The sequence below is a fragment of the Ptychodera flava genome, chromosome 21 (assembly GCF_041260155.1).
Source record: "Ptychodera flava strain L36383 chromosome 21, AS_Pfla_20210202, whole genome shotgun sequence".
Taxonomy (NCBI): domain Eukaryota; kingdom Metazoa; phylum Hemichordata; class Enteropneusta; family Ptychoderidae; genus Ptychodera; species Ptychodera flava.
Genome location: NC_091948.1, coordinates 27102030 through 27174118, shown reverse-complemented (window position 1 = coordinate 27174118; position 72089 = coordinate 27102030). Strand labels below are relative to the sequence as shown.

Genomic DNA, 72089 nt, shown 5'->3' with positions numbered 1-72089 from the left:
AGGGTTACTTTGCATATAAGGGAACTTTCAGTTATTACGGCCGGGTGTGAGGCGGCAAATCCACGGGGGGGGGGGGTTCACCTTAAAAAACTGCAGGGGGGTCTTGTATTTTTCAAGCAGCTCAGGGGGGGGGGGGTCATTTAATTTTCATAAGTATCCGTCCAGTCAAAAAGTAGTGTCAGTGTTAAGAAATATTCTGAGAGACAAAAATGATTTGCTGCATGATTTCATTCTCTGAAGTCATTCAACTGTAAATCTGAACAAAAGTATAATTATCTGTCACATGAACATCTTGACTTGAACAATTCCCATTACTTACATATTAGAGATATTAGAGATATAGCAAGTTTTGTCAGGGAAATTATTTAACTGTTACCTGTAGACTACTAGTACCATGAAAAGTGAAACTATACTTTTAGGTGAAATTCCAATATCATAACTGTTGTCAACATATAAACTTTCAAATACCCTATTTGAATCAAGTACATTTGTATCAATTATCAAACACCTATAAAAGCACAAATTTAGTTTAGCATTATAAAAAATTATTCATAATGTTCTCATGGACTCCAATGTATAGTGGATCAACATTTCGGTGAAATTCCAAAATCCGATTGCTGGCGAAAACATCCATTTGGTAACACCCTAGTCTAATCAAGTACATTGATATTAAGGTAAACACGCACCTCGGGGACAGACATTCGGACTCTCAAACTTTTACAATTCTCTTCTGATATACCACATGTGGGGGTTCATTTTAAAGCTCTTGGTGAAAGAAAACTTTTCACCGGCTTAGTTTTTCGAAATTCGAAATTTTTATTTTTCTCCATAGAGTTAACACAGGGATGGCGGCCATTTTGAATTTCTAATATCGGTAAATCTTGGGTAATTTGTTTCTCTAGTACCAAAATTTGCATGGTGACCCCCTATTTTCATTCTTGATTTTGAAAGAGAATGATTGAAAGATTCCTTGAGGAAAGTTAGAGCAAAAGTTTAAGTCTTTCACTTTCGAGGTGCATACTACCTTGATATTAATAACCGAGAGTACATAAATGCACAGGTTTACCTATTTTTGTTTTGGAAAAAATTGTTCATAGTTTCCCCATAGACTCCCATGTATAGTGGATGGACATTTTCAGTGAAATTCCAAAATCAGATTTCTTGTACACATAATATGCACTTTAATCATCATATTCTAATCAAGTATACAATTATATGTTAATTATTAAACGTCTGTATATGCTAAAGTATACCAAGTTTTTCATTGAAAACAAATTATTCACAATTTGATCATAGACTCCCATGTATAGTGGATTAACATTTTGGTGAAATTCTACAGTCAGATTTTTTGTCCACATACAAGTTGTAACAACCCTATCCCAATTATATAAGTACATTTGTGTCAATTATCAAATATCTATAAATGCATAGATATAGTTTTGTATTGAAAAAGTATTACATAGTTTTCTCATTGACAACCATGTAAAGTGAATCAACATTATCAACAGCTGATTATCAATTAAATCAAAATATCAAAATTTTGTACATACACGCTTGCGCAAAAATATTGCGATCCACCTGTAATTTCTGTCCAATCCCTTTGAGGGATAATTTCAAAATTATAGCAAGACAGAAGGGGAAATTTGAACATTAACATCTTGTGAGTTTGTAAGGAGGGTCATTTGAAAAAATCTGAGAATCTTTTTAGCTCATATTTGGTATGTATATAAATACCAAAAGAGCTTATTTTTGGATTCTATCGCCCCCCCCCCTCCAGAGGTGTTTGTGTGTGCAACTTCACTCAAGCAATGGGGGGGGGGGGGGCATGGATTTTTTGTCTTCTGCAAAGGGGGGGGGTCATCAACTTTTTGGTGCAATTGGTAGGGGGGGTCACTTATTTTGACTGATGCGCAGGAAAAATTTGCCGGCCCACCCCGGCCATAATAACTGAACGCTCCCTAACGATGTGATATCGCACGTAGGGTAAAGCTCATTCCGAAGTTAGTTTAAACATTTACCGTTTCAATCACGCTTTCCTGCCATTCTTGGCCTGAGAATGCATTGTTACGCTTTTTTTGCATAGTTTGTATAGTGTACAAGATCAACTGTCCTAAATTCTTTAGCTAACTTGGAACCTGCGCTGACGGATGCTTTGGCAACCGGATGACAGTTACATGCTGAAACGATCGACGTTTGGATCATTCGAAAAAAGAGCAATTAACGACCTACTTATGAGTTTCCTGTATGCATTGCGGCCTACAAGCGATAGAACGATGTCAACTGCGTTCTGATCCCTGTTTCCATTGAACAACCCACTGCCCTGTCATTGAGAGATGGTAGGCGGCAGTGTTCTCTCTCTCTCTCTCTCTCTCTCTCTCTCTCTCTCTCTCTCTCTCTCTCTCTCTCTCTCTCTCCCCCCGACCCCGACTTGCAAAAACTGCAAAAGGTCACGATGCTGCATTGTTTTCCAAGGGCCCTGAGAGTATTCCTTATTGTACCCGAAAACTCAGGCCAAATAAAAACTTTAAGGTATCTGCGTTTCCGGTAACCCGACCGGCCATACAAGAACCAACACACCCCAGACATTTTTTCACATTTCGAAATCCATACGACCAATGTAAACATTGTATCCAAGGTACGATGGTGATTGATGAAAGTTAAAACTCTTCTGTCATAATCTACATCGTATAATTTAGATGTTGCAACTATGATGATGAAGTGTATATCTAAATATCGTGCACGAAATACATTGTTTGTAAATAAGTACCTCGCACAGGCGCAGTTCCGACGACTGTTTCCCTTTAAGGTATTGTTTTGTTTATGTATTCATCAACATCACCGCCACTACTACTACTACTACTACTACTACTACTACTACTACTACTACTACTACTACTACTACTACTACTACTACTACTACTACTACTACTACTACCGCCACCATCATTATCATTTAGCCTACGTTTTTCTTTCTACATGAGAGCGGTCTATCATTGAAAAAGAGAACCTACATGTAATGACTCTTTCGTTTCTTTGTAACATAACATGTCTTTATATATGAAGACATTGTACTGTTATGATTCAGCGTCAGTGCAAATTAAAAATTGAAGCAGTTTAAATTATTATTTATCCGGACAAAGACATCTCATTTTCCGTACGTAAAAGTGCCTCGGATGAAAGTAAGCTGAGGAAAAAAATCGTTTCATCATTTTCTGAATAGGATTATAATCTTTCGTTTTTGTTGTTGTCGGTTATCCAGTGATCATGCGTTTTTGGCAGTAGTTAAAATTTAATAAGGCGGCATTCATTTGAAAGCCCAGATTTAAACTATTATGTCGACTTCGATAGCATTTACATCAGGGATACTGCCACAGACCTTCACGTCTGAGATGCGTGTTTTCTCGCCTTCACCGCCAATTACACGGTTTTAATTCCCGTCAGTGAGAGAAAATCACCTCTTTCCTGTGGTAGCCACACCGCACGCAACGTTATCAACGGAAATAACGAGAATCGTATCTCAAATCATTAGGTGTTCATTCAAGTTTCAGTCATAATTTTGCCTTTGTCTCCCAGGTGTGTTAATTCTCGTAAATCTATACTTAATTACTGGACTTTGACGTCGTTAATCACGCGCACTCAGGCACCCCTCGTGCTGTCTTTACACCTCTGATAATAAATTCATCATCAACAATATCGACTTTTGATGCCCTGATTAAATATTAAAAGCGCTGCCCATTCTGAGTAGCATGTTTGTAATTACTTTTAGATGTCCACGTTAATTACATCGTGATTGGAATTTGTTTGTAGTATGTCCTGTATTCATATAGGTAGCACAGAGATTGATAATGACACCCTGGCCCAATCCCACGAGACTTCCTTGTAAAGGCTCTGTCTGACACATGACCCATTCCAGTGTCTGAATTTGATTTGTCGCGGTCTAGCAAACTCGTCCATCAAAATGCTTGTCGGCTGAAGGTAATTGGCTTTTCTGTCTTCTCTCCAGTCAATCGAAAGACTTGGAGGAATCGTACTTGTTTAAATAAAAGTTGCACCCTAGATATCGCGCCGCAGTTAATAACTACATCTCACGGTGTGCTGCGTGAGTGCATTGTTGACGGATGTTCTACTGGGTGTCGGTTCAAGTACACATAAACACAATCGATTTTGGATCTGGCATTTCTGAATCTTCCTCATATGTTTGAAACAAGGAGTAAAATATCAATTCGCATCTCTTGTATGTAATCGTCTCTTTTGATTATTACAACTGATTACTGCCATATTGTCGTTCGCAGGGCCTATCCATATCAGTTAATCAAGATTTGCCTCGCTTCATATTTATATATATCAAATGTTTTATTTATACGCGTCGAATCATGTATCTTCGAACTGATAAACAATATACTGATTCATTTCAACGCACCATCCGTACCCCCGTCTGGTAATCCGCGAGCCGGCAATCGATATCCAATCGACCGGCTGCGTAACCGAGCAGCTGGCCAACTTGCTGGTTAGCAGACCGGTCAGAGCCCAGCCAACCGACCAACCAACTAACTAACCAATGGAACAACCAACCAACGGAACAACCAACCAGGCAGCATGCAAAGGAGGCAACCAACCAGCAAATTGAAGACTCAAATAACGGGTTGTCCACAGATGAGACTTACTGCCACCTTGCTATGCGGCTATTATCATGCCTGATATGAAAGCAGTCACAAGTGTGACATACGTTGTGTCTAATAACGTGAAAATCTTGATTAGTTTTGGATTCATTGCATAACGTCATCCTTCAACATCATTAGCAGATACAGCATCAGCATTACATTTATTTCTTTTTCATAATATCAGCCCTGCAATATGCAAAGAAACTATTTTTCTGCGAGGCAAAACGCATCGAAAAATATTATTTAATACCTAAATACACAGTTCTAACTGCACATTTATCATGCATCCACTCTCCTCCGTCGGCTGTCGTCGTTATTCGGGATCGGTTTAATGATTAATTCTAACTTCACCCCTGAAGAACCGTTTAAATTATTCCATTTTGTTGGTCGTTCAAGCGCGAAAGAGTATCCCGAAGCGTCTTGCCAAACAATTATAAAGGCTTTATTGCTTGCCTACTAAGGCTAATGGTCTTCGTTTAAAGTCATCTTTAATGTAGCATCTTCAAGTTATAGCCAGAATGAGCGCTGAACCGTGACACATAAACAGAAATGTCTCGGTTTTTTTTCCTTGCAAATTATGTCCCGAGCTCTGCCCATGCAAAGGGGGAAATAGCGCGACCATTGTCTTGTGGATAACCGAGTTGTGCTCGGAAACGTGAGAGGCGGAAATACATTCAAAGGAAGCCCTTGCCTGCCCTTTCCTGTGCGCCTCAAAGGCATGTTTTCAGGCACTATAATCAGAACACAACTACTTGGAAAGCAGGTTGTGTATCGCTACTTGCCGTGATTTACTGATAAATTCTATAGATCTCATATGAATACCCTTCTCTATTGTCCAGAAGTCATTAATTGTACATTCTCTATCAAATTGAATTTTAATAATTAAACGATAGGATTGTCGTCGACTCTGGGCTTCTCATACGATTGATGTTTCTTTCCACGGGAATGGTCTACCCCATTCAACTTCTCCCATGCACGGGTTATGATTTCGGGTGTAGAATTCGGAATCATGAGTAATTTGTTCCCGGCATTAGGCTGCTGGCGAACGTCGAATTCTTTCTGACTTGGTGATGGAGATACTATTGCAGAGGCAGGTCGCCTCCTTGACTACACAGTTCTTTGTGAAAAAATACGCTGTAAATATGAATGTTTTTTGAAATAACACCTCAAAAATGGCTTTGCATGCAGACCAAAAATTCTTTGTCGGTCTGTGATTTGTCATACACCCAGTACATCGAAACAATTTTTTAATTCACACTTAATATTTCCCAACCTTTGTACATTAAATGGTGAAATTTTTGAAACTTTGAGGCTGTAGATATTGTACCTAATGCGTCTACTCTGTCGTCCAGCAATGACCTAAATCAAACCATGACGCCACACAGACACATGAATGAGGTCTAATATTCACCATTCTTTGATCGACCTATATCAGTTAACAAATTCTCGAAATACCCAGTCTTATTCCCAGTTTCATCCGTAAAAACTTTAAACGTTGTTGATACTCTGAGAAAATTATCTCAAACAAAAACACGAAACACTCATGCGGTTCCGACAGATGCTACAACATTGGTTTTCTTGAGGTTACAACGTGCCACACAGCGCCCCCAAGAGGTGTAAGGCGAGCATCTCTGAGCAATTCCCTCCCTTCGTCACCCAGGCAATGTCTTTGTTTGAATTTCCTGTTTAATTTCTCGGTCTACATTATTTTGATTTCTAAGTCTACTTGTACACATCGCAACACCCTCCGACTTTTGTATCTCAAAATAATAAATAAACAGTCATGCAAAATTCGCTCTACAATCGACTCTGATAAAGTCACTCATGAGAACGTGTGCATAATGTAGTCTGAAAACAAGTTAGTGTTCTAATTTGAAGCGGTAGATAATTATGAGAGACAGAGAGACAGAGAGACAGAGACAGAGAGACAGACAGACAGACAGACAGACAGACAGACAGACAGACAGACAGACAGATGGTGAAGCAAGTCATCGCAGATATCTAAAGAGCCTGGACAACAACTTAAACATATGATTGGTATGGAGCATTGAAAGCCGTCACATTACAGACATTAGCTCCTTCTCGTACATTATTTTCATTTAGGTCCTATTGATTTGCCTCATTTATGTTATCATCGCTTCTCATATTTAGACATGTCTTTGTTTTTATACTTTTCGTTTCTATAAGAACATGAAAGTTTTCAAAATTAGTAAAGTCCTGTTTCGTAAATGCCATAAATTTAAAACAGGTACTCTCCACATTATTAGAAATATTACTTCTCACCCTCCACAATTTTTGAGATGTGACTCAATGTTTCTGATTTTGATGGTATTACATTATTCCATTCGATTTTTTTATTTTTTACGATATTTTTTTTTTGGGGGGGGCTTTAATCTAAATTACGATACATTTTCGTAATTCGGACTATCTTCCATGATACATAGTGGCTTGCCGGTTTTTTTTTCAAAATCAAGTGTGTAGGCAAAGACCTAAAGGGCCGGTAACTGTAACGTTTCATGATCTGTTTTCACTATGTTTGTTTTCTGTGTCAATTGCATATTCTTGTTTTGCTCCTAGCAGAATGTTCAAACACCAATTATTAAGCTTGTCAACACAGCATCTATATTTATATAATGCATTGTTATTGTTTACATTTGAATTCTAGTCCGGATCAGAATTCACTTGTCAACAATAACAATGCAATTTACGTATGTACGTTGACAAGCTGCATACTGAGCATGTCAACTAGCTTCGGGGAACGTAGCGGAACAAGAAACTGAACTTGACATCACCACCAAAATTAGCGAAAAAATCATCAAAGGTACAGCTACTGGTCCTTCAAATTAATCGTCTTGACGGTGGATAGTTTCTCTGTGAGAGTGAGCGTTGTCACTTTGAAGACTGTACTTCTATGTTTTGTCGCTCTGCAGCCTGACTCTTACTTGAACACCGATGAATTGTCGTGTTGGCAAGAGAATTGGAAACGTGAGGAACCCAAGGCCAATTCTTCGTTTCAGATCAAAATAAAATACCACCATCAATTCAAAATACTATAATTGTCATTTCGAGCCATCTTTTTTGTAAGAGATCGTTTAACAGACTATTGTAACCCACCTAATTAACAGTCAACTCACGGGTCGGCATTATTTTTGACATTGCAGTTGTTCGTATACACTTGAGAGAAGATTGCCTAACGCGAAGCTTTGTTAATGGTTTTGATTTCCTGTTATTCCTAGAGGTGACTTTCACCCTTACTACTCCAGATGAAAACAAACAAGCACAAAATGTAAAACATTAATAAATCGCATGTAGGCCATCCAGGATAAAATATATTGTTTTATATGGGGAGGGGGGGGGGGGTAGAGGTGCAATATAGCAGAAAAGGTGAACTAATAAGTTTTACATACTGTGATGTGCTTTGCCTTTAATTGTATGAAATCTGGTGCCCTACTACTGCAAGTTATATGACACGGGATGGGCGTATTCTGTATCGTTATTTCAATTGAAAAGGCAAGCAATTTGAATCGGGAAAACTAGGATCATCGATTGCGGAAAAACCATGTGTGGAAAATAATGTGTTCAAGTTCGGCTGCAGACGTTTACAGGACTGCTAGGAATCAGATGCCAAGACGTTTTCAGACGTACCACTTTTACATGGTTTTCGAATTGTTTCCGAAATGTTGACCCTATTCTGTAGCAGCACCTAGCTCGCTGATAAAAATACGAAATTGGGAAACAATATGAAGTAATTAATTTTTGAATTTGTATTATAGCGTCGTCAACTCTGTAATGTAATTTGTGCCATGATAAATATTCAGGAATAAGACATTGACTTAAGATGTAAATCCATTGAGTCTATGAAACCATCAGCATAAGAATTCCCCTACACAATAGCTTATCAAAAAAATTGACCTTACAAATATCTCATTTGTAGGAAAATCGACAACATTGTAATTTTCATGAACAGATAAGAAGATTGATTTACACCGTGTATGTCAATTTTGCCGCCATGTAACGCTCTAAAATCATGCACAAACTCTGGTTTTTATTTTGATTGTATGGCATAATTTTTATGACATTTCTAACGCAAATTATATGCAAACTATGAGGCTTTCGAGTTTTACAGTGTGTTCCTTAAAACAATAACATCTAATGAGCTTTTAAAAGTTTTTTATTCTGAATAACGTAAACTGTCAGCCTTTGTTTTGTCGTAACTCTGGAATTCGTGACTGTTACAAACCCACTAAGAATCATTTACATATATTTTACAAGCACAGTTTTATAGAAATCATTAAATTTACATTCTCAAAACTAAGTTTCGAGCAATAAAGTCGGTTAAATTTAGTTTGCCAAAGTATTATACCGCGTAGATAATATATAGATCTTGTGGCGCGGAATCCTTGACTGTTGCATTCCCTGACATTATTTCTAATGCACGTGAAATACTTGTCATATTAACCAAATGATCACCACACAATTTTAAAAAAAACCCATCTTATTGTGCTCGACACTCCAATACAACAAAATTCTGGTAGAAACATATATCCAACTCCCTAAGCCCGGGAAAAAATAAACAAACGAAAATAACTCAAGTCAATTTGATCTCGAAAGAAAATATTTATCGGAGAACATGTCGGGCAATTATTGCCATGTTTAAATTAATTTACAAATGTTGACACAGAAGTCGATGAATACCTTCCCCTTTTCCCAATTACTGAGCAGTTCGATGAAGTGAAACCCCTGTATTGTTTTGTGTCGTTTTTGTAAAAGTAGGCTTCTCAAATGTTAATTTGTCTCGCCCTTATCCAAGAGGAAGCTTGGTAGATCTCAGAATGACAATGCGGGTGTCGTGCGATGGAAAAACATTTATTTATACGTAAAATGACACGACCCATTCTTTAAGATTTCATCCATCGAGCTTAAGAGGTCTCAGAATGGCATATTTTTTCATCAAGACACAAAGCAGATGAGTGGAGGAGACACAATCGATGTCTCAAAACATTTTAACGTCAATTTTATATCATTCGAAAGGTCAGTTATCTCGATCTTCCTCTTATAACACGCAGCAGTAGAAATAGTGATTGACTTAACAGATCTTCAGTACAGTCCCACTTTAAAGTTCCGTAAGCTTGGGAAGCTGTAACTTTTGATTTATATTCAAGTATTTGTATTCGCCTTGTAAAACACGAATTTTACTCCCCAAATATAATCATACTGAAAATACCCCATGAGTGTTCAGCCTGTCGATACAACATGTAAGCATGTAATGTCCTGTGTTTTCGTGATAGTTGAATGTTAGTCCCCGGAATAGAATGAACTTGTCATCAATGACACTGCGTATTGTAAGACAATGCACTGCGTTAGAAAGGATAGTAATTTGGTAGTGTGTTAAAGGCTTACTCGTAGACGACCAGACTTGCCCTTTGATCAAACTTAAGTTACCAGTCCATGTCTCCAAATTGGCATATCCTTGTTGTAACTGGACCTGACTGCAGTGCAGACTGCAAACTCAACGTAAAAGAAAATAGAGTGTTGCAGCTATCGTCCTTTCCAATGGCAACGGAGAAAGCGAGCAGTGCTATCACGTGACCCAATATCTGGTACCTGAGAGATATTAAATAATATGCGAAGAAGATAGAGGCTGTTCTAGAGAAATGTAAACCATGGCAAAGAGTCATAGGTGTTTATACGAGATAATAGTAATAGTGTACATCTTTATTGATTGAGGTGATAGGTGGTCTCATGAAAGTGCTTTATTTTTTATCAGCATAAAGAAACACCAAAGCAAAAAAAGAGGAAAAAGACAGCGACTTTTACCCTATTATTGTCACAATCGCAAATAGAGAGTAGATTATATAATTCTCCTTCTCCCTTCTTTTCGACCAGAGGCTGATGAAGTGTAAAATGCAAATTAAAGTACTATCCGCATTTCATCGTTAAAACCATTCCGGAAAAACAACTTATCCATTGTCTCTTCCAATAGCTTCAGTCATAACTTGTGATGTAGGGAGTGTGTTTTGCGGAGAGAGCTTCCGTTCTGGGTCACTCTATCTGGCATTTGCCGACTCGCCCCGACATTAGCATGAACCTGGCCGTTTTGTGTTCATAACTGCGTCCTCTTGTCGCGTTTATTCATAAATTATGAGAGTTTCGGTGATGTCTGTCGCAGACTTTATGACAATAGAGTCATCCTGTCGTTTCTCCTGGGAAGCACCTTAATGAACTTTACAGGTAAAATGTGTTAAAAAATTTAGCGTAAGCATAAAAAGGACAAAAGTACTTCAGACGAGAAGCGACGTAAATGGCCATCGCGTACGCAAGTTATAACCAACTAAATTACATCTAAAATACAACACTAAAACGTTGTTTGAGAATTTCTTAAAAATTTAAACAAAATATTATATGGTTCTTTCTTCAGACCCTTTCATCCGTGTCCATACAGGCAGCTTATGAAATGGCAATTTAATGTAACGACTATGAGCGATTGGATATATTGAAACATGAGAACTGCCGTCAAATATTAATATTTTCATCATGGGCCTGTGTACTCCATACACGTCTTGGAGATGGGGGTACCAAGCCCACATACGCATTGGCTGTAACTGCTGGACTAAAGTAACCATGGCAACGTACTTCCCAATCAATTCTCAGAGTGAATGGTCAGCCATGCTGACTGAATTTAAGTATTAAAACAATGGTAAAAGTAAGTTTTATAATATTGGCGCCAATGTGCATACTGTTTACTGTAATTGTATCGCGTGTCTGGCGAGCGCCTTCTGGTCACGAGTAAGTATGGCACTTCCGAGAGAAATCTCACAATAGATTGAGAGCGAATTTATCGCCCCGGTCTCCGCATCACTTCTCCTGCCTTGAGTACCCTCCAAAAAAGTGAATCATCGTTATTCATTAAACGTCTCCATATTACACTTTTTTCAACGAGCTTAGGTGACAATAAAATCGACCCGTAATTATTTGTCTATGATATTGTAATTTGTGATGTTGAGTTACCATGTTGGTTTTAATCATTTATAAGCATTGTGAACTTTTCCAAAGTGCAAAGAGCTCACTTGTGCCAAAGTGAACTTTATTTTGTCTAATTGTTGTGTTTCATTATCTCTTGCAGTAACGAAAACAGACTGGTGGATAAAATATAAACAAAATGTGTTCTGAAAAATCAACAAAGGACAAATTAAAGACGTGACTTAGCTACGCCAGTTAATTAAATTTTTGACACGTTTAAAAGAGAAAAGCGACTGTTTGGCTTCTCGGAGACTGCCTTGTAACACCCCCAACCAATGGGAATGATCGCGAAGGTCGGAATTTTAAGGGAGTTGGTATAAAAATGTCATATTACGGAATTACCTCATAATATTTGTAAAAGTAATACAAATACCATTTGAATTGTAATTTTCTCGCCTATGTTAGCTGTAGGTAGTAAAACGTCAACTTGTTAATTAGTGTATTTCCGATAAAAAACCCCATGAACAGACATGTCGCGAGGACAAAGAAAATTGATATTTGTACTTCAAGAGCCTAAACAGGAGCGCTCAGAGACGCAAGCGACCCATCTGGTAATCTGCTACACCGAAGATTCAACCACTGAGACACTAAATTATTTGATTTTTTCATCGACGGAACTCCGCACGTAGCCTTGCCAATGGCAATCCACTTTTCCAGCATGTTGATAAATGTGTTCTCTGTCTTTGATAAATGTATGTTTTGTCTCATAAATGTCACACTCACTGTCCAATTACCAACAACGAGGTCGAAGTTCACACATTAGAAAGATTACTGTTGTTTTATAAAACTTGTTGCCTGCGGCTGTACACACGGGGAAAACGGGAGACATAACGCTCGGAAAGGAAATTCAAAGATGAAGACAGATTGGAGTAATTTGTTGGCTTTCGGTCGTCACGAGAGAAATCTGTTCACTATAAACGACATTGATCACCGCAGATGCTGGCAACTACCACATTCTCGAATCCAATTTATACTTTTTAAATATTGAAAGTTCCCCCGGAAATTGGAAAGAAACTCCACTAGGTAGGCTATCAATTCCTCACAGCAGATCTGTAAACCACAGGACCTCATGAAAATAATACATGATCCTGTGAAGTCGATCGACTGCTACTTATATTATTGTATGTTGAGGTCGAGGGTCAACAGTAACATCGCGGATAAATAGAATAGCTAGTAAAATGGAGGGAAAACTTTCATTTTGCGATCGTCTGCGACGTTGACAAAGATGTTGAATTATAAATACAGGGAATGAACATTATTTTATTGAAACTATGTATAGCACAGCAAACACATTAATTAAATATGCATCAGCGAGGCGAAAACAATTTTACGAATTAGCTCGCTGCAAAACAAACATTACTGTGTTCTCATATTCATTCTCATATTACAAACATCACCTCTCTCCACGTCACTGATCAACGGAGCATGCTCAGAAAGAAGTTAATCAGTTGATTAACGTCATAAATTTGCACCAGCGTACGGTGCTGCCACCACTGTTTGTCCACATTTATTTAGCCTACATCGGATTCTTCAGTTGCTTTTCTTTCTTTAATTTTTGCATAGAGTATACGTTGTTACAGAGAGAGAGACCAGAGAAGACACAGTTTTCAATTTCTTAAACCGACACTTTAATCTTTCGTTTTGTCTTCAATTTAAATCTTCGATGTCGAAACGTTCGGGCTAAATTAAAATATTAAAGACACACAGGGTACTACAGAACAAATAACGATTAATTACAGTCTTTAATAACATGATCCTGGAGAAATTATTCTGCGATGCATGGATGAATTAACGTGGCTAATGAGAGACAGAGGAATTGTTTCAATCTCCTAGCTACTGGCACATATTCCACGAGAGAAAGTTAACATATGTTTTTTCTGTTTTTCCGCGCCAGTGATGCTTTGAATACTCATTTGTGAATTATTGGTGAACCATTGAAAAGTGAAAAGAAAACCTGCAGTTTTTTTTCTGAACACTTTCCCACCCTTTGCAGGAAAGGCGAGATTCCTGGTTTTAGTGCACGTGAACTGTGCGTGTCTTATACTTTCGCGAGGCTGCGAAACGTTTGGTTTGTGAAACCTGACGAATAGAAACTACAGAAAGAAGCGTGCGCAGAACTTAAAACAGCCGTGCGTCAGAGTAAGAGATTCCGAGTTTGTCCGTGGTATAAAGTACCAGCATGGTTATGAGGTAGTGAGAGTGTAAACCATGTATTTTGCTGACTGGCGGCGAAAACACGGACAAATATCCTTTAAAAAATGGGCCGCTGAATGTGTCTGTTTTAAACGACTTCTCAAGTTAAAAAAAATGGGCGAATGATGTGGATGAAGACGGTAATCTGAGATTTTCATTTAGACATAGTGCTTTTGAATTACACGAAAGCTTTTAAGACGTGTCAATGAAAAGAATTAAGGAAGACATGGCTGTATTTTGGTGTTAGCCTAAAACAAGTAACACCTTCATAAAAACCATCAAACCATTCTTACCGGAGTGATGCTCCGGGCAAAATTCTTTACGGACTGGGCGAACGCAATTTATCGCATCATTATCTCTATCTTGTAAGGTCTCCGATTGTCACTTTAGGATACCACTTACACTGTATTCTCCATATTCTAAAACATCAGACCAATTAATATATATATATATATATATATATATATATATATATATATATATATATATATATATATATATATATATAGTGTGTGTGTGTATGTCAATAAGGTTTCCATGGCAACGTCATTTTCCATCTTCCCGATGTTCAAGCATACGTGTAAGATTGACGTGTTTCAGCTGAGTGACTGAATGGCCTCGATATGTTTCTCCTTTGTTAAGTATATATATATATATATATATATATATATATATATATATATATATATATATATATATATATATATATATATATATATATATATATATAAACGAACGTGCGTAATGCGGCTATCACACGTGCAGATAAACAATCTGGCAATTTGATTTCGTTCAAGCTACTCACCGTCGACCAAGACACTAGAATGGCTTTGTAAAATACATATTGGACATAGTACAAAATATTGAATGTAGTACGAGAAGTATCTTCACACAATATTCCACCGCTTAACCGATTTTAAGGACCCAACAAAACAAACTGAAAACCACATATGTAGACATACACATTTATTTTTAAAAGACTTAGTATCCACAATACATATCGATCTCATATCAAAACAATAGTAAGTAAACCAGCCGCAGGCAGTCAAGAGCGTGCTCTGTGACTATAATGTGAACAAAGTGATCGACTGGGTGAAGAAATTAAGTCACCTGACAATGTTTATAGATCTGCCTACCTACGAAATGCATATCTTGATCAAGAAATAGTGAAAACGGAACACAAAATGACTAGATTTTGATTGTGATGAACTCACGAGAAATAGTGGTCACGTATCTGTCTGTGAAAAGGTTAGATAACTACCGTCCACCGTCAAAAATAATCAAGAGTCGTTCGTTTTGAAACGGCGACAGTTTTACTTGTTGGATGGATATCTCTAATTATTGATGTAATCTCGTGCACAAGTATGCCATTCAGACACATAAATTACAATGTTGGTTCAAAATACTGCCTATAACCAATGATATACAAGAAGTAAAATCAAGGAAAGTACGTTAGAGCGTTTCATAACGGTGATGGGATGTACCAAAAAACATTCAAAATATATTCCATACAGTGAGCGCAAAGCGGTGATCATGATGTTGTGATTGTAGTCACAATGATGTCGTCTGAATGTGAAATTCGAAACAAAACAGTCATGAACTTTCAGCAAGGAATTCTTACCAAATGAAAGTCAGATACAACATATGTGGAAAGGAAACAGGGCCATACATTCACTTGGATAAAAAGCTATTCAAATTTCAACTGCATAATGTAGATGGATCATACATAAACTTTAAAATTGGCACCAAACCTATATTGTTACAATTAATGATGGTCGCTATTTTGTCTTTGCTTTCTACAAGATGAGCCACGAATTATCTTCAAAGGACTTTACACATTCCCGACGAGTCAGATATTCAGTATGAGAAAATTACGCTTTAAAAAAAACTTCAACAAATTTCGTCGTTGGTCTTTTCCCATTACGTGCCATGACTTTTCTTACTCAATTAACCCATCCAAAGCATGTTTAAAATTGAAATCTAAATGTTATGAATCGCTTGTCTTTGTCAACGCAGCTGAGCTTAATTTGCGACTTTGCACTCTCCACACATCGTTGAAAGTAAGGTTACGCATTATTTATCATACAAATTCAGAAATTGATCACATGGCCGTCGTTATATTTAAATATAATCGACGAGGTCGCATTTGCCTCCAAAGTGCATCGGTTACAGTTAAGTGGTTCATTCACTCAGCTTACAGGCCTTCTGTATAGAAGTCAAGCGATAGTTACAGAAGGAATTAAACTTCTTGTATCGTCAGTAATAGAAATATAATCAAGAAATACAATAAATAGACTCTAAAATATTTCCGGATATATACTCGTGATTTTCCCCCCAAATACAACAAATATTTACAGGTTCATATGGACCATTAACTTTATGATATTAAGCAGCAAGCACTAAAGATAATTATGCAGATTCTTTAACAAGTAGAAAGAAACTGAAAATGAAGAGTAAAATATCAGAAAGGAATGGTTGAGACGCTGGTGATCGACTACAATATCAGAGTACAAATCCTGGATATGTGGGAAAGTGGTTTTTGATTCGATTTTTTATTTCACTTGTGCATGGTTGAAGTTGGATTTACGGGTCCAGAGTTCATTTCTAAATCTTAGTCCCTGTGCAAGTGTGTTCATTCTTAATTGGAAGTAAACCGAAAAAAATAATCTAATCGGAAAATGCATACATAAATCGAATAACTAGAGGTTATTACCCAAAATCGCCTGTTCCTGTTATGTTATGCATGAATGTCATCTGCAATGCGTCAGACACGAGACGAAGTGAAGTGTTTGACGCCGCACAAATGACACGAATGCTGAGTACGACGCAAGGAACTGACGATATTAGATAATAACTGATTTATCTTATACCCATGCCCAGAATCAATCGATAACATTACATGGTTCGACATATTATTTCCCTACTTAGCTACCCGAATATATTGTTCCTCAAAGTCCTTCAAATGTTCATCTCCACAACATCGAATCGCAGGTGGAGAGCAGGAGCCATCTTGTTTGTTTACTTTGTTCACTTTCAACTAAAAAAAACCCGATGACGTTTATCGTGCATATCTCGACGCTCACAAGGAAAGAGCGATATGGGCATGAGTATATGATTAGGTAGATAAATATGTTTCGAAGAATGAACGAATCGGTGAATGAAGAAACAAAGAATAAATAAACAAATAAAATAATAAATAAATAAATAAATAAATAAATAAATATTCCCTGGTTGAAGAAAAGTGAATAGACTTTTTTGGATAAATCGTTTTTCGTGACGGGAGGTAAATGTATATTTTTACAACACACTTAGTTTACATTCCACATGTAGTGACAAGAAAAACTTGTTTGCAGTCCAATGGCTGGGCCACAGACGTCCTTCTTATCAAGTGTACCACGAGCAGAGCGCATTTTGACAGTTACCCCCGTCAATTGTTTCCGAGCTACATTTTAAATTTGGAAAGCGGTGTTATCGTTTGTGAGTACAACAAGTGAAGCAGCCTCAACAGACAGTTGTCCTCATCCAGAAATTGTCAGCAATCGACTATAATCGTTCTGAAAATGTATCGACGAAAAAATATTTACATGCGTAAAATATCGGACTCACTAAAATTCCAGAAAGTTTGACGTTGATTATGAACACAAATAGAAATAGATATATCTGACAACAAATTCATTTCTGTAAGAATCGATACGTACTTCACTAATTGAAAAAATCTCACAGTTTGAAAATAAAATACGAAACATTAAAGTTCAACATAGGTTGTCCTCACGGACAGTGTGAAATAGTTACTAAAGTATTTTTTACTTAATAAAAGCTTTATCGTTTCATCACTAAGTTTCTCATCTCACATCGCCGGATCGACGATGTCAAGCTGCATTTCTTTGTTTTCCTTGAGTCTTATTTTCAAAATGAAACAGATATGCGAGACACCAGCCTGTAGTCAAATCATTATGGTCACTAGTCGCAGAATGTTTTAACAAACACTTGAAGGAAAATTCTTGATTTTGTACATCTTCGTTTGACGCTGTAAAATTACATTTTTGAAGTAAACCTAAAATAAGACAGACAGAATGGCTTTACACTGTGCTATATTCGTCAACCTCTGAGTTGTCGCAGGGTTTGAAATTCATGGAATGTCTCTTTTTTCGATGTTTTTTTCCACTGGTGGTGATCACTTCAAGCGATGGAGTCTTGCCCATTGGTTCTCAGAATGCCGACGTGCGACGGGTATTCCTGTTGTGCGAAGAGATATATGAATTAGATTTGAACTTTTGACCATGGTATTCGCCTATTTCAAAAAATACGTTCACTGTCCTTCAAGTGATGTACGTATATGTACTTCATGCATGTATATTTTCTGCCTAAGCCAATTATGACGCGTAGCCCCAGAAGAGTCCTTCCTCTGACCTCGTCACAGTTGTAGTACACCAGAGCCGCAATGGAGCATGGTTGATGAAATAACCCTTTTTATGTGCGGTCTGGTCAGAAAGGCAACACGTGTGAGAATCTAAGGCTCGCCCCAAACCCCCTTAGAGGAAAAGTATGAACCGAAGCCTCAGAGATACAGATTTGACGAAAGAGTGCAAAATATTAGTGTGAATGTAAAGATCAAACGAAAAGCTCATGGCGGCTGACATTATAAGTGTGGGACATATTTGAAGCGGCGAAATAATATGATCAGTCAATGACGTCACTTGTCGGGCACGTCCGTGTTGAGGTAAACAAGGGAGAAAATTAAATCTTATAAGACGTGAGCTGTAACTATACACCAGGAACCCAAGTATTATACTATATTGGACTTTTCATGCGGATTGTGAAACGTGCAACAGGAGAGCGGTCGGGTTCAGCTCAACTACGGCAGCAGAGAACAGGTGTCAGTTGTAGTTAATAGTTAATAATGTGAATGGAAAGACGAGATCTTAACTTAAGACGAGGAAAAGGGATATCAGTTAGATTTGTGAATTGTTAATGAGTATGTTCAAGAGAGTCATATTACTCGTGTACCCTCTTGCAGCGTTTAGACGAGGCACGCAACAAAGCTCTACTAACCCGTAGATTTCCAGTGATCGAGCCGAGACTCTACCGGCACCGGCAGCAGTGGAGGCGGCGGCCGGGAAGATTGACTCATTGCCCGTCTCGGCCGGCTCCCCATTCATCACGATCGGCATCATCGCCCGCCACTGCTGGCTCGGTAGACACGTCGGGCCGAGCATGGCCAGCCTCCAGTACGCCAGAGTGCGATCCATGTCGACTCGATGGTCGACTGTCTGCTGCGCCCGCCTGTGCTGTGACGTGATGTCGTCGCTCTTTAGTTTCTGTTGGATGGCAAACCGTGCTTTCCTCTCCGCGTCAAGTTCATGACAAAGGGTTTCTGTTTGTCAAAAAAGAAGCAACAATAAAACGTAGGCATTAATACCATAGCCTAGTTATATCGCGAGAATGAAGCATTGCTCCATTCTTCATCGAGAATGACAGCAGGCAAATAGAAATGTAGCCTGCCATTTGCATTAAAATCAATAACTATATATGTTTTTGAGGTATTTTAAGAGTATTTTTCCACGTTAAAAGAAAACTTGTTAAAAGAATTTAAACGCCTGCTGACCGACAATCTATGTGAATAAAACACTAATATCTATAAAAAATACGCATAAAAAGTAAACAAAGAGTGAAAAAGTAAATAAACTCCCATTGTTCCTATAATGTCATTTCTTTTGCTTGGCATTGGTTTATTTGCTTTGCTTTCGTTTGTTTGTTTGTTTGTTTGTTTGTTTGTTTTTTGCATTTGTTATACTGTGTTCTCGCGCGGTTTTTTCCACTTTTTAATTTTGCATCCGGGTACCGTCCTTTGTCATTTACGGAGCTTTGTAACCTTCCTTCCTACATGCACCACGCAGAAATAAGCTGGTCAGATAATAGTAACGCGAAGAAGACAACCACTGGAAGACGTGCAGAAAAGAAGCGCTATTTTGGTTTGTCTTTCACATCCCCCTAGCAACACAACAATAAAGTCATACCAGCGTGTTTCTTGTCACCCCGGATTTGAAAACGTATATTGTCACTATTATGTTGCATATGTCTCACAAAAATCCCGTACAATTCTCAATTTTGTCAAGAGAAACAGTAAACTTTATATAGAAGACGATCACCTTCGAAGATTTGCTCCATTCTAGCTCCTCCACACAAAGTTATCTGTTCATGGACTAGGATCTGCATGGTTCTGTCTGATAACACGCGTAATCAAAAAACCCGTGTGCTAGGTTTTTCTTTTGTTGACAAGAAACAGTTGATATGTAATATGATTAATTTCACGATTCGAGACGTACAGTTATGAGTCGGGATAATAATGTATGTGTGTGCACACAAAACTTGTGTAAGTCATTAGCTCGTTTTTCCTATATTGCTTGATCATGGCTGTTAATCTAGCGAACAAGAAACCTTGGTTGTAGCAGCGCACCACAAAGAGTTGTAAAAAGAGCGCTTATCGGCGTGTATGTGGTGACATCATTCACCTTTCAAGTTTCGCTTTTGACAAAGTACACGGCGACACTTCACTAGGTAGATTAAATTATCTAATGAAATTAGGCTCGTGGATTTTCAAAATAGTCTGCTATTGTCTGGCTGTATGGCTCTATTGGCAAAGGAAATGTAACCCATTTCCAAGCCTTATTCACCGCTCAACAGTCATTCATAGAGAGATGACCTTTCCCGGTCACGTGACCTATTAATGTCGCGTCCACCATCTGTTCACAAAACCAACCTATCATATCGTTAAAAGTTTTTGAAAACACTGGGTTCATTATCCTCAGAAGAAAGTGAGCCAGACAGGAGTGAAACTCCAAAATGCGACAGAATTGTACTCATACAGGAAAAAAATGTCCATAAAAGCATGTTGTCTTGTGGATCCGATCGTTCTTGCGCGTAAAATGATGCGCTTCGAGTCCCGCGCGCATCGAGTCCGTCGAACGTGTGACTCTATTAAAGTGACGCACAAATTGAAAAGATTGGAAAAAAGTTGACTTTTCGTATATCCAGTCGCTTTTTAATCGTATTTTGTAACACCCACAATTTCCTGATAAGCCAGCAAACGAACAAAAAAGCAGAAATAATTGAATTTTGTGCGCAGTTTTCAAAATACGCGAATAAACCTTTCCAGTGAGTAGCATTTCAGCACTCTGGTACGGCTGTATGTATGAATTTGTCCAAAGTATAATAAAAACACGAGAAAAGTTAACTTTCCAAATCTTTCATTGTACTATTGGCCTTAACATTCTCTCCCCCCCCCCTCTCCCTCTCTCTCTTCATCGAACATGACGAGATCACATTGTACAGATACACAGGAAAGTTTCATGTTCAACGATATTATTTTAAATCGACATTGACACATTTTATCAACCAACGGATAGCATACGGCAGTTTGGATACATTAATATTGGATAAATTTACACTTGCAAGTTGCTGGAAGCGTTGTGATTAAGTCTAATTCCAAAACGAACCAACTTTTCGTCTTTTCTGTTCTGAAAAGCCCAGTTTCCAATTGTTTTGTTCCGAGGACGAGGATTCAGAAATGACGTTGCGAAGTGAAGGCACCGGGTTAGACGACAAAGTCGCCAAGGTGTGGAATGGAATTCAATGAGTCGATAACGCAAAAGCAGAATTATTTAGAACGGTACTAAAATTCAGAATAGCTCAATAAGATAACATTGAAATGATCCCAATTGCTAGTGGCCAGCACCCGCAACTGTTTCCATTGGAGTTACAAAACACGTTCGCCTGGGCAGATACACCGGTTCACACAGTCGTTTTGTCAGTCGCTAGCAAATGATCTCGACAATGGCTGGGTGGCTCGTAACCTATAAGATGGCTCCTTAACCTATTAAAAAACAATCCTCCTGCACCAGGTACATTCAAAGTAGACGGGTTTAGTCGAAGACTTTTAAATGAATCTTCAAAGCCAACAAATTTCCGGACATTAGGGAATTTCAAAAGAACTGGCAGCACATTAAAAGCCGCATTATTGAGGAGAGTGGGATTGACACCGAACGTATCGTGGAGTCTGCCAGTGCCTGTACACTATCGAGATTATTCACCGTTTTCAAACGCACTTCTACTTTTTTTAAGTAAAGAAGTGAACGTCCAGTCACCGTAGAGAAGCTGACAAATGGCAGACCTTACCTCGAACTATCTGTAGCTGTTGTGACATTTCTTCTCTGTAAGCCAGCTCCCTTTTTACTTGGTTTTGGAAGGTATCTGCGAGGAAAAACGAACAGATGGGTGGAAAGAGATCTTAGCTAAATCCCCAGAACCGACAGAGGCAGTAGACTTAGTAATTAGGCACCCCTATAGAGGAGGCACCCCGCAGGATATAGGACAAATTACGGAGATCTAGTAGGACACCGGCAATCGTACGGCAGAAAGACAGAGATAACAAAGTCGGGAGGGGATGCGGAACGTCTGCTCAAAACGTTGACCGTCTATTCAATTAGCAAGCAGAGTAATTACGAGAGGGATCACATTGTAAGGAGATTAACGAAAGCTACATCAACGGCATAAATCACAGTTGACATCAAAAATATCTCCTTAATCTTCAATACTGAACTGTAGAGAATATTGGAAAATTTTGGTGAAAAAAAATGCAGCAGTGGATAGGTTAAACTATGAAGAAGATCGGATGTAGAATACAGACAGTCTATTATAAGGCAGATCGTGTTCCATTCACATTTTCATATTCTGTTAATTTGTGATAATATTGGATAACGTAGTACATCGGAATGACTGATACAACTTTAGACTGAAATTCAAATATACATGTTATCAATAACACTCGTTCATCTGAAGTTAAATTTTGTAAGAAATACTTCGAGACAAGCAAGGATGGATTAAACGAAGAGTTCAGGTGCAAGGTAATCTGGGCAGTTCTAAGCTGTAACTGCAGTAGGGAACCTCAACACGAGCCTTGGGGACATGTCTGCCCTCACTTAAAGCGGGCACACAGTTACAACGCACCGAGATCCAAACTGTGAACTCGAAAACGACACTTCACCAAAGTAAATGTTGTTTCGGAGACGATGATGAGAAACGTAAGGTCTCAACGTATATGACGAATGGTCAGATCAACTGTTAATGGCAAGGTGATTATTTAGATTCAGAAATATGTTCATGATAGACACAATAATATGTATGTATGTATGTATGTATGTATGTATGTATGTATGTATGTATGTATGTATGTATGTATGTATGTATGTATGTATGTATGTATGTATGTATGTATGTATGTATGTATGTATGTATGTATGTATGTATGTATGTATGTATGTACGTATAAGGCAGATCGTGTTCCATTCACATGTACGTATGTATGTATGTATGTATGTATGTATGTATGTATGTATGTATGTATGTATGTATGTATGTATGTATGTATGTATGTATGTATGTATGTATGTATGTATGTATGTATGTATGTATGCAGTGTTGCAGCCAGGACTCGCCCTTGCGACAATGTCCCCAAAACGGAACCCGTTGTCCCGCATTCTCGCGCCTCGGGCGCACTCATGAGTCAACTGTGCTGGGTGAAGTCTTAAAGTAATATCTGTTACTGATGATTACCTTTGTTTTGCATGATTATTTTGAGGCTTATATTTACATTCTTTCGGAGATATGATTAAAAGTAATTAGAACGCTGCACTTGATATCATAACTTGCTTGTAGTCTGACTGAGCTCTGATCGGCGGCAGACACGGTATACTTGCCTGAAATTCAAGCATAGCGACACGGTCTCGATAACTTTACTTTTTTTTACAAAATAATATATAAATTTTATTGACAACTGCCGCATGTTGTCCCCAAAATGTGCAGAATATTCCCCAAAATAAACGATAGTGGGACACGGTATCCCCTGATTTAAAAGTCCTGGCTGCAACACTGATGTATGGATAAATAATATAAAACAGGTACTTGCTTACATACATGCATGCATGCTTGTACGTAAGCACGCACAAACATAGATAGATAGACACATAGATAGATAGAAAGATAGATAGATAGATAGATAGATAGATAGATAGATAGATAGATACAGACAGACTGACAGACAGACTGACGGACAGACAGACAAAATAAGGGACGCGCACCAGAGCTATACTGATAAATTTGTTCGACGCGAAAAAAAAAAACGAAATCGAAATAATAACGATTTAATTTATCCTATCTGCACCAATCATGATATTTTCTCGAGCATGTCGCCTTGACGTCACGGCGAGCAAATGATTTGTTCAGTTTCCCAAAGATGGTGTTTTTTGTGAGTGTCAGCAGGATTACACTATCGACTGTATCAAATCCGTAACATAATAATTGAACTGTTCTGACAATAGTTGTATCATTATATTGTGTTACTAAACAATTCAATCAAACCGTTTGAAAGAATACTGCTATTAGTTGTAGCTGGCACTGTCCATATGTCGTTCTAAACCGGGATCCGCTTGACTGAATTAAATCGTGTTAGGCGGATACATCGGTATCAGCCAGGGTGAGTTGGATCGCCACTGTAACCTCGATAGCCACCCATTGTGTGCCGAACAAAGGGCGACTTCCGTGAGGAGAATGTGTCAATTTTGACTTTTTCTGTGTCAGTTAGGTTGGCTCTTTTGTAATCACATGCAATCGCTGAAAAGCAGGGGTTTTTTAGTCGTGACTCCAGTGGTACCCGAGAAAACGCTGTCGGCCACCAGCAGCGACAGCGGAGCCATAAACAATGTCGGACACGTGACGCCGTGAGGATGCAACGAAGACTGGCCGACAGAAGGCAAACGACTAAAGATGGGAAGGGTTCGCGCTAATGGATAAAATTGAGACCACTTAATTGCCACAATCAAAACTTTTTACAGAGGTCTTATTTAAACCATTACCAGAAGTACATGGCTGTCAAACAGATTGCTAATATCGGCTAATTTGATTTCGTTGCCGCTAGAACTATCCACGCGACACGTCGCTTCGTCTGGGTTCTTTCAGTTTAACACGCCTTGCACTGTATCCAAACCCAAAATCACATAGGTCCGCGAAAGAGCGTAAAATTAATAGAAAACTGTGACTATGAGTATGATTAGGATTGGCATTCCCTTGCCTGTCAAACTGACCGATTCGAAATCGTGCGTTCAAGATATTTAAATTATACTCAGATACTGTTTGGTGTGACTGTTTCTCTACATACTTTTTGATGCTACTGGTGTTGGCAAAAACACACAGCAGACTCGTTCTCAAATCTCAGATTGCAGTGAAATAGCTTCTCGTCATGTCGTATTCAGGGAATTGGTGCCAACAACTATAGAATTTATCGAGGTGGTTAGCGCCAAATATCGCCACCAACTTTCTGAGCATTATAAAATTTCACTCATTTACAACCGTTCTAGGAAACATTATTGGTGTGACGGCCGAACATTGCTAATTCGGTAAGCACAATTTATGTTCGAAAATGAGGTCTCCGATAAACCGACATTACCCCTTCTACCAAATGTACTACGGAAATGATGTATGTGACAAAATTTATTCAATTCGAAGGCTGACTGAATTGAGTTACTGAGGGGCAAAACCAGTTGTAGGCCATGTGGTTACTTCAAACACTCGTTCACCCTCGTTTCATTAAGGAAACCCACTTTGGTAATGCATATATAAATTATTACCTTTGAGTAGCTGACACTCTTGTTCCATTTTCTTGCGCATGCGCATCTCCTGCAGCAACGCCTTTTCCAACTCCTCTGCGATAAACAATGATTGAAAACGCAACCGTGAAAAGGGATAGCTTAAACCTGTATCAATTCAATATTTCTGGTGTGCAAAAATGAAATTTGTGGATACAAATTGAAAGTGAGCGAACCACTTATACTCTTTACCGGTATAAGTTTACACTATCATACAAGTTTGCGTTACGAGAAAATCTAAATGTCTGTCATTACTTCTCCTACATTATATGGACGATTATACTGACATTTAAGACGACATTTCAATTTTTCCAGTGAAACTGTCTTTTTAAAGCGTCGTTAGTGTACAACATCATAATTGACAACATCTACATCTCTCATGGCCATTTAACTTTAATAGCTATTTTCTCTCTTACCTTTTTCCATTTCTCCAATATTTTTTTCCATCGTGTTATTTTTCAGTGATGATTCGGTAAAACTCGCCCCTGTAAGATGGTATAAAAAATGAAGTATATGAGAAAAAACGTTGTTACCAATTTCAAATGATCAAAATCATAGCTTGGAAACATCATGAGATATTACGCATAGACTCAAAGGTTAAAAAAGCCAGTAAAATCACCGTTGTTATCTGTCCTGGAACTGTCCAAGGTGGGTCTGCTATTGCAGGCTGATGATAGTTCTAATGACAAAGGGCTGTTGACGCTTCCTGAAAGAGAACAAAAAGGAAAGATAAAACATGTCTCTCGACTGAAATTCTGTACTATCCCCATTCTCTCTGTCTGTCTGTCTGTCTGTCTGTCTGTCTGTCTGTCTGTCTCTGTCTCTGTCTGTCTGTCTGTCTGTCTGTCTGTCTGTCTGTCTGTCTCTCTCTCTCTCTCTCTCTCTCTCTCTCTCTCTCTCTCTCTCTCTCTCTCTCTCTCTCTCTCTCTCTCTCTCTCTCTCTCTCCTCTCTCTCTCCTCTCTCTCTCTCTCTCTCTCTATCTCTCTCTCTCTCTCTCTCTCTGTTTTTTTTTTTCATTTGATGACAGCACGATGCACGATATTACTGGAGCACTACACTCTCCGGAGACGACACACAAATTATAAATTATATATATATATATATATATATATATATATATATATATATATATATATATATATATATATATATATATATATATATATATATATATATATATAATTGTGCAGATGTCCTCGGGGGAAATTACAGTGCTCGATACGAAAAGCAGAGCGTTATAAATAATAAAACAAATTACTTCAAGTACACATACATATACCAACCTAACCCATCTACCTCCCTAAAGGCGTACATGAATACATGAATACATGAATACATACATACATACATACATGCATACATACATACATACATACATACATACATACATACATACATACATACATACATACATACATACATACATACATACATATATACATGCATGTAGATAAATAAATAGCTAGCTAGTTAGCTAGATAAATAGATAGAGAGATAGATAGATCGATCGATAGATAGATAGATAGATAGGTACATACATACATACATACATATATACATACAGACAGACAGACAGACAGACAGACAGATATGCATATTGCCATGTCTTTTATTAATTGCAAAATAATCTTATATATATATATATATATATATATATTTATAGATATATATATATATATATATATAATTATATATTTATAGATATATATATATATATATTTATATATCATGTATAGCTAAACTCATCAATGCAAATTGTAGCGATGTTTCTGGGTAAGATAGTGGACGTGTGATTGGAGATATTTGCTAAAACGCATGATTGGTTTCTGTCAGCTCAGCTTCTGAACTTGACACGTTTACTCACCGTAACGATCGTCGTCTTTATTAGTCCCACACTGGGCGTGAAGTGAGGCGACGCTCTTCGATTTGCTGCTTGCCAGTTCTACGCTGGGTGGTTTCGACGGTGACGTCATCTGGCGCGAGATAGGACGGACAGGCTGAATGTAAGCGTGAAAGTGAGAGAGAAGACAATATTTAGCAGATATTATCGACTTTCTTAAGCAACGGAGACCTTTATTTCCGAAAAAAATTCTGGCAGTGCGATTAACGAGTTGCCGTTGTGTGGAGTGGCGGTTTCGTTTAACAGGGCATGTATGCCCCAGTGATATGGCATGTAAAGGTACGGCGACCAGGTGAAATAACGGATAACGGCCCATTTAATACCAGGCTGTAGATTGGAAGGTTTCCATCCCAAAGGAGGACACGTAGCAGAGTAAAGACAGACGCTTCACAGCACAATAACACCTTAACAGTTGGATGATAAAAAAATAACATGACAGAAAGGTGTGAATGAGCCACGGGTGCCGACGAAAGTGCTCACTAGGAGACCCTTCAAGGCAGCTCCAGTGTGGCTCTGTGTTTGTCATTACAGAGCTTATCCAGCTTATATGCTCATTGAGCAAAATATCAAATTTTCTACTATTATTTGACACGATCTGATCTTGGATTATTCAGTCTTTAAGTAAGACTTTAAGCTATGGAACTTCCCGAGTCTAGAGAACACGCTCCTCGGCGATTCTGTGTGGGTCTCCTGACATAAATCGTGAACCTATGATTATGTTATCATGTTATTTAAGTAAGAAAGAGAGAGAGAGAGAGAGAGAGAGAGAGAGAGAGAGAGAGAGAGAGAGAGAGAGAGAGAGAGAGAGAGAGAGAGAGAGAGAATGTATAGGTGGATTTTAAGTTTAAGGTCACGAGGATAGATTATGTAGCGGTTATGAAAATGATAATTTGAAGAGAGGACAAAGAAGTTAAACTCTAAAATTAACATATTCACTAAAAATATAAAACTTTCATAAGGTTCGCGACCGAAGAAATGCAAGAGTCTGGAAATGTTGAAGGCAAAGGGAGCTGAACGAAAACAGCACGATGTTTTGTGAGAGTGTCGCCTCGGAACTTCAGTCAGTAGAAAAAAAACCTGCTTGGAGTGAAATGCTTTATGGTGATAAGCTTTCAGAGAAGTACTCGGTGTCATGCTATCTCGTCTCGATTAATCAACAAAAGACTGCTTTAATTTGCTTTCCCCTCGTAATTGCCTAGAGGGACGCGGAGTAGCTGGCACAGATATACCATCAAATCAACTCGAGGCTTACACCTATCGGCTGACAATGCCACTAAGAGATGCATGCGTCTAACCCGAGATCGGCTAGTCTGTCGATAATGACTTACAATTTCCCGAGAAGCCCCAAACACATGGATTTATGACTGTTTACCGATGAGTTAAATTCTTGTTGAGTTTTCTTTCCGTCGGGCGATGGTTCAAGAATGTTATTTTCACATTATTAAAATTTCACAATTCTGCGAGCTACGACCAGCCATCGAGATACCGCAATATTCTCGTCCCTCGATTACGTGAAACGTATAAATCCCGGTAGCAAACGTTCAGGTTGTGGAAAAAACCAATACGACATCTCCTGTTATAGAGCCGTAGCCTTAATCAAGGAGAATTTCTTTTTTTGCACGACAACACTACTATTTAAATGCTATTAGCCATGCTTTCTAACTCATTTGATTTGAAACTGGGCTTTGTACGAGCACACACTAATACATTTAGTATAAATTTTAAATGAGCTCACGTACGTTGCTTCTCGCTTTCAATAAACAAGATTGCATGGGCTATTCGTCAGCACCCATCAGCAGGATTAAAAGAACACTTTGTTGTACCCTTCAGATAAAGTCTCCTAATGAATAAATAATAAGCTTTTAATACGGCCATATTTTAATTTGTTTGATGAAACATTGCTTTAGAGTGTGCTGGATTACGTGCTTTTCTATGATGAATAGGATGACGTTCATTCATTGTTATTGCGATATTCACAGCCATGATATTCGGTCCCGATTAAATCCAAGAGAATTACACAGTAATAAATCAGTGGAAAGATTCCGAGTATTTGTACTCCTCGATGTTATTTATAACTGGACATCTTGTCATGCCGATCAGAACAAACCATTAATTACAAGCCCATCACGAAGGGGGTGTGAAAACGTCTCCAGAATTAAATCCTCTGTGTCTTTTGCACTGGGGCATGCATATTAAGTCCCACTCTGATGCTAAAAGATGTTACCTGGCTTAATCATTCTTCGTCGCCATGGTAATTTGATGTCGACAACAAACTTAATCAATACAAATGGCATATATCTTTCTCGTTTGTACTTACCGTAGGGGGAAAACATGCCTGCACCGATCAATTCGCGATTATTTTTGGCCAAAACAAAAGCGGGACAGAGAGATAAAAAATCTAGAATTTTTCTGGAAAAGATGTGGAAATTTTAAGCGCGAGGGAACGCGGCGACGCGTTCGCCGTCTATTCGCTAATATCCCGTGCAATTACATGTACGGGGAAAATTTATTAGAACTCTGAAAATGCCATCCGTTCATCATCGCATCATTTAACTTGAATACCGTGTAATAAGATAATTTTGTACGAAATTTATTCAGCATTGCTCTTGTTGCCTTGAATATGTTAAGAAATCTGTAGGAATGCTGGCTTTATGCCATCGTTATTAGATTTACTTAGGTTACAACGGTAACGGTGATTGCACGCACATAGGTTACAGCATGAGTTGTCTGTCTTTAAAAAAGGAAATTGTTGTATAATTTACTTACAGCTTGCCACACAATGTAGTGGTTTTCCCGAGTTAACACTATTAGCTCCCTAGTTAATTATCTTAATGGAGTTCTAAAAATTAAATTTGACAAGTTAACGGTAATTGAATTTCTCCGGTGTAGCCCCTTTTGAACTTGGAAAAAAGACTGAAAAAAGTCAATTGTACTTTATACAGTGAAGCAGTATGGAAAAAGTCCATTTAGTTTGACTTGGTCTTTTTATTTTAAACTGTTTGGTGAGGAATCGGACAGGCCGAGCCTCAAAGTACTTCTGAATCTCATTTGGTAATTAACAGTATACTTACCGGTGACTGAGCTTGGCTAGTTGGAATGGAATTTGAAACTTCACCGGGGAGTGATGAAGAGGGCGACTTCGGAGTTTGAAAGGGCCCATTTTCTTCCGTCTTTTGAGTTTGGGGGGTTTCTTCTTCGATCAACTTTCTCTCGCGGACACATTCTCTCTCATCGCCAGCCATAGCCGGGCCCATTCCTTCGTCGATGATGTTGATGTCGCTGTCTGCATCATCTTCACTGGCATCCACTTCCGAGTCGCTCGTCATCATCTTACGGTCCGCCTTGTCCTCACAGTTCGTGATTATGTCTCCGTCGACGTTCTCGTGGTGGTGCACGGAGAGGTCGGTCGGTTGAATTGGTATGTTGCTTTGGCAGCCCTGGCGATCTCGTGTCACCGGTTTGAACGCAGAAACGTACTCGTGTGGCTCACGTAAGAATTGTGTCTTCGGATCACCACAATCGTCTATTTTTTCTTCAGTGTTGTGTTTCTTTCTGATTTCAGAGTCCCAAGGGCAGAATTTCTCCTCTTCTCTTCTGCCAGTGTCCAAATTATTATTGGTAAGCGGCGAGGTTATCTTCGTTGGAGATCCTAATTTGTTTCTGTCCGGTGAGAGATGTTGTGGTGGCGGAAAATGTTGTGCTTTGTACATCATATTAGGATTGTTTACAGCTTGTGGGTAGTAACCGTTCATGTTGAGTCCAAACGCCTTACTCCAGGAACTGTACGGGTCCTTATTTCCTCCCCACATGAAGTCAGACAGCCCGCGTTTGAAACTGGTCGGGGACAAATGCTTCTTGGCGACCAAGTCCAACGCGGAGTAGGGTGGGTTCACGGTCCCATTTTCGGTTTTCTTCTGAAGAAGTGACTCTCCTTGGACGGTGTATGTCTTGTTTGGCACTGGCACTAGAGGGTAACCGAACGGTCTGGGCATACTGCTGTGCAGGACCGGCTGCTCGAACTCGGAGCGGCTTCTCTTTTCTGGTGGTCGGGACGTTAGTCCGAAACCGAAAGTCGACATTGAAGACGGGTTAGTTGAGCCCCCGTGATGGCTTCCTCCACCTCCCATCACCCGTTTTCGACTTCCTCCATTGAACATAGCTTTGACGTCTTCCCAGGCATGGCAAAGATCAGTCGCTACTTCATCGGATGCCAGTTTGATGTGTCGACGCCAGGAATTGAAGTTGGCCGCATCTGGATGATTGTATTTAGACTCTGGGGTGCGATGAGAGTGGAATATGAATTTATTCGGTGAGAAGTAGATGTTGCAGTAGGCACACTTAATACATTTCGCTCTGCTACTGTTGTATCGTGACGGTATAAAACTTCCCCGGCAACCCCAGGCACACACGTGGTAAACGTCAAATGCAAAGTTCTCTGGCAACTTTGGGGGAGTTGTTTCTTCCAGGAAAGACTTACACAGCCTTTCAGCTTCTCTTTTTGTGATCATGCCGCAACGCCTGGACGAAATAGGCATAGCCCCTGCTCGGCGGAGTATCTCTAGTTGCACGGGCGTGCACTGGACGCAGGTGACCCCAAGAGCAACCCTTCTGTTGTGAATCTCATTGTAACTGTAGTCTTTCAGCAGAGTGTTTGAGATCTGAGCTAGACACAGTCGCTCTTTCCCGTCGATAACCAATGATGCTATGGGGACTCCGTTCAGCATGACAGTTCGACAGATATTCGGATTAGCGACCTGATCTTTGCTTACGCTCGGGTCGGTATTTACACCGTCTTTTGTCGTGGTGGTCGAGGTTGTGGACTCGCAGGAGCCAAGCGGCGACAACGGTTGTGGGGTAGAAAGCTGGGAGGGTTTTCCGGTGGGTAGCTCCATTGATGGCGAAGAAGACTCACTGAACGATGGCGGTATTGGCGAAATAGGCGAATCCATTTTGCCGACACCTACAAAGGACAAAAAATATGGGAATTATACCAAGTGAAATCTGCCTGAAGTCCTGTTGTTTGAGTGAGTTCAGGGAATGGCTTATTCTGGACTCGCCCAATCACTACAAAGAAGCTAAAGATATTCCAGATGAAGCACTCACAAGAAGCGGAGACAATGGTAGTCGAACCAGCCAAACACTTAATTTAAATGTTCTAGTGAGACATACAAACGGTCGAAGCAAAATGCAGAATTTTTAAGGGAACTGTCACGGGAAAATTGGGAGTACACCATAAGCAGTCGTTAGCCTGCTTTCAGTGGGACCAAACCTGGAGAAATGGAAAATGGCCAGACGGACGAGTCACGTTAGGCGATGTCTCGCTACGTCGGACAAAGTCACTTAAAAATAGAGTATTTTGTGATTACCGTCACGGCGGCACTAATTGTATAGAACTCTAAGTATTGGTCATTTTATGGCGATATGTACAACACGCACATTGCTTAATTAATCAAGTTTTCAATGCAGGTCTACGGAGACCCCGGGCTAGGTATTGAAATATTCATAACTGTAAACTCCATCTCATGGCTATTACACTCCAAAAGATGGACGTTTTTACGCTGACTGATTCCATCGATAATTTGATGTGGAAATCTACCGAGGAATTATTCAAAGAAGAGAAGGCACGTCCCCAGAGCGGTGACTCAGTGCGCGCCCTGAATCAACGATTAGTCAATAAATACACCCGTATCGTTTTCATGAAGTTTAAATTTGATAAAGTAATAAGGGTATCTTCATTTGACTAGTGTAATTGGACTAGTTTCCGACCATTAATAGAATAATAATTGTAAACATGTCCATTCAATAAAGCTTGTTAAGTGGCACTAAACGAGAAAATTCCGCATGTAGTCCACGTAGCGACTCCTATCTACCAGAATCACGGGGAAATGAGCCTTTTCCTCGCTCTAACAATCCATGCATATCAGCCATCGTATCGGGCCGGAGGGACTACCTCGTAAAACTTTTGAACATTGCCCTTTTTGGTTATGTCAAGCCATTGGGGATAGAAAAATTGGACTTCCCATCTGTTTGGTGTTGATGACTTAACGTTTAGCCTTATCGGTACTTCGGCTGTGTGTTCTTATCACCTAGAGGGAAAAAAATCCCAGTAACGGCTCATTTCCGCAAAGATGGTTATTTTTTGAAAACTTTTTTTATCAGAGTTAATGGTCTTTCGGGACCTGTAGTAGATGGCGACAGCCGATGGCCAGGAGGGGCAGATAGGTGGAGGAATTCGGAGGGGTAGCTGACAGGCAAGATGAAAGGGAAATAGCTACTGCAATTAGCTTGACTTGCGCCGCCCAGGCCGGCGATTGAGGTTCTATGACGGCCGCACGAAATGAAAACGTATGACTAGCTGGAAAGTGCCTGTCTACACATCCAGGGCAGATCTCCAGTAAACGATGAAGAATTAACTAACGAGTTTAAATGACTGCTGAAAGCGTTTATTTGAGGGGAATTTTATTGCCATTACAACTCATCGGAAACACCTATCGAGGGCATCTTTTAAATCTTGTCAATATTTTAAAACAGGTCGAGCCAGTCATTTTCGAAAGCCACATCAGCGGAAAACTGATCGTTTCACGCCATAAATCAATTCCAGTTTGAGAGTCAGGCAGCCGTGTACTTATGGTTTTCACTCGACTTAGTGTAGGCCTATTAGGGAGTGGCAATGCCTAACATGCCACGCATTTGACCCAGACCAGCAGGCTATCTTGCCCTGACACTTAAGCATAGAGCGCGAGTCCGAATCATCAGCGTTGTTATCGTGGAAACTGTTGCAATTTTTATCAGAGTTTACCCGACAGCTTCTTGCCTACGAGTTTAAACAATCTTTTAATGACATCGCGGCGATAGCACAACCATCGATAACTATATTATCTGATAGCTTTGTAATATTTAGCAGAATAAAAAAACAAACATCAAAAGCGACTTTGATGAATAAAAATGACTATGGCATCGATGACATCATCATAACAAAGATTGATGGAATGCATATATTTTTTATTGATGTATATCTGTTGTAGGATGGACACAGCTATGACGTTTTATTGAAAATGACTCAAAATTAAAAGGGATTTTTCGCACCATATGGAATTGAACACGGCATCTGCTGTGAACAGTGACAAGTGTCTGCCTGGCTGCATGAAATTTTAATTCACTGATAGACACAGGGCCATGATTTAACATATTCTCTCATCAAAAGGTCGATACTGTCGCGTTGTGCATTTCTGCACATGCTGTCACCTGAGAGTGAAGATAGCAATATTACAATGCATATTTCATGTCCCCCATATGACTTTGCCTGACAGTAACTCATCGATGCATCTCCCAGTCACCCATTATTCAGAAATCCAATAGAACTAACGACAACACCTCCACTAATTTAAACTTGTTTAACTCCTCCGAAAGCCATTTCCACACTTTCAAAGAGACGCCAGTCGACTTTTAACTGTAATTAATTTGGACAAGACTCTTCGTCAGGATCCGTGCCGCGCCGTGAGTGACGTGTAAAGTGTATTCGTGGGACATGAAAAATTTAGCCACCTCATGCGAAAATATGAATTGAGCGCGCTGGGAACTATGGTGATAAATGATTAGTGCGTTCCAATGATGAACCCAGCATATGCAACATTAAAACCCATTTAGGTAAGCCGCATTTAATCCAGAGTTCATTAAAAATAGAGGGCCCAGATAGTAGAGGATGAAAATTTATTCTTAAGAGTGATACACCTCGGCGCAATTTAAAGGGGAAATTTAAAGAGGATATCCTGGAAATAAAGACTGAAAGAAAGGCGTCGGACACATACACTTCTCAATGTTTGCGATCATAAAGTACGGTTGTTTTAAAACTGTGGCGGGTTTTGCCGTCTTTGACCGAGGAACTGTGCACCGGTTTGCAATAGACTATGATCTAGTGCCTAAAACATTTGATTGAAACCAAGAGAGTGCGTCACTTTGCGAAGTCCATAATCCAGAGGAAATTACGAAAGTGGGTCTCTCATTATATTCTTTTCAGGGTTGGCAAACATCCCCCCCCAAAAAAACAAAAAACAAAACAAACAAAAACACCGCAAATCCTCTCCACAAATAAAGTATCTGAAAATAACGAGAAAAAAACCCCACCAAACGATCCGCAAACAGTAATAAAAACATGAAATTATCTTGAAACCCGTAACGAACAATCCTTTATGAACAATACATGATATTATTTTGGGAATAAACGTATTCTATTAATGGTGAAATTTGTTTTTAAAGACTTTGTAAGCCGATTTCCCACGCGCTTAACATTTAAATTATCCATTTGCCGTAACATGATGTGATATTTATAATGTCCTCTAGTTCCAAGTAAATCATCTGCCATAAATTAAATCAAGTTAATGACATGCAGACAGATAACTTTCTTGTTAACCTTCCTGAAAATTTTGTTTTCCGAAATGCGTTCATAAGGAAATGTTTTTAAGACGATGTTAGGAAGGCAAGTCTTAGGGTCTCGTGGAGAAAAAATGGATGGCTAATTGAATAAAATGTTATTTCAGGGGAACTTATGTAAAGTCACTTTCTTTGTCAGGAAAAAATATCAAAACTTTAAATCGAATCATGAGCCTATAACACAGTAACATAGTGATACGTTTGTGTTGTAAGAATTTTTGGGGATTTTTTTTGTGCCCAAGGCAATGGGCATATGATATTGCATTGTTTATTTCATAAAGTTATGATTCTTTGATGATTGAACGACTTTACCTATGCTAGGAATATCGGTACAGGAGATCTCGCAATAAGCAGTCTTGATCGGACGGAGAAGGAAATACGGAAACACAGTGGACTTCAATAAAGATGAGCGTTTGCACAAAATTGTTTAATCCATCGACACGTTTGAAATGCGGTCACCGTGGAAAATGGCAAGTCTTCTGATTAATGAAACTAAACCAAACATTTGCGAATTCATAATTCTTGAAATAGTATCGGGCGAGTATGGTTTCATAATTCATCCGAACAGACGAGTGTGCACCGGGAACTTAGTCGAGAGGGCTTACGGAACAGATTAAGTGACAAAACAGCCTTGGAAAGGAATCCGGGAAAAGCTACGGAAACAAACAATCATCCCAACAAAGAACTCTTTCAGTCTTTTTTTTAAAGACCAGTTTTGCTAGTAAATGTTTTGTCGTTTCTGATTTGGTAATTATCAAACTTGAACTTGCCTGGTTCAGAACAAACCTCCACGTCCTTCGGGAACAACACTTAAAGTACGACAATTCAATTATTACTGAATGTATTTAATTCCGAAAGCATTACAACAGGCTTCAAGCAAAGACATGATAAAGGACCAGAATGGCACAAAATTACAAAAAAGTATAGATAATCGTGAGAAATACGGACGATTAGAATAAAAATAAATCATGATATTTACTCGATGTTGATAGTGAACGATGTTTTTCAGTGTCGCAAGGAATTATATACCTGTCATCATGTTTTTCTATAACACATGCTTATGTCGTCATGATTTGTATACTCCAAAACTAACGAATTACATTGAATTAATTCATTGATTTTTCTAAAGTCTTCATAATTTGCTGTCTCGATCATCAGCCGTGCGAAGCGCTGGTAAAAAAATCAATAGATACATCACGGGTCCGAATCCCCGGCCGCAGTGAGAGACATTCGCGTTCTGATTATCTACACGTGAAAGTCACATATGCCCTGACAGCGACAAGGGACGGCAAGTACCACGGATTCGAATATTTAGCGACGAACTGTCTGGATTACGGGCAAGAATGGTCAGTCTGAGAGACATGCTTATATGGACAGGTTATGAAATAGCAATACTAAATCGATGTTGTTGTCCCAATACTATACGTTTCAAGATCGATGACAACTTCATTTTTTTCCGGATTGTCATCATAACAATACCAAGAAGATACAAATTTGTAAAATGAATAAGACACACGTGATTTTTCGAAGTGTTTTTCGATTTTCGCCAACTTATGCTTGAACTAGAAATGAATAGATCACTTGTATCATATCTAACACCTTGTTATTTGTTAGGTAAGAATAAGAGCAGATAGAAACTCACACGCTTTCGACAGGGATGTATCCAGGCCTACGGCTCTCTGCAGTACGGAAACTAGACTGGCTTCACCCGAGTATGACAACGAACTATGGCAATGGAGTCCAACCGAACGTCAGAGGAGGCGTAAACTGTCGACGGATTGGTCGGTTGCGCGCGCCGAGGGTGGAGAGTTAGCTAGGGCCGTTGAAAGCGACGGCAACGACTCAGAGGATGACTTGTTGCCACTTGTTACTTAGGACGCCGTCAACTGAAGCAAAGTTTGCCCGTAACCGACGGCGTTTGTATGACAGAGCAGATCAGCTGCTTTCCTAAAAATAATTGTCATTGGCAACGATGACGCTCTACTGGATATTTGTGTCGGGATGACATTTCCGTGTTTAGCGCTATCAGTCTAGGTTGGTTCTGTATTGTCGGCACTTCTAGCTCTTCGTTCTGCGTCAAATGCTTCAAATAAGTAACGAGAGTGGGTTTAAATAAATAGGTAGGGCCCTCGACATATGGCGAACGCACGCTATTGTGCACCCTCTTTATCAAAGCTCGTTTGAATATGCGAACGTTGTCGGCGATTTAGTGAGCGCACAAAAACCCGCATATGAAGAAGGCCATTAAACACAGGCACAGTATCATTCACACATGAGATCTGTCATTCCGCGCTGGGTACAATCTGTCACCAACACTTTTCAAAAACTGACAGAAATTTACTTATTTACAGATTCACCATGCCCAATTTACACATGCGTGATTGTCCCCGCACAGAACAACTCTACTGGCGCTTCTTTTTATAAACGGGAATTGTCAAAATTTGCGAAAATTTGAGAGTTGTAGGAACATACTTTGGGCGTACAAGACGGACACTAGTGCAACTAATCACCATTCATAAATAAAAAAAAACTGATGGCCACTGATTCTTAATGAAATGCGGAATCGGAAAAATAATATAATGATAAAGACAAAACGATTTTTCAAAACCACAAAGACAATGAACAGACAGAATCGTACATGAAAATAATGATAAGGCTTACTTCCTGACGTCGCCTGCTAAAGGTTGAAGAGCGCCAATGATGTGTTGATCTCGGCCCAAAGACCCGAAATTAATAGAAATCGATAATTAAAAATTTGGAGATGAGGCTTGATTTGTATTGCGGTGACGTCTTTACACACTCATGTCAACCCCGGGTCCCGGCTAGCTTCTGACAACTTTGCATGTGTTTCGCGCACAAATTTTATCATCCACGGCAAATACTTTATTGCAAGAACTGTCATTCAGGTAAGACACACGCATGCGCATTGCGTGAGTTGCGTCACAGGGGGGATCATTATGGTATTTCTTTCCTGTCAACAGACCTCACTAGCGTTTCTTTTTACATTTCTGTAACAGAGTTACACACAGTGTAATCATCTGCCACCATTGACGGAAATATATCTGCATACGAAACCGAAACGCACCTACTTTGAAACCTATCAACGGGGATTTGTAAAGGTTCCTATGATAATGTGTACATTATCTGTGAATAAGATGAGCCCTAGCTGATAGCATTAATTTTGCCCTTTGGGGAGATGCGACTGCCGACCTCTGGCCATTCTATGCACAAAAACAAAAAACAATTTGTTTCCAGCTTTACCAATGAAAGTGTTAATTTCAGCGCGAAAATGTCAATATACGATGGAATGACGTCATGTTTGTAACGCTATACATAGTTTTTTTCTCCTCGGTTGAAATGCCGCACCGGATGTTTCTGTTGTCGCATAGTATCTAAACCCGGCAAGGACGACAACTATTTAATTTTGCAGGGTATATTTAAAAACATACTCTGTTTGAATACTTTATGGTATCCGATGCATGTAATATCAGAAAAGTGGTATAAATATTTCAAGTTCGCTCAGCAAACCGGTGAAAAATTATACCCGCAATGGATATCAGAATCTAATGTGGAAAAAGTCTTTACAATATTGCAATCTGCGATATTTACAGGAAGTGTAACACATAGACAACTGACGAAACTATGGGCTGTAATAATTAGTGAAATTACACACCCTCTATGTTTTCCTACACTCACTCCCAAGTATTGGCAATCCTCGTTCACGTCGAAAATTGATGTAAAACAGTCGTGCCTCGAGTCGAGTGAGCTTCACAACCCAGAGAAGCAAATGTTTTGTCAATTTTCTGAAGGGAGTTTTCAATCTTGAATACTACATATGAGAATGATTTACTATTTTTTAGATCTTTGAAATAATGATAGGTTTCCATTCGTCTTACTTTAAAGGTTAAAATCAAACAAATACAAAATATTATTTCATGGCGAATAGTAGTACGGAAAAAATTAATGAAAAGTGGGTGTGTTTGAGTGTGTGTGTGTGTGTGTGTGTGTGTGAGAGAGAGAGAGAGAGAGAGAGAGAGAGAGAGAGAGGGGGGGGGGAGAGGGAGAGAGAGAGAGAGAGAGAGGTGACTTCGTTTGTTGTAAGGAGTCCGAAATCGGCCGTTTAAAGGTAAATAGACAAACAATGTCACAAAAGACAACATATTGTATCTTGTCTTCTTCCGTTGTGGACCTCTTCTCTCAGGGGAAAACAGCGTTTTATTTTAGTCATAGTGAAAAACCCTAATAGTTTGGGTTGTTCAGCATAGTGGCCACAGTCTCACGGTCTGTGGCCTGGGGATGATTTTTCCAATAACATTTCTCCTGTATTTATCATCATTAGTCTTTCACAAGTACAGGGAACATCTTCTCGTGGATTCATCCTGGCGGAAATACTTTTTTGGCAGGTTTGTCACGTGATCAATCAAACAGGCCGTTTAAGCCCATACTATATCACAGATTCAACTTAAGTGTCGCCCCAAGGCCTGGAAGTGATTTCCTCGGTCGATAAAACCTATCCTTGCTAACTTTCTCCTGGTATGATTAAGCTCCTTGTCGCCTCATAAGAAATCTTTCGCTTACTGATTTAACAATGCTTGTTCATTAAGGACCGTACAAAGCCTGCGCTCCCAGAGATCTCATTAAGTATGTCTAAATAATGTTAAATTTCCCCGCATTGTCAACAAAGCCATGGTCCGACTTAAGATGACTTATGATAATCCCTCAGACCGGGAAACAATAAATTTTACATAAAAGTATTAAAAGAAAACAGTTTTTTTTGTCCCGAACACAAACGGCTGCATATAATTTCTAAACCCCCCACACACTACACGCAAGATATTTAATATGTGAAAATTGCTATAATTAAGGCAAGTGATTACGCGTTGTTTTGTGCTAGGTTGTTAGCCAGCGGAGACCCTACGTGTAGATGACCGCGTTGGATTACAATTACAGCCTCGCAAGAGTCAGCAGGAAAAGCGAGGGTGGGGGGAGGGAGGGAGGGAGGGGGACAGCAAGTTAAACAAATCGGAGTCAGTTAATAAAATTGACTGCAACGATCTTGGTATCAGCCTAGGGTGGCGACAGTATCACAGACACGGTCCGTTAAGCCTTGTGACTTCAGACCCGGAAGTATCGCTTAACCCGTCTCCGGTTGCCGATGGTGTCTGTCTTTCACTTGTTAAGTTTCTTTACACCGTGGACAATACGAATTCAAGGTTAAGTAAGTAGCGCAAAAAGTCCCTTACCATATGCCAATACCACTATCCATTCAGGTTTTAGAGTAACGAAGTATGGACTCATTAACACCTCTTTATTGATGCCTTTCCGATCTGAATGTGCTAATTACGACTGGGAACGTCACTGTTTACTCTGATCTCTGACAGTGGTTTTATCCGAGTCGCGAGCCATCATTTTTTTTTTGTGTATGCGAGTTTTGAATGAGCACAATACAATACCAAACCCTAATTAGACACAGGAGGTCTGGATATCTATAGAACAGATTCATCAAGCCTTCTTGTTTGTTTCACCCGGATCACGTAAATCGCTCACCAAGTAAAGGTTGTAATTATATGCAGTGTTTCTCCCCTGTGTACAGGTAATTTTACTTATACAGAACTAAAGGTTGTAAACTTCACGGTCGAAAATTCAATGTACACATTTCGTAATGGCTTGCGTTGAATCGTGTCATTTATCAAAGAACTCCACAGCAGAGGAACCACAACCATTCTTTGCATCTTCAAAAATATATCATAGGTTTTTGAAGATTATTAAAGCTAAAATTCAATGATCAGATCCTTTTTCAAATTAATAAAACTGATTTTTTACATGATAGCGATATGGAATATTACTTTGACCAGATTTACGAAAAAAATTGGATTTCACGAGAAATATTTCAGTTTTTTTATTTGACAGAAACCATTCTTCTGCATGTAAAAATACACAATGCGACGCATGTTTTTATGTCAAGATCATGTTAGAGACAGCAGCTGTTGATCGTCAGCGATCTTGTTAACTCGTCGCTATTTACAATTACTAACAGGACAAAGGCTGTAGGGAAAATGTACACACGAGTTGTGGTTTATTAAATGAGAACGCCGGGTCCCATCTGCTATGCAGAGTTAATTTGGCCGTGTCGACGACTTCTCTTTGTGTAAATACCGTACGAAGCTTGTCATTGGTATTTAGCGGCGGGATGGTCTGGTCGTAAAACCCATTGTTCCAATGCAAATAATCCATATCCGTAAACTGTAATTTTACTTGCTTATTACTGCCGACTTACAAGTAACCATTCACAGAATGAGGGGGCCTTTCTTGTTTATGGCCGGTAATCACCTATAGCTCAGCGGAAACTCGGACCAACACATATCATTCTTTCTCTTCAGTTTCTGCCTCAGAGGAAGCCATTATTAGCCCAACTGGGATTATGATACTGGCCGGTACAAATGGCACTGCTGGATGTTGCTTTCCGATATCAAGTCAGCGTGAGTGGAGGGAAGCAATCCCCCACAGAGCAAGCAAACCAACTAAATGCAGTAGAAATTTTATTGTGAGTGTCATAAAAATAGTATATTTGTGATTTAACGCTTTATGACACAGAAGTCACAAAAAGATCCCCAAAAAACAACAAAAAACGCGTTACTTTAATCACATCTTTACAGAGTCCCCGATCTACTTTCACCAAGATTTTCATTTTAACAGGTTCAATATTGTGAATAAACGCACTTCTAAAAACACGTAAGTTATAAACGCAATTCTCGGAAGAAGGCAGTTGTCTTTCGTAAAGTGTCGTACAGAACTTTTTCATTGACTGAAAATCGACAGACTTTCTTCAGACCAACATACATGTACGATCATCTGCAAGCTTCGCCCAACATTCATTGAACCATGTCGAGTTAAAATTTATAGAATTGCCTTCTAATCTCCATGAAAGAAATATTAATTTCAATATTTTATATAAAATATTTGTAATGTTAATGTTGTGTCAGTGTACATACACAAATATATTAACAAGTAGAATGATGCAGTTGATGCAAACCATTGGTAATTCCATACTCTGTCATTCGTCGCTCTGTAGGCGCCTTCTGCTTGCATTTTGAAAAAAAAAACGGAATTTATTTCACGAATTCAGTCAAAAATTACACATTGTCCATCTGAATGACTGAGAATGGTGGAAATACCTTTTCAAAGTAGCAATCGCAGACCGAACTGAAAACAACATTTGAGGTTTTGATAAGGTCCCTCTACCCCGCGATTCTGACATTATACTTTGTCGCAGAACTATTCTCCAGCCGCCAATTCGGTTTGGCAGGCACGATAAGCCCCTTATCGAAGGATCGTTTTGTCTTGTAAACGAAAATTACTAAACAATGCGGGCAATTCTCCCGGGCAAACCCAGCTTATTTGGCCAACGGAGGTTATCTCCATGCAGAAATAAATAGAGAAAAAGAATTACACATTTATTTGATAAGAGAGGGATATCTACAGAAATTCTATCTGCGCTAGCATTTAGGCTCAAATGCGGCAGTGTTCGCTTTTTATCTGTAATGTGAGTGGTATCTTTTCCTCAACTGTCTGGAGAGTACAAATTCTACCTCAAAATTACAGAGATTTTCTCCTAGCGTAATCTTCTCCCCAACCATAAAATTAAAAGCTATGATAAGAGCGTGTTTGCCTTGAGTCAAGAAATGCAGATATGCAATACCCTTAGTTGTGTAAAGAGGGGTGGCATGACTCGAGTTAAGTTTTGATTTTACCTAGTTAAGATATCTGCTCGGGATTTTTTTATCTCTAAGTACACGCCAGTTATGATTAAAGCATCACAGGGGATTATGTCGATTCATGTTGTGACAATAACAGCGATTTCTATCAAAGTTTGGTCACAATAGACACACGTTGCATTGCTCCACACATAGCGCTCATTCTGGCCATGGATAATGTGCGAAGCTGAGAGCAATACGTGTACACATGCGCAAAGCGAAGTTATCTTCACAGACTTCAAATTCGACTTTGCGCGCTCTACATGATATGTGTATCTCTGAAGTCTGGGGTTATTGGTTCGTCAGGAACACAGTGCCCGTGTCAACGCTTATCTATACATTCACGATTGTGAGACCGCGAGTGTGAAAACGGTCCACACTTCAGCTTAATAAAAGCCCCACCACCTTGTAAATAACGACGTGATACGTGGGCTATATTACTGACAGCTAGAAAAGTTTTCCAGCTTGTATTTCAGACATTTGCTTGTAGAGATTGAAATATATGAGAGAGAGAGAGAGAGAGAGAGAGAGAGAGAGAGAGAGAGAGAGAGAGAGAGAGAGAGAGAGAGAGAGAGAGAGAGAGAGAGAGAGAGAGAGAGAGAGAGAGAGAGAGAGAGAGCAGCGAGCGAGAGTTATTGTATTATCATTCATGTCGGGTAGCAGTCAGGGCGTGCAAGATGCGTTAAGATTCATCAATGGCTTTTGCTGATAAAAATCAAAGTTTTCATCAGGTTGCATATTCGCCACCCTTAGTAGGGGATTTGCGGCGGGAAATGGAAGCAGGATCTGCGCGACCATCAATATTTTCCTTATCAGTTGTGCTATCATTAATTACTTCATTCACATAAACATAGACTCTAATAGCCATTCAATCTCTTTTCTAATCAAATGAAGCTATACATCTGACTTTTTACGACAACTTTTTCCACGACGAACACATGAGCACTATAAATGACAGTAATCTCTTCGAACCAGCTGCTCTACATTTGCACTGCCTCAAATTACTCATCAATTGTTCATCCGCTCAAAGGATCATGGGAGAAATCTCGGCTCGGGAAAATTCTATTGATTATTTTCCAGTATATCATATCTTTTTCTTCCTTTGTTGTCGGGGAAGAGGGCGCCCCCTGTTTACACTGAAACTTCGTCTTCGCTTAAAAAGTTAGTGTAGAATCATGACGCATAACGAATCTTCTTTTTCAGAGCTGGGGAAGGACAACTTTGTACTGGAAGTTTAGTGAAAAGGAAAGGGAAGGAAAAATGAAGATTAGCCTAAGGAGGGGACATGCGAGGCCAGATGGTCGCATAGCAACCAGGCGAAGGAACAGGACAACGTAACGACGCATGTGCAAAGAGGTTTTATCGAAACACATGAAATGTGTCAAAACTGCTTATATTGAGATATTGTGACGATTGGTAAGGCTTTTTGAAGCTTTCCTGCCAAACATGAAGTCAATACCACAATAAAAACTAACATTTATTGCACAATGTTTTAAGCCGGTCGATTTCATTGGCTAGCATAACGCTAGCCTCCTCTCGTGACAGAATTCTTGAAGACATTAATTTGAGCCTTATCCCTTTTTTAATCGAAAAATTCCCAGAGATTGCTATGTCCAGATCTACCTTTCAAAACCATCTATTTCGGACTTTATTATCGACAGTAAACTTTAGGTTTAATTTACATCTCTTCAAAAGTGGCACGAAAATTGCATTTGTCAGGCGCAAAATAATTTAAGTTAAGAGCCTATGTCAAATATTGGCTTATTTCCATGTGGGGGACATTGTGGGATGAAGACTCGGTGTAATCGAATCAATTTCGTCGAATTGATTGAGTAAACATTCGCCTTACAATACATTATTGAATACCAAATTAAAGTAACACACGATGGAACAAACGCGAGCTGCAAAAAGAACAAAATGTGCCCAAGAAATGAATAGTCAGGTACAATACAAAATACACGGAGTTGTACTAACTTAATCATACTTATCACTGAAGAATTGTGTACGCATGCTCGAGGATATTATCTCCGCTGAATTAAATGCAAAAGAAATGTACACGTTTACATTTATTCGCTCTGTGTTTTTAAATTGAATACATTTCTGTTACCATGTAATTTTATGATTGAACAGATTTCCATTGGCTATCACCAGATACTGTAGATATAATAATATGAGCAGGTCGGTTTTCATTGGCTTACACAAGGTACGTCACCATGTGTTCCTGCAGCACGTCACTTTTCCTGCGTTATGCTTGTTTATGACCGTTATCAACCTCACCCGTATTCATTTTTCCCGTTCCATAATTTCGAAATGTCAAACGGGGAAACACTAAACGAAACTAGAGTCGACTGCTTTTACAGACGCAAAATGGGTGAGAACACTTATTTTTTTATGTTGAAGTCAATTTTTTTTTATGGAACGGGGAAAAAAGAGGATTCCGTTTTAAGATGAAGGTTCACAACAATTACGGACATTTCAGACTTCCAAAGATCATATCTGAGGAACAATCAGCAAAAGACGAGCAGACAACTCTTGAGCCTGGATTTAATCCCCTCAGACTAAATATCCTACATCAGGAAGCGATTAATGACAATCCTTCTATTTAAGGATAAAATTGGGTAAATAAGGCAAAATACCGCATGTCCGACAACCATTACCATCCCAAATTGAAGGGTTTTACAATCATCCCGTCTACATCTCTCAATCGTGAGGAGAGGTTTTTTTGTGAAATTAACATGCTGACGACTAGACTAAAGATAAATACCCAGTTAACATCTTCTTCGCTTTATTGAGGTTTAAAAGAGAAAAGATTTACTGTTTTTCAGTTTCTATCAACTTTATTATCCTCTTTTTCATCAGGGCTATTGTTGATCCTGACTGATGGTTTCTTCTGTCTCACCTAATCCCCGATAACAACTTGCGATCTGCGCTGCAGACTTGTCATTTAACGAAAGAAAGGATGGTGTTCTGAAGGCGGGATTTTTTTTTTCATGAATTGCCGTGACATAGCTCAAGTATAACAGCACTACTGGCCAAGTAGGCCTGGATAGACATAACTGAAGCGATTATTGTCTGGGTCGTTCCCACTGTTTTTGAAATTTTAAAAATATAATATCACGCATCCGTCGTATGTTTTTACACCCTTGAAGTTAATTTATTTTCAAAGCCATCTGAGTTCATTGGTTTTCAAATCCCTAGAGTTCATCCATGAGAGATATTATTCCCGTCAGCTACTATTTAGATCTAACGTTGAACTTTTGTTATACGGCGTGCCTTTACCGAGCAAACAGTATTGCCACGGCCATGCCAGCGTCACGTCAAAGTTGGCAATTCGTAAATCTGAAGTAACTTATGGTGACAGTTTGAATTCAATTTACATAATATTATCAATGCTCTATAACACTTTATAGCTGAAAGAAAATATGTATTCTAATGCCAGAATTATTTGAAATCGCTATGAAAAATAATTGACGGCGAACGAAGGTATTAAAACAAGTGTCCATAGACAGGACGATAAGTAAGCAGGTATAGGTAGGTAGGTGAGCAAATACTAAATAAGTCAAAGTAAGCACAAGAAAGTAAGTAAAAAGATAAATATTATTCTGTGGCTGTTCTGCATTTATATAAAATTTACCTAATTTGAGGAGTTTTCTTCTCTTGTGAAAGTAATAGAAATTTCCATCCGGGTGAAATTTACAAAGCTGACAACGTCGCTTGTACAATATTTTATTTGCCGAATGAGCTGCATGATACATTCAGATAATTCACTACAGAAAAGACTGAATTGTTCGAAAAGCATTTACTATAAAAATAGTAATTTTTATATATTTTCTCGCTTGGTTGATATACGTAAAATATATTCTTTCTTATTGGAGCAAGGGATCATTCGTACCCTCCCCTTCCCAATTCTGACCTCTCTGTTAATTTCTGTCCTGATATACAAAGCTACTCATATCCTGAGTAAAACCCCTGAAATAGATTCTTGTAGCAAATTAGTGCGACCTCGCCCTCCGGTTCTTTTCGATCGAGACCAATTTCCGTCATTTTATGCGAATTTGTGAATCTATTCCGAGATACCAACGTCATAAAAAATAACGAGTTAAGAATCGCGTCAACGCCGTGACATTTTTCTCGTTTAAGGAAAATTAACACATCAAGAGTCATCATAATTTATAGTAATCGGCGAGTGTAAATTACCGTTGAGGCGTCCTTTCTGCCCTAAACTCAAGACTAGACTTATAGGGGGCGTGAAATAGTAAACCCTTATTCTGCTTTTCGAAATACCAAACCGGAATACTGTTTGACAGAAATCATTAACAAGCATAAATACTCATGCGCTGTCTAGCTTGCATTCAATCAAATCTCAAATCTGGCTAATAATCTCAGTATTTCAACTAATCTTATACTGTGCCAAAGTCTTTCTTCAAAGGGACTCAGAGCGGCAGCGGGCCTGGGGAATTAGATTTTTATGTCAATTACTACGACCTGACACCAAGCGACGTCTATCTGTCGATAAGAAGATTGAAGTCTCAAAGGGCGTGTTGGTGTAATTTCACGCATTCAGTTAAACTGGAGGGACAGGTGGTTTTGAATGGCTCAAAGATATATCGACGATTGTCCTTGTATTTCCTTGTCGACGTTTTCTCAAAGTGACAATAATTGGGAGATGTATGCATCATGCCGGGTAGCCAGATCTACTCGGTTGACATTAACGTATCATTGACACTTTTTACAGTGTATCAACGATTGGAACACCAAGAATGATGAAGAAAAGTTCATTTAAAAAGTTCCAATTTTAAGTTAAAGCTGTATAATAAACAAGGTCGTCAGCGAAATACCATGGGACAAAATTCGACAAGATTCTGTCGTATTTTGTCGATGAACTAGTACATCTATGATACTCTTCGAAGCGTACCAACGTGCAGATCTCCCGGACTGAGCAAATCAGTGCTTGAAAGCAACACACTATAGAGCAATAACAACGTATACATCCTCTATGTCGATAAACATCCGCTAAACAGACCTTGGCCACAAAACACATCGATAAGTGATATTTTCTAAGCGTACCAACGCATGGAATCCCTAGAGTGATCAAGAGCGCTCCGTCGAGAAACAAATTTGTAGGATTTAGATGCACACTGCATGAGGTTGAAAAAGAAACGTTATTGGAGGAAACGACAAACACACATCATCGACGCCATAACATTAACGGAACAATAACCGGACTTTTGTTACTATTATAATTGTTTTTCTTCTGTTAAAATAATACTTTTTCATGTTCTCCTCCTTTAAGCAAGTTGAAATACAGAAGATTAGCAAGGCCAACATAACAAATTTTATACAATATTACAGACAATTTTCCTTGTCTGTGACAATATTCAATGTACTGTTGAATTCTAGTACGGACTTAAAATTAAGTCGTTGACAATATTACATTGGTCATTTCACATACATAGCACACAGGATGCGTTGACAAGTTGAACACTCGACATTGCGACAAGAATGTGAGAGAAGAACTGGAAAATACCTTGAGACAACAAAATTAGTAGGAATTGCAGCAACAGTTTACTGCTATTATGCGGCTGTAAGATATACTAGTAGGTCCAGTGAGATTAGAAAAAACAATGTTGATGACAAAAACCTCGACAAAAAAATGAATTGACCACAAAAAACGACTTTATCATCAAAATCATTAGAAATTGACATTCTATTCGGCTTACCAGCTCGTGAAACCTAAGATTGAACGATATCAAAAAGAAAAAAAACTTGAACAGTAAGATACATCTCTTAATTTTATAAACATCAGAGACAGAAGAAAAGGTGAACCACAAGATATCAACGCTAAAACTGGCTTTATCACTTGACATATCAAAAATTGAAATTTTGTGAGCGTACATACACATTGAAAAACCAAAAACTGATCAACAGCAACTAAAAAATGAGCTCGAACAACGAACAAAAATTACATTAAATTAGCTTGATCTAATATTGATGGAAAACGACAAATACGCATCATAGACGCAGTTACAGCGGTGCGGTAACAACTCCCGATAACATTAAAGCTGTCTATAATGAACAAGAGCCTTGAAGAGATAAGAAGGAAATAGCAGTAACGCGTTGACCGGCCATTAATTCTCACAGCGGCGGTGTGATGAAAAGCGTGACAGTGATTTAACAAGACGAGGACTTTCCGACACTTAGATGTCTCAACGTCAAACTCTCAAACGAGCCCTTGATGAACCGGGCAGTCATCTCTAAGACTTGAATTGGTTCACTCTGGTGGTGAAATATATCAAAATAACAAGTGGAAAATCCAACCATCTGTTTACGGTGCATGCATTTTAATATGACAGGCGTTTCAAGTCGCCACTTATGCAAGACACGATGAGGTACGTGATGGTTTACATATCTTTTCGAAATAGCACTTGAAGAGAATCTTTCATCTTCATTGTGTTTACTCTGAAATTTCGTCTCCTGGTGCACGGAAAGCATCCCCACTGCGTCGGTCAAAACATCTGGCTTCAAGGCTGTAATCATGCACTCAATTAAGCTATACAATGTTTCCCTGGGTGGATGAACGCAATCCTAGTATTCTTCAAAATGTGTCACTTGCAATATGAATTTTCCAGCCCCCTGTGCAGTGGTTATTTTACCTGTGAGCTGACGGTACAACGTTTTAGTCAGTGAGAGAAGAATTCAGTCCAGAGAATTACCTGTATGACTTCTGATGCAGTATTTTGAAAGGAATGACAAAGAAACGCTTCAGTACCCCCCCCCCCCACCCCGAGGTTAAACTTTGTCACAGAAAAAAAACTTTAAAAATGACACAAAAATGTGACGGTAAAATACTTATTAAACAAGAAAAAAAATATCTTGAAAACGTTTGAAAACAATCCAAGCCTGTATACACTATGTAAAGGGAAAATAGCTGTAGCTCTTCATGATAAGTCGTTCTCCTCGTTCTGTTAAACTAGAACATTTTCGATGTATTAGCCGTAACAATATGGTAGGAAACCATAGATGACAACGAATTCCAGGCCAGACTACCACTGAACTGTTGATAAGTTGAACACTAAAGAGATTGTGCGTTTGAGATAAATATTTGGACTTTGAAGATATCAAAATCCAATTCTTGTCTACACTTTGTTTTGACTCATTATGTTACCTGTAGAGAACTCCTATATGGTCATATAGTTCGTGAAAAACATCGAAAATAGATAGGGAGAATGGCTGCAAATTTGAATTTCAAGTATGTGTAAATTTAGGGTAATTCGCCACTCTCCTACCCAAATATCTTCAATGGGGACTTTTGACTTGAACCTTGCATTGTCAACAAAGGTTAGAGTTTTCTTAAAAAGAGCATGCACAATATTGAAAATTCCAAATCAGCATATGCATATATCATGCGCAAAAGTTAGAAAATACATTATTACGCTTTCAAGATATGTGGGACATGAAGATAGAGTCTTGTGAGTGCTTCTATTGGTGTTGAACTTGACCACAAAAAGGAATTCAGACCTTGTAAGAGACAAGGACATTATTAAAGCCCCGTTGTGTGTAACGTTCCATGAACATTCAGATATTTTTGTTTTGCCTGTCAAGTACAGTTTCTTAATCTACTCAAAAACAATCAAGTCGAATTCTTAGTGTCCAACTTGTCAAAATAGTCTGCAAATATATACAGGCAATAACTGTGCATATTGTGTACAATGCATAATGTTGACAAAGCTAATAATTACCCATTATTGCTTTTTCCTGTGTCGTATATGCATGGATGTCATTATTTGTGCAGCGTCAGACACAAGGCGAAGAATTTTACAAATGCTACAAAAAACCCTAAATCTATGGCTTTCACTTGTATTCTGCTTCATAAACTATTCGAGGTTTCCACAGAAATCAACACCACGACGCGCAACAATTCCTCCAGAACGAGATGAGACTATAACGTGACTCAAAAAAGTAGCACGGAAAGAACTTTCCACGGCACAATATCTTATCACAATCGTTATCAACCCAAAATTGTCCTCTGCTTCAAAACTTTCTCAATTTCGATAGCGCCGGTGCGGAGTGGATAACTAGAGCGACCGTCATTTTGTTTGTTCAGCCTGAGGGTAGCCATGTTAACAGATGTGGCGCGCGCAACGTCACTGTCACGCGCTCACTGTAAAAGTAGACAGTGCTGTGCGACCCTTAAATTTTCTATGGATATCGTTTAAAAAATTACGAAAACGTCCATGCAACATTATGAGAGGATATTACTAGAGGATTCAAGACATTTTATTACTGTATTTAGTTAACCAAAGTATACTTGTTCCTGAAAACTCTTCAAATTTTTAGATCGGCAACATCGTATCGTAGGCGGAGAGCGGCATCCATTTTGTTTGTTTATTTCATTTACTTTTAATTGGAAAATGTAGCTCGGGAAATGATGACGTTTATCGAGCATATCTCGACGTTTACCGAAAAATATCACCTTTAATGTTTTACAGTAAACGTCACCAGGATGGAGCGATATAGGCATTGGCATGGGTGTGTGATAATACCCCATATTTCAACATGCTTGAGAAGGGACAATCAGAATGCATTTGTTTTACAGAACAAAAATAACGTCACTACGGTGTCATTATATGTACAGAGGATACCTATCACACTTGCTTTGATAAAGGTTTTCAAATCTTAGGCTAGCATCCAAGGCCTGTCACAAATGAAATGATTTTTTAAGTCCTATCGCTTGTCGTTATGACATCTTGAATGAGACATTTTTTTCAGTTTGGTGAAAACAAAGCAATTAGTTTCTGAGTCGACAATGGTAGCCATGAAACATTAATATTTATTAGATATTAAATATTATTCAATTAATATTAAGGTAATGTGCATTTGTGTATATTTTAATAATAATGTCATAAATTGACATAAATAACTCTGTTTCATTAAGGATACTTTTTCAAATTGTTAGCAGTCGACCTACGCTGCCAAACATTTTATCTTTTAATATGAATTAGTTTTTAGGCGTGACATTTTTTATTTACATATCCACCAACCTGTTTCTAAATTTAGATAGTTTCAAAATTGTCGCTCATTTAATTAAGTTTCGATATTCAAGACCAATTCAAATTTTCCCCAAAACAGTGTTGCTTCCAGCTTCTGAAACTTTCCCGAAGAAAACTTCGCAAGTTTTTCTGGTTTCTTCTTCGATTGTGTTCTGGAAACGATATACCTGCCGCCTTGATTTGCATTTCTGGCGGGAACGCACAGCCTACACCGCGCGCTCGACAGCCGCCATGAACATGTAAAATGTAATTCCAATTTATAAGCCGTCACTGTCAGAAAACTAAGCCGCATTTGCGGGTCGAGTATTAATTTCGAGGGAATTCGCCGGAGATGGGTATTAACAACATTTATACATTTTCAAATTTATCTAATGGCGTGGAGATTTAGTTAAGAACCACGTATAAATTCTTCATACAAATACCTAGGCTGTGCGTATCATGCATTCTTACTTATACAATTTCATTACATCCAAGGGTCTTAAGTCTCGCAGCAGATGGCCTAGAATGTAAGTCAGTGATTGGAAGAAAATCTTTATCTTTGACGAGACACCGTTTTCACACAGCCAGGCTCGCCCGCGTATTCAGTCCTAAGCTGCAAGAATTTATTTGAAGTCTGCAGTAAAATGCAATCTGCTCCAAGTCGATTTAATTACGCTAAACTGGATTTAGGGGGGATACGGAGTGTTTTGCAGTGGGATTTGTTGAAGGTAATCCAACCGGTTTCTATTCAATACTTAATTCCCATTATGTTGTACCATAAGCCCGTACACTTTGACTAACACAAGATAAATTAGAAAAATATCGAAGGCGAATTGGTAGTCGGGTAATTGATTCCCTACCTTGTTAATACGCCGTTTAGTCCAAAGCGCTCCGTATACAACTTCCTCTTGTAATGGGGTTAAGCTGGAAGGCTGGAATAGGTGTCTAAATTTAATAGAAACTTACTAATTTAATGAAACATGCCTTTCTTTTAAATGAGTTGGAAAATGTATGTGCTTAGCAAATACCCCCAGATAAATGTAGCCAGCCGTTACATGATTATAGTCATGTATATTTAAGTGGTTCAGATGCGACCAAACACTCGTATTTAACCTCCAAAGGAAGGAAAATACACAACTCAAACTCATTCCCGAGATTAAATTTTAATATTGATGCGGCAAGCGTGTCTGTGGGCCTGTTACAGTTTTATATTTAACGTACATTCAACAATCTGTGGAGATGTACACCTGAAGCTAAATTGACTCAACAGTAGAGACTCCATACACTGTATCTTTATCAATGCCTATGATTCATAAAGTATTTGTGAACGTTAGGGGGAACCGAACACATCAATCTCCTTTCTATGTCGTACTCCAGCGGTAATGCTTACATAAAAACTGAAAATCTAGCAAACTAATCATTTCCTGTCTTTATCACTCTATAGCTGAGGCTGGGGATAGTCAGTGTTGATCAAGGTTATAATGTGGATCGTTCCTTTCAGCGAAAAGGGGCGCACGCAGTGATTATGATAGTTCAGGTGCGAGCGTTTGCTTAATGACATCGGTACGGGATAGTGACACCCTCAACACGTGGTACCTCGCACAAAATTAGATGTTTCGATTTGGGAGAGTCAAAGCCACGATGGGAAGAACCGAATAAAACATTATTCCTTCAACGAGGGATATCGATTCACATATTTTTAAATCCATCAGTGGTCAGTAGTCGATTTTTGAAATGACAACAGAGCATAATTCAAGAGAGAGAGAGAGAGAGAGAGAGAGAGAGAGAGAGAGAGAGAGAGAGAGAGAGAGAGACAGACAGACAGAGAGAGAGAGAGAGAGAGACAAACAGACAGATAGACAGAGACAGAGATACAGTAATACTGAGCATCGTACACCACACGGGACCTATATAGGCTCAAGGCTCAATAAAGAGTCCGGAAAATATAAGCATAAAACAACAACAATAATATATAAAGAGCATAAGAGTTTGAAAAAATAAATTTATATAAAAAAAATATGTTAACCGATTATTTCACGTTCAATATCGTTCAATGTATTCTACAACAAACTGTCGCTATTGAGACATCACAGATAAGTATTTTTCTTAAATGTAAAATTCGAATGAATATGTATATATATATATATATATATATATATATATATATATATATATATATATATATATATTCCTATATATGTGTGTGTACGTGAGCATACATACATACATACATACATACATACATACATACATACATACATACATACATACATACATACATACATACATACATACATACATACATACATACATACATACATACATGTAAACACAATGTAAACTATCAAGGGAACCGTACATCACATGGAGTGTATTTATGTAAGCAAGTTGTCATTAATAATATATCGCCTAAATAATATTCAAGATGAAGGAGCCGTTACGGGAATATCTTAATCGGCTCTGTGAAACAGTCAAGAAATGTTTCAGATGCTTAAATGAAACAAGACCAAATTGCTTGTTACAAGCGAGACAAAAACGGTATTAAATGCCTTTCTTGACGAAAAATAGCTCGTTGTCGCGCTCTGTATCCGCCCATTATCCCGGAGCCATCAAAATTTAATCTATTTAATGTGAACTGAAGATAAATATGGATTGTATCTGGAGTAATCGTGGCCAAAACAAATGAGATTCAGTACGTGGGTGATTACTTACGCCGAATTAAGTCGATGCTGAACATGCAGGACGAAAATGTAGCATGTCCAAAACACAAGTTCGCTTAGGTTCTTCTGTTAATGTTTTGTTCGCTCCGAATCTGATCAAACCGTTAAAACTTTTTTCCGGTAGATTTGCCCCGATGAAGTTACAGCACCATTAAGTATGCATCATAGGTACGGAATAGCAGTAAGGTCACAATGTCGCTGATATTTTCCGGAAAGTTAACCCGTTTCCATAGGAAATGAATAATTAATAGTTATATTTCAAAGCAAGTCATGTTAAGACACACCATGAACACGAAAAATTGGCAGACTGATACAGATAAGGTACTTTCTAGAAACCATTCCTGCATACATTGGTAATTTTTATCAGCATTAAAACTGTTTAACAATCCGATATTTTTCTTTCAATCCGCGGCACGTCCAGCCAATATAAAATCGCATCATAGATATGCATTGTATACTCGTACAGATTCACTGCCTTGAATTTTGTGTGTCGAAGAAAATAAAATTCAGTTTGAAACCTCTCTCTAATGAATCATGTATGGTTGTCGACCCCGAGGAAAAAAAAACACTCTAAAAGTACAGATTCAAGTTTTTTGAAGAGTATTAATCTTATTTTAGCAAAGACTTATAGAAGAATATATATTTTGAAGAAACACTGCGATTTAATGATGATGATGATGATGATGATGATGATGATGATGATGATGATGATGATGATGATAGAAAACAATTATGATGGCAGTGATGATGACGATTTACCGTCATCGTCGTCATCTTAATATAAATATATAATCTGTATTCTCTCTTTTCCACGTCAATGTTAAAATCTAATCGTACCTCTCCGTCATTGCATATCTGTCACACAATACTTTTTCTCATAATTCTTCTAAAGTGCGCACCATCCTAGCCTTATGCGCAGCAGAAATTGCTTATTCTGTTTTAAAAAATTAAATTTGAGTTGGAATGCGTTATAGGTTTGGAAGTGACAATAAATGTGTTTTTCTGATCGTCCTGGTAAGCGTATCGCAGCTCGTAATGACTGTCTTCTATAGAGATTTAAATCCTTTTGAACTCAAATAACAAACAATCGGAGTTTCCGACACATTTTGCATAATGACTATCTCCCGTCTTCAAAGATTTATTGTGTAGGGAATCCTATCATATCGTTAGTGTTATTTTTATTTCACGTATATGTTTGAACTGCTATTTTAACTTTTTTCATTGTTTTCCGAAGGAATTCTTGATGGCGTACTTGTTATTCCTGTTGTATTGCTGTGCAACACAAGATGCTATTTGAGAAAAAAACGTCGACAATTCTCAACGCTGCTGGAGTTAGTTAATTCACACGTCATTGCATTATATCTCGTGTATCCGCTTTCCTCAGTAAAAAGGTGATAATTAATTGAGGATACAGAGACGCCACAGCATCGGGAAATAATCTCGAGGCGATTTCTATCGATAAAAATAAAATGTTTTTGTCGATGTCTTTCGAGAATTTCGTTGCCTACCGTAAGCTTTGTTAATATACAAGATTTCGACTACATTTCTGTTGTGTTTTTTTATGTTGCTGGTGGAATTAGTGCTACGATATAATAAGAACAACGGTCGTGAATTACATGATTCACATAGATAAGTTGAGGTATTGTCGATATAATAGTGGTCTTCCCATATATACTTAAATCTGAGTTTAACAGGTGCAATTAAACCAAGCTCGCGGCTCACTTTCCTCATGTTATTGAATATAAATGACATATTTAACTGAAAGCCTTGTGGAATTGGACCGTTGAAAACCAGCCGTTATTTGAAAAAAGTCAATGGGAGATACTATTTTTTCCGTGTGGAAAATTAAAACACTATAGCTCAACCAACGAAAACGTGTCAACGTCAAATTTAAGGGATTAAATTGTACCTGCAAACTAGAAAATTATTGTCAGCAGTCTCAAATTTTGTCTCATTGGCTAGATTATCGAAACGTAATATGCAGGCTATGTGCATGTACACTGTCTCTCTTCGTATTTGTCTGTTTGTCTCTACATCTCTGCCTGTCCCCTCTTTCTCTCGCTTAAACTCTTACATAGCTCTTGTTAAGTAACAACTCTGCCTTCTCACAACAATCAGAATAAATGGGTTTTACTTTCAAGGGCAAGTGGCCGTGACCTTGGCCACTTGTTGTCATTTTTGCGATAGGCGGCAGTCGGATATATCAGTTTACACTCACGGAGGCGACGCGCGATGACCCCTTCAGGTCTACATTGAGCGTATGTATGTCTACTATGTATACGGACTGTGCTCATATGTTATTTCAGCGCCTTTGAAGGCAGACAGATTTTTCGCGAATCATTTTTTAAAATCATGCTTGGTCTGATTTTTATGTAGACCTGTTTTAAAGCCTGTAGAGTAAATAAAGTTTTCGCAGTCTTATTGTTGTGAAAATTCGAAAATAAGAATTTTCCGTCTAGAGTGAAGATCAGCCATTGTGAATTTCGAATGTCGATAAATTTAAGGTGACCAGAAACATGTTTACAGAATTACTTTCCCTTTTTCAAAGATAGAAATTTGCTGTTGAACTATATCGGTATCGACACAGTAAAGAAATTTTACGTCTTTAAACGTTCAAATACCGAGAGAAAGACCTGATAGCGACAGAGCGGTATTTCTGTCTTCCTTATTAAGGTAGAATGCGCCTCGGAGACAGATATTCGGACTCTCAAACTTCTCCAATTCTTTTCTGATATACCACTTTTGGGGTTCATTTTAAAGCTCTTGGTGTAAGAAAACTTTTCACCGGCTTAGTTTTTTCGAAAATCGAAAGTTTTATTTTTCTCCATAGAGTTAACACAGGGACAGGGATGGCGGCCATTGTGAATTTCAAATATCGGTAAATCTTGAGTTATTTATTTCTCTAGTACCAAAGTTTGCACGGTGACCCCCGCTTTTTATTCTTAATTTTGAAAGAGAATGATTGAAATATTCCTTGAGGAAATTTTGAGCAAAAGTTGTAGTCTTTCACTTCCGAGGAGCATACTACCTTAATAAAACCTTTTGTTTGTTTGCCCTCATTAAGAATTAAAAGAAAGCGAACACTTGTGGTATCGAAATTATTGTAGCATTAAAATGGCGGCTCCTGGTATGAATCCTACTGCCCCATTAGATGAAACTTGTGACTTATTTTCCGATATTTTTACTGTCTATTCAATACATTTTCCTGCTCAAAAATTCATGTCAGATACCTGAATTCAGCTTGTCACTTGTATATGTCAAGTCCAATGTTATTTTCAACAGTTGAACTCTTGTTCCTGACTAGAATTAATTTGTTGCCGGTAACATTGCACTCTTTACAAATTGCATTTCAACATAATTCAGCAAGAAGTACTCGTTTTCTGGACCAAAAATAATGAAAGTATAAAAAATTACAGAAAATCTTCTTGTAACAATATTCAATGAATAATTATTCATTTCTCCTGGCGTTCAAGATCTTTACCCTGTCATTTCTGAACCCCTACATTAGCTCTATTAGTAGTAACTTATTTTCCAGTATTTCTGTTCCGTCCTCAGAGTAGGCCCTAGGGTTTCTTGTTCTACTCCTAAAATTATGTGGAAATACTTGTCAACCTAGTCGGTATGTGCGTAAATTCAATGTTGAATTTACGAACTAAATTCATTCGTCGACAATTATGCTGCATATTTTGCCCGATGCGTTGCATTGGCAAGGCTAATACTCGAAGAAAAGAAAAATACGTTTGTCTGATAAAACAAACATTATGAAAATGTTATTGTTGCATTGCATTGCAAATTGGAAGTTAGGAAAATTTTTAGACATGCACGTGATAAGTTTAGTTAGCAACGTTGCAACGGTGGCAATGCGAGATAGAGGGTTGACGCGAGGCGCTGTTACAATCCTACATCATCATAGGGGCGTATTTTTATTTCGTTATGATTACGAAATAAGACACCTTCGGACAAACATGTCCCCACAGTAATTAGGACTGGACCATAAATAATGAATTTTGTAGCTAAACTTGGCGAATTAGTCTTTCTTTCGCATGGAATTAATCAGGAACGCGTGGCATAAGCTGGCGCACGCGTGGTCACCTAGAGCAATAAACAAGAAGTATTAGAAAGCAAACAAGCAAACAGCATTGTTGGTCCACAGCGGTCCACCGATATATAGCACCCTCCCCGCTTGCACTGGATATCTGGCAGAAATTTACGGCGAATACCTATCAACTTGGACGATATTGACTGTTAAGTTTATAGAGGGGATGTAAAATACGCGCATTAATGCATTTTAATGGAAGCCGTCACCTCGCTTTGAGCGAAAAAACAAGTCGATGTATAGGTAAGATTCGTCGTGTTTTGATCAGTGAGGCCCTAGACCGCGCTTGCCGTTATTAAGACATCGGGATAATATCATCGGAAAGCTCTGAGGGGAAGTATGAAGAAGAGAGATTTTCAATCTTACGGCATCAAAGCTTATAATATACTATTGATAAATTGTTAACGACAAATCTCCCCTAATGGGGAGACAAAACCTGTTCTCGCTGTGTTTATAACAAGTAATTTTGACATGGAGTGTAATTCAGAACGAGAACGGCTAGAATTCCCTCGGTAATCTCCCCGCCTTGAAATATGGCATTTATATAATACTAGTATAAATTGGTCTTCTACGGTGCCACAGATACTAACACCGTATTATTAACATTTCCGTATGTCGCTAAAATAAACCACGTGAAAGCGAGTTGTGTTTAATTGCTATGACATGTTTTAGGACTGGTATACGTGATGACGATGGAGAGCGCCGTGCGTGCGCTGTAATATTCTGCCGATAAACAAACGAATGCGCGGAACTCCGCTTTTGTGTTTAAAGATACATTTCTTTTCGACTGATTGTTTTTGTGGACAATTTTCGTTATCAAGGGAACCACGAAGCTCCCATGACACCGGAGAGAGAAATGAAGGACATTTCTGTTTCCTGTCATTAGCAGTGCCACAGCACATGAAATTAAAACATAGGCAGTAAGTAGTTTACACATACTTCTTACAATTGTACTAACAAAAAACATATGCAAATTGAAGAGTCACGCCCACTGGATCAGATGTGTTGTCGATTTCTAATTTGACAAACAAATAATCGAAGCGGCCCATGTGGGCTGACATTTAATGGAGCTGGCGTAGCAGAGTCTTGCAGAGCTGGTCTCGCGGAGGTGTTAATTCGAGAATAATACGTTTGCTCCTTTACCTTATGATGTAGAGCTGGTCTGACAAATGTCAAGCGCTTTAATGTACTCGGTGTTGATAAGTACTGACCATGCCTGTATTCGCGTGGCTGACCAGACCGAAACATTTCATTAGACGGATAATAGCTAGCCGTTAACTAGCCGTTAACGTGGCAAAATAAGTTTCATATACACTTCTACTTAGAATCCGAAGAGCAACAGGACACCTGTTCACAACAGTTATTCTTACACTCCCGTCTGAATAATTTCTCCATCTATTTCACCAGTTTTCCTCTCTATGCTCCCTTTAAGGATCCCCGCTGGCCCTTCTCCCATTACAAAAGCTCCTCCACTCTCCTCTTCCGGCTGCTATAGGCCCAGGTGCCTTATCCATCGCCAAACCTCCGCAAAGTCGATGCCAAATAGCTAGAGGCTTTTACTGGCACTTTTGGGGTTTGAAAAATGACCTACTATATGACTATCCGACTCAAAATGCACAATTAAAATCAAGTCACTGGTACCAACGTTATTTGCACAATTATTTGCAATATGTCGGCTTTCATGGCTCCATTGCCTTTTTTCTATCCTCTGAGCCACCTGGCCGTCACGCCCGCTTATTTTAGAAGCACAGATCCACCAGTATGTTTTTGCCTGATTAACTCATCAATAGTTTTTCAACAGCGTTGGAATACAACCCCGTCGGGAACCAGAGCGTTGACACCTTTACAGTCCGTACAAACCAATGAACAAAGTAAATCCAGGCTATTGATACTTACAGCTTTGAAGTAGCAACGATTCACCGTTGACTAGTTGCAGCAATGCAGCGCACCCATTCCTGGCTGTGTTTGTGGACTCTATGGTAGTTCATCCATTTCAGTCGAAACATTTCAATATTGATGTGTTCATCAACAATGTCGCCTAATAATATTTACAATAACATGATTGCCCTTAATGCTAATTGCATCAGCTTTGCCCCTGAGACTATACGCATGCGCACTGCCCATCATAGCCAATCAAACGAGTGTGGGGTCGACTTCAGTTCGAACATTGCCACAATTCTTAATTTTTTTACTGTATTTAATTTTTTGAAATAAAAGTTTATTTTCCTGACAGGTTTTTTCGACTAAAATCATCACGTACTTTGCAGAAGCATGCCTGATCTAGCTTATGGCGCATCGCGCCTTTTTGTATGAAGCTCTATGCAAGGCGTGAGACGGTGTTTTCGAGGCGGAATTTTAAGCTGGCATTCTATTCAAGTGATTAATAAGCGTCGTTTACATCGGATTTAATGGAGAACTAAAATTACGCTTTTACGATCACTGAATACATGTATATTGATTAAATAAAACCTAATATTTTAAAAATGGTCCAATTAATGGGAAATACCTCCCCGTGGGATCGTTCGGTGCCACTATAAATACTATTACTGTTAGCGGGAGCGTCTTCTATGGCTGACAAGCACCATCCCCAAAAGGCCGTAATACATGGCGTTTCTTGCATCCGTGCATCTTCGCCCTGATTGAAGCGCTCTGAAAGGAGCGTTAAAAACATCATAAAACTTTAAAAGCCTCTCATCAGAGACTCTTTCTAGGGCAGATTATAATGGATGCCTGTGTCTATTGGTTTTGGTGAAAGTTATAGGTTTGGTCCTAACACCGTGGTATTATTTACCATCAATCTTTGATGAAGCACTTTACAGAAGCCATCTAATTACGTCGACCATCGGGAGACTTGATGAGTATCAATATTGGAATACAATATGAAAGCTTTGACACATGCGTGCTCGTGAATTCAAAGTTGTGTAGACGTTCGCAAACGCGTTTAAGTAGTTTCCCCACTGCCTGGTTGTAACCGCAGATATCATCTGCCATTTGTGTGACCGAAGTTTCGGCGATTTATTACGAACTGCCTGCAGTCTCGATTCCTTCATGATAGTGAGTGCTACGATCGCGCACAGACAAGCCTGTCCACTTGTCTGTGGATCGAGGAATCGGTGTCTTTGGAACGCGAGAGCACAAGTTATCCCGACAACGGGGATAACAGAGACAAAATTTTTATATAATAGGCTCAGAACGAATCAAACACATATACCCTGTGTTGTAGTGTACATGAGATAAGAAAGAGAGAAACGTGTATAGCATAGGTGACTGGTAGACAAAGTAGTTGACAGATGTCAAGACACGTTAACAGAAGACAGATAGCCGTTCAGTCATATAAAATTGTGGGACAGATAGAAACACATGGACGTAGTAAGATGAAAGCGGAGATATAAAAACATAGGCAGAAAGGTGCTTGGCTTCGGACGTATCGTCGAGTGTAGACAAGTTTTGCAAAATATGGAAAGTGAACATTCGCTGTAAATTATTGAACAAAGTATGCAGCCTATAGATATCAAGAAAATGTTAAGCATTCGCTGTTAGTAAAATTTCACGTTGAGTTTGATCGGGGACCAGGAAGAAAACACGTGTAACTTTCCGAGATATTGGATAAACTTAATCGAATACTCACTCGATCCCTGATTCTCTGTGTCTTGAACGTTATCAAACCTCCTGCAAGGTACACCTCTTTCACTGATATGGTATCGCATGAGCGAAGGCTGCCAAGCCAAGTAATGGAGACGATCCCGACCTTTCGCCCGTGTTAGCTTTTGAAAACGTCATCCCTATATGCTACTAAGTGCCTTCACCAATGGCTAGCTCTCCAAAATTTATTACTAAGTCAACAAGGAAAACATGATGAACAGCTTTGAAGTGACTAAAGAGAGCACGTCGTGAGATTCAATTGATTAACAGCACTGTAACTGCATATCACCTTTATGAAAATTCTACTGTAAGGCCTATCTGAGTTTGGTCTGTAATCGTATATAGTCTTTGTGACTTTTTATCATCAGTCTTAAAGGTTACAAGTGAGTGGACTTTATCGCCATTGTATCATGAAAGTTATAATTTCTGATTTATATTTTAAAGGGCAGTTCACCAAGGTTGATTTTTACATATGTTCTAGCTTTGTAGTCGCTTTTTCGGAAAAAAAACCAAAAACATTTTCGCCGTTTATAACTCGCGCGATATTTTGCAAAAACGGATTAAAATAGTGGAGGAAGTTGCAGTTTAGGTCTTCACAAACTTAATGTATTTTGAATCATGGAAAAAAGCTCCAAGCTTGATGTTTTCATCAAGGGACCATCTTCCGACGGGTATGGCATTGCCATCAACCCAGGATGTGCGTATTTGCTATTGTTTATGTTAACAAACGAAAGTTGTTTAAAAATTAACAATTAAGTATATATTATACATCATTAGGAAATGATATCGACAAGATATCACATTCGTCATTTCGTTGCATGTAAACTGTCTCAATGTGACTTTTAAAAGCTTCATTACTATGACTCTTCCTGTATACTCTCCAGTATTCTGTTCATTTTGCAAAATTTATTTTCTTCTTCTGCTTCCAAAACCATGCCGAAGCACCTTGTGTGTGAAATTTGTTAAGCGTGAAACAGCCTGCATGTGTGTAATTAAATACAATGTTTTTGTTGAAACTGAATTTAAGTCTGGACAATAACTCCTTTGTCAACATTGACGTCACATAATACGCAATGCAGTGTTTTGGCAAGACTTTTTGTTAGTATTTCAACATACGTAAGGGAGAAGAGTAGTAAAAATGCACATATTTCATGGAGCAAAAATTAATGAAAAATATTATTAGAAGTTACAGAGAGATCAGTTTACCGAAAGTGGGATGTGTCAAAACGACGAACTATGTTATGATGTTTATAAAATATGTCAACATAGAACCCTAGAAAAGGGTCTGGGCACAGCCCCTTCACACTCGTGGGACTGTGCTGTGGTCTAGGATATCAATACGCAACGCCTAGTCTTCAGCAAACAGACGATCATGAACAATTACTGATTATTCATAGTATGTTTTTGAAACTCTAATAACACTTCGTACGTTTTGACCTATTATGCTGTGTAATTACCGTGATGCATAACCTTTGACCTCATGACCGTAAATACTTCCGGCTTGCAACCATGCGATGGTCTGCACCGAAATTAAGTCTTATTGGCCGGTCTTTGTTTTCTAAGTTCTTTCGCAAGTTAACCGTGAACCTGGCCCAACAACTGTCACCACGCTAAGGTGCATTTTTTATTCGATTTGATTTAATGTGGACACTGGCTACTTGAAGATGACGTCAACATATATATTTATGCATCTTCAAAGACCCGGTTCCACTAGTATTTAACCCTCTAACACAGCATTGTCATCTGCCTAGCCCTAGTCTTGCATATTTGCCCGTTAGGAGCTGGCAAGCTCTGTTCCGCTTCGGCCACATTGAAGATTCATATCGAGTACTGAACACGATGATCAAGGCAGCGATCTATCACAGTAGAGTTTGCTTTTTAGGATGTAATCGAACCTCTTGTCACGAAATCTTGCTTTATAGGAAGACGTTCTCCTATTTACTGAAAGCAAACCTCTCTGGTTAATCTTTTTTAAGTACAGTTGTATAACTGCCACGGAACGATTGGTGAATTATATGTGGCCAGCCCGCCTAATATGACGATTGCTCTAACGTACAACCCATTTCAATCCACTGGTCAAAATAATGCGTTTCTTTTTTTTCAAGAATAAATCTACCAGTTTTAATCTTTGTTGGCATCATATGTTATCATGTACGTGCGGCTCAAATTCGTGTAAAATCTGACAACGCGTATCTGCTAGCAAACGCATTCCAGTTGGGAAATACATAAATCGTTCGCCGTATAAATGTGAGCCCGACGTATTACACTTTCAAGCTTACATAATATGTTACAATACCACGCACTCCATCAATTATGTTTTGCGTATGCCCGAAAGCTCCGGGCGCTTCATTCTCAGAATATATTGTAGTTTGTTTTCATCTACTTTTAATCGTTGTAAACTGTCTTTGAAATACTAGAGTGTCTTCAAGAAAATGAAAACCTTTTAATTTGATCCAATCTCTGCATCTTCACAGACTTTACCCTTCATCATTTTGTTGGGTAAAGTGGGTTAGAAAATTATGTTGAAAGATTATTGGTACTTTCTACCGCGTCATGAGTCTCTCTTATAATTTTGTCCATGGCTGGTGAAAGGGACAGTGGAGGAGATAATGAAATTTGAAGTTGTGAGACTCAAAAACGCGACACGAGAGAGTAGGTTTTGCCTGCAACCATACAGCGTACACACCAGTTCTAAGTACAGCAACCGAGAAACTCTACACCAAACTATGCATAGAGCGATTAGTTGATTTCCATTCATCTGAGTACAGGACACTCCGGCCGGCGGCGATACCCAACGCATATCATCACTTTGCTAATTAAAGGGATTAATATTTCATCCAGATTGACGTGTTTTAATGGCGAAGAAGCGGGAACAATTTGTTAGAGGTTGATCTCCGAAAACTTCAGATCATAATGGACTGAAAGAGAAAACCGGGTTAAATATCAGGCTCAATTTTCTCCAGTTGACGCCGATGGTTTATATCTCTCTGCTCCAGTGTGGTTTTGCAGGGAACGGACAGCCGCACTTTGCTACTCAAACACCTGCGCGATAGGGAAGGTTTGCCAGATTGCGTCCGATATAAAACGCGCGTAAATACAAAAGGAATCTTAGACAAATACAAGGTCCTCCGAGGAACCTTATCACTACATATCTGGTGAACATTTATCATTCTCTGTAAATTCCATCTATACCTGTGCGAGGTCAGAATTGTCGCGTTTTACTATGTAACGTCGTTTTTCCTAAAATTGCCGTGAAATTTCCTTGACGTATGTCCATACAATTGCGTGTTTATTCAATGCGACAATTTTAATAGGATTTTTAAACACACAACAACGTAAACAAGTATAAGTGAGTATGCACGAGAGACACTCATGTTTGTAAATGGCAGTTTGGATAAACCCAAGGGTCTGCAGATAAAGAAGAAATCTTCTTTTATCTTTGTCTACCATGCACGGTTTTATGCCTCCTCTTTGATGGCAGTAATTTATTTCTTTTCAGTGTACCAAAACAGAATATTTCTCACATTCATGTTTCAAAATTTACCTTTTATCAAGATTCAGTTATGGCGCTGGAGCAATGATCTACCTGATAATATTTGCACCGAGGCCATAACAACAAAAACATTAATCCGTTCCTGTAGTGGAAAATTTAAATTATATAGTTTATATTTGAAGCTCAATAAGCTGTATCTTTCGGCTATTTTTTCAGAATGTTTGTATTGTGGTTTCCCTACACTTTCTGCATTGAATCCTTAAACTGTAATTCAATGCCAAGTATTTAGCATATCAACACAACCTGTATGAGTATAATCTACATTCTTTTTGTTGAAAATTGTATTCAAGTCCGGAGTAGAATAAATTTATAAACAATAAACAATGATCACTACACACATACAAACTGTGTTGACAAAAGGAATACTCGAAATTCGGCATGACAAACGGATTAGGATCAGACACGGTAGCTGATATACAGAACAGAATACTTGCCACAAGCTTCTGTCCCTTTAACCCAAACATGTTTATAATTCTGCATCTGTTTCGCCTGATGCATCTACCAACTCCCATCAGACCCTTCCGCATACATTTGATGAGGCATATTCAAACAAAACCTTTAAAAATTGTCGGTATCTGTTGTCAAAAGTGACAAAGTTGTCGATTTCTGATGCTAGTCTCTATCTTTTATAATTAAAAAGGTGGTTGAAACAAATCGAAAGATTAGTCAACAAAACTTAGCTTAAGAACCTCTCAAAACAGCATGCACGAAGAAAAAAAATCAATTGAAATATAATGTTTATTGAAAGTCAATGTTAAGGTAGAATGCGCCTAGCGGACACACTGACTGTCAAATTTTTACAATACTTTGCTGGTTTACCACTTGTGAGCGCTTATTTTGAACTTCATGGAGTAAACAATGTTTTCATCGCCTTGGTAGACGTAGTTGTTGAAAGTCACAAATTTAATTTTGGCCGTAGCGGCCATTTTGAATTTCAAATTTCGGTAAATATTACAAATTAGGTAATTTGTTTCTCTGTTACCAAATTTTGCACGGCGAACCCTGATTTTTTATTGTTGATCTTGAGGATCTTCTAATCAATACTCTGATTTAAGATGATGATATTGTTGTTGCTACTTTTTACCTTCTAATGTAAAGCGCATTAAGATATTTTATAATGTAATGCGTAAGTTAATATCCAGGAAAGTTTACGCAAAAGTTTAAATCTTTCAATTCGAGGCGCGTAAGCTCACTACGTCAATGTAAAGATACACTCCTCGAAACATTTACTCAAAATTTCCTCCATCAAACGTTAAAGTACTATCTTAAATATTCAACAATAAATATCAGAGGTTTTGGAATATGAAATTTGGATAAGGGACACAAATTACCTAAAATAGACCAATATGTACGATTCGAAATGGACGCTATGTCTTAGCTTCAAGGGGCGAAATTGAATTTTGGATTTTCACAAAATCAAGACAGCGAAAAGTTCATTTACTGAACAAGCTTCATACCAAGGCCTACTCAGCGAAATGCAGACATCGACAAACTGTTTAGCGATGTTATGCGTGAAAGCGAGGAGGGGTCGTCGGTTGCCAGGGGCCCCTACGACCGATGTAAACACTGTATCTATAGGGTACGTTGGCGATTGATTGAAGTTAAAACATGTTTGTTAACAATGAATATCGTAAAATTTAAATGTTGCAGCTATGTTGACGTGATGCATCTGGATATCATGCATGAAATACATTGTTTGTAAACAAGAAAGTCGCACACGCGCAGTTTCGACGACCCTCTCTCCCTTTAAACATACACGCGTCTTACAATTCGTCGACAATATTTTGTACACAGTCCGTAGCGAGGGGATAATTATAATTTTTAACATGTAAAAACATCAATAATCAACTTTGCCTGTGAACTTTCACTGTTCATGCACTTCAAGCAAAGACAACATCGTTGCTATTATGTAATAAGCTTATGTCTAGAGGTCATTCCGTCACCTTTCGCCTACTACACTTAGCACCTTTCGACAAAACGATAAAATGATAATAATATTGACGTATATAATGACGTAATGCTGTAGAAGGTCTGATCATGCATGATATCCATATGTGTTTGGGATGATATAACAATTCAATATCTGTTGTATGCATATTACCACTGTATATATATATATATCAACGAATACAGGGAATAAAATATATCCTTAGGAATTAGCTTTACCAACAAGTCTTTCTGATCGACCATTTTGAGGCATTTTGAACCCTCTGAATAAGAAAAACTTACACCTTGTTAGTTTTTTGAAAGTCGAACATTTTATTTTTCGCCATAGAGTAAACACAGGGATGACGGCCATTTTGAATTTCAAATATCACTAAATTTTGGGTGATTTGTTTCTCTAGTAAAGGAATTTGCACGATGACCCCGATTTTTATTCTTGATGTTGAAAAAGAGTGGTTAAAAGGTTCCTTGAGGAAAGTTTGAGCAAACGTCTAAGTCTTTCACTTTCGAGGCGCATACTACCTTAAAGTAAGCTTTCAACAACAACGCACACTTGTACAAGCTGTGTTAACAAATTGAAAACGAGCCATTTTAACGTGATATTTTCGGAAGTGGAACAGGAAAATGTATTTTACAAATAAATAAAAAATACCTAGAATTAAAATCAAACGTTATATCTAAAAAAGCGTTTACAAATATCTGGTTTTTCCTTCTGGTAGGAAATGTATGACGTATTTAGCATGCATACGCCTTTGGTGTGACGTTAATTCGTTTACATTTATCAAATATTACTGACTAAAAAATCTCAACCTTCGCGCGGTCTGAAATTTTACACCGTAGATATTGATAAAGTTGGTCGAAACTATAAAACTATATTACTTAGTGGTAAAATCGCAACGTTAATGGACATTATCCCCGCTGGCATGCATGCAAAATTAGAAAATCGGCGAAATGGGATCTGTTCTTTCAACAGAGTGTTATGTTAGAACTTTGTCGTTTAAGATCGGTGACAGCTAAAACCATCGTAATCATCATAAACGCATGTTTGCAATCTGGCGTTTCTTTCAAACGTCTCACTCTGTCTTTCCATGATTTTCTGCAACTCTCTCTCTCTCTCTCTCTCTCTCTCTCTCTCTCTCTCTCTCTCTCTCTCTCTCTCTCTCTCTCTCTCTTCTCTCTCTCTCTCTCTCTCTCTCTCTCTCTCTCTCTCTCTCTCTCTCTCTCTCTCTCTCTCTCTGAGTTTGCAGTAAGTTTATTGGTACAAAAGATTACTGTGAACAATGCCGTTTTCTTTCCTCTATGCTCGAGTGCTGATATACAGCGACTAACTTTACCAACATTCGAGGCATATTTTAGGCCTGGTACATCTATTTCGCACGCTACCAGCGTTAAATGGGGTGTCGGCAGGTGCGTCAACACATACCAACGTTTGGAAAAACCTGTGTTTTATACCGTATTGGTTCTGAAAGTACATTAGACGCGTCTGTGAAATGATTAATTAAGCCTATAATTCATTGGATGTGCAAAATTTGGCAACATTGCCCCACGTTTGCACGATTTCCATGACAAGCGGAAAATATTCTGGATCAGCACGTTTTAATTTGAAGAGGGTACATTTGGATACCAGAAATACGCACGGATTATTTTGCTTTGTGTATATTCTACAAACTGTACAGTCATACAGGTTGAACATTTTCAAACTGGTTGAATCTTTTATCAATCTAACAAAAAGAAAGCCGAAGATGGGAAAAAATGCCAGTTCAAATTTATTGAGGAAAACTTTCGGTTTAATTTATTGGACTCGTGACTTGAGTCGACAAGGAATCCTTTGACCGCGAACATAACATGTAATTTGTTGAACACGACCACACTTTCGGTGTGTTCTGTGGGTGTGTCAATGTCGTTAAACAGCGTATGTGCCATCTCTCTGTCTCCAGGGACCATAGAGGGGTCGGTGATATGAATGCCGTTGTCTTCAGCAGAAAGGGGATTGGCGTTACCTTGAGAACGTGTGGTCAAAAACCGGACAAAATATCTTGAGTTATGACTAGCCTTGTTGATTTCACATAACGAAGCAACGTTGAAAGGGAGTTATAAAAATTTGCATATTAAACACAAAATAAATATAATATTGGACAGCGAAATTGAAATTCTATAGGGTTATTTTGACACCCAATCGGAGATCTAATGAAGCATGCCTGACGGTGTTCTAGTCACGTGATTATTTCAGAGTATCAACCGTTCTAATTGGGTACACAAACATCAAAATATTCTGGCTTACTTTTTCCTTGTCATTATTTCACGATAAAATCAACAACCAAGAATTCATCCATCAAACTGACACGCTGTAAATCGCATAATGTAATCACTTTCTAAAAAACAGACGCAAAAATTACGGTAACTGTGCAATAATTTTGTCCTTTTACTTTCTTCAGGGGCGGACAAAAAAAATGTTTGCACACGAACTAGACCGTGTACTATTTTTCCAGGCTGACAACAAAACTGGCATCATTCACTTTTGCTGGAAATTGAGTCATACTAAATAAATGTTTGTATGCTAGACATGGCTAATCTGTTGTAAATTGAACAGCTTTCACAGATCGTTTCTTCTAAAAGTCCTCCTATTTATAATTCTAACGGTACATTTTGAAAATATTGGCTAAACGATGGAGCACCCGTACCAATCAAGCTAATGTTGCTCCACCTACGTAATTCTAAACTAAATGCTCATTAGACAAATTAATTGCACGGCGTTTGTGTGAAAGCGATCAACAGGGATCACGCGTCCACACAGAACAAGTATTTAACATTTGAGAACGTAATGAGCGTTCTCCCTCAATGGTTGCGTGTAAAAACGTCGATCGTGAACAATGGTTGTCAAATACTGCTATAGGTAAAGTGACCGCCGAACACGTAATTCAACAAAACCGCATACAGGGGCGATAACAGTTAATAGTACATAATTCGTTTTGTTTGATGACACCAGAGTAATTGAGATATGTATGGAAGGAACATATAAATTGGGATCATATTAAAACAGTCACTGTCACGCTTGATTATCTATGTGTAGAAGATGTAATATGAAATGCAGAAAGTTTTAAAAAACAAGATGCACCATGACTGTTAATATGTGTGTAAGGCATTAAAGACAATGACACAATATTCATAATATGTAGTATTCTCCATGACCCTGCTCCCTCCCCCTCCCTTCTCTCTCCCTCCCTCCCTCCCTCCCTCCCCTCCCCCCTCTCCTCTCTCTCTCTCTCTCTCTCTCTCTCTCTCTCTCTCTCTCTCCTCCACTAACAAATTCAAATTCAACAAAACGCTTAGGATTTTCGATTTCATGATCTACTCTCAGAAATCCGCATAGCTGATACTACGGCTATTGTTACTATGGTGATTAGTGTCAATGACAATAGGTGTTTGCTAAAGCAGCTTATAGTTAGT

General features: G+C 38.6%; 1 protein-coding gene across 3 annotated transcripts; it reads right to left on the bottom strand.

The window, feature by feature from the left end:
• Positions 1 to 17909: 17909 nt before the first annotated feature.
• LOC139121878 (SKI family transcriptional corepressor 1 homolog-B-like) lies at positions 17910 to 61518 on the bottom strand. Of its 3 annotated transcripts, none has more exons than XM_070687143.1 (9): positions 61400 to 61518; positions 30546 to 32434; positions 27439 to 27571; positions 26193 to 26279; positions 25990 to 26058; positions 25556 to 25630; positions 22050 to 22124; positions 18927 to 19248; positions 17910 to 18110 (listed from the first exon to the last, which is right to left on the bottom strand). In XM_070687143.1, exons 2-9 carry the CDS (start codon positions 32421 to 32423, stop codon positions 18083 to 18085), a joined length of 2667 nt encoding a protein of 888 aa, XP_070543244.1. In that variant the 5' UTR covers positions 32424 to 32434; positions 61400 to 61518; the 3' UTR covers positions 17910 to 18082. The 3 variants fall into 3 exon arrangements, with proteins under 3 accessions (XP_070543244.1, XP_070543242.1, XP_070543243.1); XM_070687141.1 differs by lacking the exon at positions 61400 to 61518 and adding an exon at positions 38566 to 38738; XM_070687142.1 differs by lacking the exon at positions 61400 to 61518 and adding an exon at positions 37547 to 37681.
• Between the last annotated feature and the right edge of the window lie 10571 nt (positions 61519 to 72089).

Coding starts and splice junctions, on each gene's coding strand:
- LOC139121878 (XM_070687143.1), bottom strand. CDS start 32,423: ATGGATTCGCCTATTTCGCCAATACCGCCATCGTTCAGTGAGTCTTCT. Junction 27,572..30,545: donor CTAGCCAAGCTCAGTCACCG/GTAAGTATACTG, acceptor GCTTACATTCAG/CCTGTCCGTCCTATCTCGCG. Junction 26,059..26,192: donor TTCCAGGACAGATAACAACG/GTGATTTTACTG, acceptor ACCATCTTACAG/GGGCGAGTTTTACCGAATCA.